The sequence below is a fragment of the Arachis hypogaea genome, chromosome 19 (assembly GCF_003086295.3).
Source record: "Arachis hypogaea cultivar Tifrunner chromosome 19, arahy.Tifrunner.gnm2.J5K5, whole genome shotgun sequence".
Taxonomy (NCBI): Eukaryota; Viridiplantae; Streptophyta; class Magnoliopsida; order Fabales; family Fabaceae; genus Arachis; species Arachis hypogaea.
Genome location: NC_092054.1, coordinates 19,662,203 through 19,734,291, shown reverse-complemented (window position 1 = coordinate 19,734,291; position 72,089 = coordinate 19,662,203). Strand labels below are relative to the sequence as shown.

The 72,089-nt window shown below is 36.5% G+C and overlaps 2 protein-coding genes and 1 long non-coding RNA gene across 5 annotated transcripts; 2 read left to right on the top strand and 1 right to left on the bottom strand.

Moving 5' to 3' along the window:
* Positions 1-606: 606 nt before the first annotated feature.
* On the bottom strand, positions 607-3,810 carry LOC112775148 (pollen receptor-like kinase 3). The gene is made up of 2 exons (XM_072228056.1): positions 2,052-3,810; positions 607-1,581 (listed from the first exon to the last, which is right to left on the bottom strand). Exons 1-2 carry the CDS (start codon positions 3,145-3,147, stop codon positions 839-841), a joined length of 1,839 nt encoding a protein of 612 aa, XP_072084157.1. The 5' UTR covers positions 3,148-3,810; the 3' UTR covers positions 607-838.
* Positions 3,811-29,624: 25,814 nt separating this feature from the next.
* On the top strand, positions 29,625-31,052 carry LOC112779350 (uncharacterized). The gene is made up of 2 exons (XR_003190665.2): positions 29,625-30,036; positions 30,735-31,052. It is a non-coding gene; the product is annotated as an uncharacterized lncRNA (long non-coding RNA).
* Positions 31,053-32,359: 1,307 nt separating this feature from the next.
* Positions 32,360-36,896, top strand: LOC112776434 (glycerol-3-phosphate dehydrogenase [NAD(+)]). 3 transcript variants are annotated; one of them, XM_072228058.1, is made up of 12 exons: positions 32,360-32,506; positions 32,653-32,832; positions 33,334-33,410; positions 33,500-33,572; positions 34,287-34,504; positions 34,621-34,728; positions 34,953-35,016; positions 35,098-35,135; positions 35,227-35,347; positions 35,424-35,478; positions 35,577-35,625; positions 36,170-36,896. In XM_072228058.1, the coding sequence occupies exons 3-12, from the start codon at positions 33,345-33,347 to the stop codon at positions 36,323-36,325; spliced, it is 948 nt and encodes a 315-aa protein (XP_072084159.1). In that variant the 5' UTR covers positions 32,360-32,506; positions 32,653-32,832; positions 33,334-33,344; the 3' UTR covers positions 36,326-36,896. The 3 variants fall into 3 exon arrangements, with proteins under 3 accessions (XP_072084159.1, XP_072084158.1, XP_025676379.1); XM_072228057.1 differs by having other exon boundaries at positions 32,367-32,506; positions 32,650-32,832; XM_025820594.2 differs by lacking the exon at positions 32,360-32,506 and having other exon boundaries at positions 32,513-32,832.
* Positions 36,897-72,089: the final 35,193 nt, after the last annotated feature.

Here is a 72,089-nt window from a genome sequence, read left to right as displayed (position 1 = left end):
AGAATGAAATTCTAATTTAATTTGTACAAAGGGTAAAATTAGAATTAATTAATTAAAATAAATGTATTTTAAGTATAAAATGTTATTAAAGTTTCAGTTTCTATCTCTAAAAATTTTAGTCCCCTATGTCCCCACTTTTTGGAGGTACTGAAATACTGAAATTTTGAGGATAGAGACAAAAATTTTAGTATTAATCTTTGAACCAACAAACATGATACTGAGTCTCAATCTCTTAGTCTTTGTCTCAATAACTCAAAACAAACGCTACTTGAAGGACAAAAACTCAATTTTTTAGTGCAAGTTGTGACTGAATTGGGCTCTTATGATTAAAACCCATATTTATAAAAGAGCTCCAAAATTATTACTAATTTCATTATCGATCTTGATCTTTTAAGTATACTTTCACCATCTTAGAGAGAACTCCAAAAAAGATTTTAAAGCAGTTTATATATATAGCTTTATCCTATAGTCCTATGGTTACAAATAATTAAACTTGCTACATATAAAACTTAAGCATGTCCCTAATCTACAAAAGCTTGAATTCAAAGAGAGAGTATATATAGGGTAATATAGGATAAATATGGAGAAATAAGATGCTAAAAATGCTCTGCACATAAAATATTAGTCATTAAATTAACAACTATATGTTTATATATATTTACACTTGTTATGTTTTATATTTTTAATATATATTTTATATTTCAATACATATTCAATATAAATAACTAACTACTAGATGATCTAAGATCTTTTATGTACATATAACATAATTGATAAAATTCACTCAATAAAAAATCAACATGAATTTTAGATATATAAATTTTTTATTTTTAGTTACTTAGGCTGTTGTATTATATGAGGAGAAGGAGCCAAATTCATAATAGTCTTGGCTTCCAAAGCTTTCTGATCCATCCATATGTCTCTTCTGATATTCCTCACCTAGTCCTTGATTCCGTGACATATTGGAATCTACAAAGCTATCTTTGAGAGATGTTACAACCTCTGTTGTTCCACTCTGCCTTGCTACCTCTTCTATTCTTCTTATGGCCTCCTTGATGTCGATTCGTTGCTCGGGGTTGCTTTCTGTGCAAGCAGCACCTACATGAAGAAGTTGGACCATTTGGCCTATTGAAATTTTGTTGTTTGCAATCTGAGGATCAAGCAACTCTGACTCCCTTCCCTCAGAAATTGCTGACGTAACCCATTCGACTACGTCGGTTCCGCCCTTCTTGTTACTAAGATATTGAGAAGGGAATTTTCCGGTGAGGATCTCGAGTATAACAACTCCAAGACAATACACGTCACTTTTATGCGAAACTTGGCCTCGTGCGGCTTCTGGAGCCTTATAAGCAAAAAGAGCTTGTGTTGCAGTGGAAGGATTAACCATTTGGCTAAATCCATAATCTACAAGCATTGGCTGGTAATCTGGTCCTAATAAAACATTGCTAGACTTGAGATTGCCATGGGGTACATTAGAAGAAGCTAGTTCTGTGTGAAGATAACGCATCCCTTCAGCAATTCCCCTTACAATCTTTAAACGTGCTGGCCAATCCAATTCAGCATGAGATGGTCCCCTGTCACCTATAAGAAATATAAAACTTAGAAATAATATTTATATACTAAGATAACCCCAACATAGGGTAGGTTTTTATCAGTCTAATTAAGGATCACTTTTAGTTACTTATTTCCTGCAATGGTTAAGTAATTTCTTTCCCTCCTCTTTTTGTCTATCGTTGTAATTATCCATGCTATCAAACACAAATTGTAATTTTCATTTTTGTGTGACTAATTTTTCTTGTACTAATTGTAAAGATATTTAAGATTTAGAATACTAACTAATAATACACGATACAAAAAATTTCTTCACATATTTATCTATCTTATTTTTCAAATCCTTGATCTAAATTATCTCTTCATCAAAATTATATATTTACTCTTGTTACAAAATTCATGTCCATAATACATTAAATTAATTGCAAACTATTTTATATAACTAACATATTCAATAGTTAAATCACAATAGAAATTATGAGCTAGGTATGAAGTGTTACCATGAAGCAAAAACAATAGACTGCTCCCGGGGACATACTCGGACATAATTAGTTTCTCATCCTTTCTGAAATGGTAAGCCAAAGGGGTCAAGATATTCAAATGTTTTAGCCTCCCAAGCCTACAAATCTCAGCATCAAAACTTTTTTTCTCCAACGCATTCATCTCCCTTGTCCTCTTCACCACCACCGCCACCCCATTAGACATCACAGCCTTATAACAAGACCCAAGCCCACCATTTCCTAGCACTTCTGCCGCCGCCTTCATCAAATCCGACAACCCGAAAACCCCCTTCTCATCATTCACAACCACAAGCTCCCCTACCCCCTTGCTTCCACCATGACAAGATCCCCTCTTACTTGATCCTTTTCTGCTAACTACCGTCGTCACAGTTGGTACTCCTTCTCTTTTCACCGGTTGACTCACCTGAACCTCCACGGACTCTCCGGCAATACTACCGCCGTTTCCAAACCTGCCAAACTCCTCATTGTCCTTATTCCTCTTCGACCGGACAATGAAGAAAATAATAAGCGCCACAAGCAACAAGCTCGTTAAGGCAAAGCCAGCAATCTGCAGTTTGTTGTTCCAGCTCCCATTCGTCACAGGCAGGGGAATAACCGTCTCTTCTGGAAGCTTCTCACATGGCTTCCCAATCTTTTTGCCACAAATACCATCATTTCCTGCGAAAGAACTCTCATCGAACTTCGAAAGAGCCTGTGGAACTTCACCTTCCAATTTGTTATATGACAAATTGAGGTCCACCAATGAAGGATTCGCAAGATTTGGTATATTTCCACTAAACTGGTTATTCTCCAGATGCAACTCAACAAGCTGAGGGATCTCGGCTAATGAGGCTGGGATTTGACCTGTGAATTCGTTGTTAGAAAGCCACAATTTCTTCAGAGACCTCATTCTCTGAAAGTAATCTGTGGGAATATTCCCAGAGAATTTGTTTCCTGACAAATACATGGCCTTCAAGAATCCTATTCTGTTGAGCTGCGGAATTGAACCTGAGAAAGAGTTGTTCACAAGGCTAATAGTTCTGAGATTCTTGAGTTCGAGCAATGTATCAACGTCTATTTCACCCAATAGTCCCATTCCTCCAAGACGAAGCCCTGAGAGTTGGTAGAGAAATCCTTAAGGACATAAAATATGAAATCGGAACAAGATTTAAATAGTTTAAATCTAAATTGATTGACTTATACACATTTTAAAAAATGGATTGACTTATTTAAAGTTATAATATTGGAAGATTTTAAGAGTTAAATCAAGGTTTTAGCGATTATGCCTGAGACTAATCCGTTAACGCAGACAACACCATCCCATTGATGGTCTTTAGAGCACGGAACAGAGTTAGCCACCCAACTACCCAATGCTTGGGCATTGGAGAATGAGTTTTTGAGGGTCAGCAAAGCCTCAGCTTCTGACATGGAAAATGTCACTGCGACGTGGATGACTACGGTGGTGAACATGTAGTAGAAGAGGAGAGTTGGCCGGAGGCCGGTTATTGCCGGAGCTACGGCCATTACTTTTTGCTGAAATTTGATGTTTCGGAACGTATTGGCTGCTATAGAACGTGGATGCGAATTTCTGTCTGGTCATTTTTTCATGCTCTATTTTTTCGTTTCTCCTTTACTCTGGTGACCCCTACATGTATGTGTGTGTAGGATTTTTCTTTTGAGAGATTACAATAGGGCCTCACAACGAAACCAAAGGAGGGTCATGGATTCTCGGGAGACAAGTTTAAAATTTTCGTTGAACAAGTCAAAGCATGTTAAGTGAAAGCTTTTATAATTTTTTTATTGGATAAATTACTACCTAATGTATCGGAAAATCATATCACTCGCTTGAAATATGTGAATCACAAAAAATCCCCCCAAAATATAGTAAGTGTTATAAAAATAACCAAACTTAAACTAAGTTGTTTTTTATAATGGTGTCTAATATTTATTCCTAGGATTTAAAAATAAAAGAATAAACTCTACTTTATTTTATTTTTATTTTTAGATAAATTAAATGAAAATTTTATAAGCATCAAAGACTCTACCATCATAATACGATAAAAGCTCACAATTATTTAATTACTTGTTGTATGATATTTTTAAAACAAATTTCAGCTAGTAAAATTTCCGGCTCAATTCACTATTGTGAATCCTAATTATCCAATTGAAAGTTAAATTCCTAAATTGCCTTTATAATCACTGTTAGTATTGGCTATTGTCAACATTTGAGAGTCTACGTCATCATTCAGAAATAAAACCCCTTTTCTCTATTGCCATTACCATTAAAGGGCTTCACTAATCGTGTGCACTTGTTCTTTATGCGATTGTTGCTGCTGTGACGACCTTTGTGGTTTCCTAGGGTTCACCTACACAAGTATGGCTCCTTCTTTCTTAGCTTCTTGTCCATGAGAGCTTTAACTTTCCAAACACAACACACGTGATTCGCGGCATTTTATTTTGATCGTTTTCTATTTGATCTTCCTCCAATATTTTTATATATTTTAATTTTAAATAAATAGTTATTTTTTATTATCAAAAATTCAAATACCGATAAAATTAATTATAAAAATTGAAATTAATCTAATGCCCATAAAAGATATTATCTGTTTGACAAAATTAGACTTTTTTTTTGCATATAAAAAAATATTTGTGTTATACAATAAAAGGGATGTTTATAAAGTATTTACACTATTATAATACCAGTACAAAATGTAACCTGCGATTAGCTTTTTTACCTTTATTTTTTTCCGTTTTTGAACAACACAAAATGTAGGTTGCGTTTTGCATTTTTTTTCCGTTTTGAAAACACAAAATGCAGGTTGTGTTTTGCTTTTTCAAATTTTTTTTCGTAAAACCTGAAAAACGCAGGTTGCATTTTTATAAAGTGTAGGCTGCGTTTTACTTAAATAAAATATTTTAATCCGAGAGTCTTACCTATAAATACCATTGTCATTTATCTCTCTTTCATACTTGTGGGTTTTTTGTGTGACAATTAGTAGTGTCAAATAATTTTTGGTGTGGTGAGGTGAGGTTGAGGCTATGGAAGGTATTGCAAATTCGCGAGTGTATTATAACAATGAGATCCTACCAAACACAAGTGAGGGAGTGACTTTTATTTGTGAATGTCCGGTTTCTTTTGCTATTCCATGCACTATCAGTTTTGCAGAGTTGAGAAATGGTCTTTGTGAGAACATACAAAGTCACATTTCAAAGAGGGTGAGCAATATTTTATACAAAAATCCTATACAAGTATTTAGTGGGCTAATACAATTTCAAATAATGTCCATCACGGACGATGCATGTATGTAGAAGATGTTCTATATTCATCAACAAGCCAGATTTCAAATGCCGATGATAGAGTTGTATGTTGAGTTTGAACAATATTTGTGGCTGGACGCAGTTAGCGAGGAGGTGAATATGGATGAACTCGGGGATATAGATTGGACAAAAGATAACAACAACAGTAAAGATGAATTCGAAACCAACTACGAAATCGATGATGAAAACTATGACGAATACGAGGTAGGCAATCCAGCGATGCAAAATGAAGCAACTGCAGTTATCAACCAGCACCCCTTAGGCATTCCATCTTTTATGCAAACTCTGGATCTCGCAGCCATGCATGCTTTGGAGTTTCTTGAGTATGCGAATATGTGTACATTATGTTTATTAATTAAAGTTACCATTACTGTTTCTTCATTTAGCCTTGACCGACTAACGGTGGTTTGCATTTGATAGGTGAAGGCAATGATGTGGCAGAAGATGGCGAGTTTAGTATCGGAATAGAATTTTGTTCTAGAGAGTCGGTGATCTCTACAATCAAAAGTCACACTATCGTTAGAGGAGTTGATTATACTGTGTATGAGTCAGACCCGCAAACATTCTATGCAAAATGCAAGAAGTATGGTACATGATGTGATTGGCTTATACGAGCTACCTTGATTCGAAAGAAAGGTTGTTGGGAGATTAGGAGATACAATGACAAACACACGTGTACCATATGGATGATTTCACATGATCATGCCAAGTTGGACTCAGACATGATTGCAGATGTTATCAGGTCGTTGATTGAAGCAAATCCATCAATAAAGGTGAAATCTATTATTGCAGAAGTTCAATCCAGGTTTAACTACACTGTAAGTTACCGCAAGGCTTGGTAGCAAAAGTTTGTCGCAAAAGTTTTCGGTGATTGGAAAGTTTTTTATCAGACTTCGCCAGTGTGGTCAAAAGCATTGACCACCTACATGCCAGGTGGATGGTACACACTTTTATAAAAAATATAAAGGTGCACTTTTAGTTGCAGCTGCACAAGACGGGAACCAAAACATTGTGTCGATTACTTTTGTGATCATAGAGGATGAGACAGCAGATGCATGGCAATTTTTTCTCACTAATATACGAAGATATGTTGTTACCTGAGATGGCGTGGGTATTATTTTTGACTACCATAACTCCATCGAGGCAGCAGTGGCTCATAGTAATGGTCCATGGGAATCACCAAGAGCGTGGGACATGTTCTGCTTCAAACACATTGCATCCAACTTCTTAAGGAGGTTCAAGGTTCCGTACTTGCATAAACTTGTGGTTAACATAGGTATCTGAATTTTCTATTATGACTCTGTTCTTAGTCATTTATGGTGTCTGTTTATGATAACATGGTTTATTTTATAGGCTATTCTAGGACAGAGCAGGAGTACAACAAAAACTACCAAAGGCTTAAAGAGCGGGGTGAGACATAAACGAATTGTTTACTCAGAAGAATGTCGAGGCTCATGAGTGCGTTCGCGAAGAATTCACGTATTCGGAATTTTCCATTCAATGAGTTGAAGAAAGTTTTTGACGTGCAGGAGATATAGTTGTCAACCAGATCGACAGGCGCAATGAGATGGTTGAGGTTCATGAAATTCGAGACGGTTCTATATACACTATTAATCTTGCGCAATGACATTGTGATTGTGGCCATTTTCAGGTTAAGCGACTTCCATGTCGCCACATTCTTGCATGTTGCACCAACGAGCGTCTTGATTGGCAAGTATATGTACATGACATGTACAAGATGTCCGAATTTTTCAAGGTCTACAGATGCGAATTTGTTCCGATTGGTGACCCATTTACGTGGCCTAGATATGATGGAGCGAAGGTTATCGCCAATTGGACATTGAGGTACGCGACTAAAAGACGACCATAGTCAACCCGCTACTTGAATGAGATGGATTCATGGGATATGTGTGCTCCTCGCTGGTGTACTCTATATGGACGAGAGGGACATAGCCGTAGTCGATATCCTCAGCGCGCAGGTCCAAGCTCTGGTGGAGGTCAATAGCAGCTAAACTTTCCTAGTGTAGTTTTCACTTTTTTATGTAATTTTTTTATGTTAACTTCTATATGTAACTTTTTTACGTATTTAAGTGTGTGCAGTTTTTTATGTATGTGTTTAAAAAAATCAAACTTGCAATAATAAAGAACAGAACAAACGGAAACGTCTAAATATAAAATTAATCGCGTACGATAATAAAAAGAAACGTCCAATGATAAAATCAAACATACAATAATAAAGAGTGCGTAGATTATATGGACTACCCTCAGAAGCACCCGCATCCTGACCACTAGGTTCACCACCCCCACAAGCATCAAAAGCACCAACATCCGGCATGTTGGCTCCTCCAGTGTCATAAATACTAGAAGCACTCATGTCCAGAGCACTCACTCTACCACAATAATACTCGTGCTGCATATCAGCCTTTCCAAACCCCTCGTCCTCCTACAAATATTTGTTCAAATCAAATAGTACGGAAGCACGAGGTGTTTCAACAGCACGCAGTGATTCGAAAACACGTGGAGGTTCAACAGTATGCAGTGGTCAATCTATGAAAAAGTCACTAGCATGACCTAATACGAAGTGATGATCAAAATACGGCTCAGAAGCAGCAGGCCTTTATTGAGATGGCTGAAATAAATAATCGGTGTCTCTCAGTACCTGAGATAAATTGATGTCGTCAAATCTAACCAATGAACTGAAGTGGCCTTCTGCTTGAATTACCATTTGTGGTATGTACGGCTCTGCTGGTGGTTGTGGTTTTAGTTCATAAGATGGAACTGATGTTGTTGCTCAAAAGCCAAAAACTGATGATGTTGGCCATATGCCAGTACCTGATACTGTTGCTCATAACGCAGGCAGAACCTGATACTGTTGCTCATAAACCGATATCTAATACTGTTGCTCATAAACCAATACCTGATACTGTTGCTCATAAGGGAGAAATGGTTGTTGTTGCTTGTAAGGGAGATATGGTTGCTGAGGTCCAGGTGTTGCCAGGGGTTGCGTTTGTGGTTGATTCACCTCGGGGTCTGCATGCGTAACTCTATCTGACAACCTTAGATGATTACCATACGGATGTGTGTACCAATCATAGTACACCGGAAGAGGGTGAAAGTCTTTGATTGTGTCTCCTGTTTACATTGTATTATAGCGCTTAGAAATCCACATATCGACCTAATGACCATTCCTTTCCCTCTAGTCATGGTTTTGTGTACCGATTAACCGCCTACAATGAGCATCTCCAATCCGGAATGCTTCTTCTATTGGAAGTAGTAGAAGCCTAAATTGGCATCTCACTCAGTCTGTTGGGTGCCATTCTATACACTCGAATGATACTAACAAAGACTTTGCAGAGCACACTAACAGGTTTACAGATAGGTCATTAGGAACCACCACTCCCATATATGGCTGCCATATAAATTAGAAATCAATTAATACAATGACAATCAATTAAATTATTAAACATAATAAACTTCTTAACAAAATTTCTTAAAACGTAGTTTATTGACTCCCATGTCATCTAGTTATTGCCTAAAGTGCGTCGTAGACCTTCGCGTATATCTTGGTAACCTACGCCAATGACTCCACCTAAATCAATTTAGAATGGTTATAATCAACATAATAACGTATAATAATAATAACGATAATATTAACAACAATAATGAAAATAATGATGATGATAACCATTACTGTTGTCCAATTGAAACACCAACTACTGGAAGCTCATTGCGAGAAACAGGTACTATAAACGGCCTACGCTCCCATGCCCAAACAAAAAGCAAAATAATGGGGCCGTCCATCTCTGTAAAGTTATATCGCGATGCATGACACAACGACCTATACAAATGTGCCAAACTACCTGCCCCCAACTGTAGCTACGAATGCGATGAAAATCTCAAAAAAGAGGTAAAATCTTCGAGTTTACAGAATTTGTCAACTTGTCTGAAAATACAATAGTCCCAAGTAAGCAGAATATATGAGGCGGACATACCGCCGATCGAATCTGGGGTGTCTAACAGTTCGATGTCTTTGCATCGCCGAACCTATGTTAGGTTTACTTTCCCTAACATGTGATCATCCGGACCAGGCACCCCACCAAAAACGGCTAAGTAGTTCTCAACCAAGAACTCGTGATTGTTGTCTGTTTTGCCCATTACGGGCTCCCCATTAGGCCAAAATATGTCATATCTTCTAAAGTGATAGTCACTTCGTCAACTGAGAGGTGGAACGTATCGATTTCAAGCTTCCACCGCTCTAACAAAGCACTCAATAGTGCAGAATGTCCCCTCAATTTGCCTATTCACAAAATACGATGGAACCCGATTAATACAAAGACAACTACAGTTATTTCAGTATAATTTTCTAGTAGATTAAATTTTCTAGACAATAAATTTCTATTAATCTACAGAAAATAATAATAATAATAATAATAATAATAATAATAATAATAATAATAAAGGTAGCGACACTGCACACAACCATAATAATAGCAGTAATATTTAATAATAGTAACTACACCTAATAATAATAATAATAATAATAATACTGCACACAATAATAATAATAATAATAATAATAATAATAATAATAATAATAATATATTAACAGCGACATTAATAGCCGTAATAATAATAACATAATAATAAATACTCAGTAGTGTACTACTAATAATATTAACAGTAATAATAATATAACAGCCGTGTACTTCTACACAACATAATAATAATAATAATAATAATAATAATAATAATAATAATAATAATAATAAAAAATAAAAAATTTATATATTAAGAATTATTCAGATGTTTAATAACATACTCTGCAGTTAATGTAAAATTACGAACTATTTTATTTAAATTAAATTTTAAAAAATTAAAAATTTGTGTTGATAAAAAAACAATGGGTATATAAAGGAGATAATGAGTGATGAAGCAATGGGTGGCTAATTTTTTTGCAAATGACACCTATATTGGTGTAACGCATGGTTATGGATCTTAGAGGAGTTTAACGGAGGTGTGATGGCGTTCAGTTGGTGTGAGAAAATCGGACGGTCCGATTTCATGCAGGTTAGGGAGGACACAAATCGGACCGTTCGATTTGTGTGAGGCAGTGATGTCGTTTGCAAAGAAATCGGACGGAGCGATTTCATGAGAGGAAGGAGAAGATTTTGGGCCAAGGAAATTAGACCCAACGATTTCTTGGTTGCGGATTAGAACACCAGGAAATCGGACCCAGCGATTTCTTGGAGCTGGAGGAAATTTTTTGCGGCCAACCTAAAAACAGATGGTCCAATTTCAGTGTTAAAAAAAATTGAAATGGAGCATGCGGTCGGACGGTCCGATTTGAGCTTCACAGTTACTCAAATTAATGCCGAGCTACCAACCAGTTCTCATCTTCTTCTTCCCACAGCTTTGAGTTCTCTGAAGCTCGAAGCTTTCTTTCTCATTTTTCCTATTCGGTGATGGATGATAGAGTGAGATTGAAAGTGTATTATCATGGCCAAATTTATTAGAAACATCTGAGAGTGTAAAATTTGTGTGTCAAAATCCATTGAATATTGTGATTCCATTCACTCTGTCATTTGAAGAATTAAAATGTGTGATTTGGGAGAAAATTGATCCTCAAATACGTAGGGGAGTGTCATGTATTCTGTACAGATATTCTGTATCTATATTTGGTGGGTTCGTTCAATTTCAAACGAAATACGTAACCGATGAAGCGAGCATGCAAGAAATATTTTCAGTGTATCTTGAAGGCCGGTCCCGAATATCATTCATCGAACTGTATGTTAGGTTCGAGCAATCTGCAGCAGATCGAGATATTGAATTGGAAGATTACAACAGTGATAGTGAAGAAGAGTTTGAAAGTAACTACGAGGTCGTTGGTCCAGGTGTAGACGAAGATCACGCTGACGATGCTAAGGTGGCAGACGTGGCGGATATGGCAAATGCACTAGCAAACCAGCAGCCGTTTGAGGAACCGACTTTCATGCGGTCGTTGGATTTGGAGGCAATGCATGCACCGAAGTTTCCTCAATATGTAAATGCAGGTATGTCATCATTTTAAATTAAGATTTGTTAAGATATGATTTGTGCATCGGTTGAGTTTAGAACAAATATTTAAGAGAACAGTAAATAGGCAAAATATAGCATATAATTAGTAATTGGTTAATGTTTGATTATCAATGGAATGTGTATACTGAGAAATTTAGTATTTTCCATCGTTGTTGTTAAAACCGGCCTAGACCGGACCGGACCGGCCAGTTTTACAAGACAACCATTGAACTGGACCGGCCGGTTTGACCAAAAAATCGTAGAACTGGACCGCAGATCAGTCCGGTCCGATGATGAGACCACACTTGGCAACGAACCGGTCGAAACCGGTCAAATACAGAATGAACCAGTTTGGTTCTGGTAACTATGTCTTCTATTGTTGTTGTTAAAACTGGACCGGACCGACCAGTTCGGACAGAAAACCACTGAATTGGATCGGCCGGTTCGGACAGAAAATAATTGAATCAGACCAGCCCGATTTGACTAGAAAACCACTGAACTGGACCGGCCGGTTTGGACAGAAAACTATTAAACCGGACCGGTCTGGTTCGTCTAGAAAACCGTTGAACCTAACCAGCCGGTTCGACTAGAAAACCATCGAACTGGATCGTAGGTCGGTCTGGTCCGATGATGAGACCACACTTGGCAACAAATCGGCCCGAACCGGTGAAATCTAGAATGAACCGGTTTGGTTATAGTAACTATGTCTTCCATTGTTGTTGTTAAAATCGGACCGAACCGACCGGTTCGGACAAAAAACCACTGAATTGGACTGGACGGTTCGGACAGAAAACGATTGAACTGGACCGACCCGGTTCGACCAGAAAACCATCAAACCGTTCGTGTGATTATTAGTTTATTAAATACTATTTCATGGCCTTGTTGATAAACTTATTAGCTTTTGCATGATGCATTCTTGATTTGACCGATCATTCATTTAATTAATGCGACACATAGGTAACAGTTATTTATGGAACTATTAAATTTGTGATATGATTGCAGCAGAGCTTCCCGTTATGCTAGATGGTGAATTTACAGTGGGAATGGAATTCAGTTCTAGGGAGGCAGTAATTAAGGCGATGAAAGATTATACTATCCACAGATGTGTAGATTATCGGGTGCATGAGTCAGAACCGACGACATTCTATGCTAAATGCACCCAGTATGGTGCAGGATGTGATTGGATGATCAGGGTTAGCAAAATGTCCAGAAAGTGATGTTGGGAGATAAGGAGGTACAATGATAGTCACACCTGTACTAGGGCCACCATTTCTCAAGATCATTCGAAGCTGGATTCCAACATAATTGCAGAAGCAATAAAGCCATTGGTAGAAGTTGACCCATCTATAAAGGTGAAATCAGTGATTGCAGAAGTACAGTCAAAGTTTAACTACACCATAAGTTATCGCAAAGCATGGTTGGCAAAACAGAAGGCAGTGGAGTCAATATTCGGAGGTTGGGAAGCTTCGTACGAGGCCTTGCCGATATGGTTTGAGGCCATGTGTCACAAGGAGTCATCTGCAGTCGTTCATTTTGAAACAATGCCTACATATCAGGGAGATGACTTGGTTCCTAATATTCGTGTACTGCACCGAGTCTTTTGGAGTTATTACCCTTGTATTAGAGCATTCAGACATTGCAAGCCAATAGTGCAGGTAGACAGAATTCATTTGTATAGAAAATACAAGGGTTATTTGCTGGTTGCAGTTTCACAGGATGGCAACAACAACATCGTGCCTATTGCATTTGCGATAGTTGAGGGAGAGACATCTGAGGCTTGGCAATTTTTCCTTAGTAACTTGTGACAGCATGTTGTGACACGTGATGGTGTGGGCCTTATCTCCGATCGGCACGATTCCATTAGGGCAGCTATTGCTCGTAGTAACAGAGTCTGGTCTCCTCCCAGATCATTCCACATGTTTTGTATCAGACATATAGAGTCCAACTTTTTGAGGAAGTTCAAGGCCCCATATCTACAGAAACTTATCGTCAACATCGGTATGATAGTTACGATTACAGTTACTCTTGAACACAGTTATTATGATGAACGTTACTTATAGTGGGTATTTGTTTTAATGATAGGATACTCGTGAACAATTCGCGAGTTCAAGACGCGTTATCAGCGTTTACGCGAGCGGGGTGAGGCTTATACCAACTGGTTGGATTGGATTCCACGTGAGCAGTATGCTTTAGCATTTGATGGGGGATAGCAATGGATTCATATGACCACCAATCTTGTGGAGTGCATCAACTCGGTACTGAAAGGGGCTCGCAATCTTCCAGTCACTGCACTTGTTAAGGCAACGTTTTACAGGCTTAATGAGTTGTTTACTCGAAAAAGAGCCGAGACTGAGGCTTGAATTAATGCAAGACATATGTTCTCTGAGCTTGTAACCTCCAAATTGCATGCTAATCAGCGGGCAGCGGGTAACATCTAAGTTAGTTGTTTTGACCGACAGAATGAGGTATTTGAAGTGCGTGAGTGTCCTAGTGGTCTAGAGTATGCAGTGGACCTCCGTCAACAGCGGTGTGACTGTGGTGAATTCCAGGTCGACCGGCTTCCGTGTCGACATGTGTTTGCTTGTTGTGCAAACCAGCGGCTGGATTGGTAAGTGTATGTACATGATGTCTACAAAATGGAACAACTTCGACGAGTTTACAGGGCGAGGTTTAGGCCACTAGGGAATCCCACAACATGGCCTGTTTATCAGGGACCTCGATTCGTAGGTAATCTGTTCCTCAGACGGGTATCCAAAGGTCGGCCAAGGATGACCCGTTTCTTGAATAAGATGGACACTCGGATGTTGCGTCGTCCTAGGCGATGTAAGCATTGCGGGGCCGAGGGCCACAGCGTCAACGTGGTGGTGCAAGTGCAGGTGCGAGTAACCAATAGTGTTTTCTTTTTTTTTTCGTTTAGTGTAAAACGCAACTTGTGTTTTGCAGATAGTGTTTTCTTCTTTTATTTTTTTCATTACTAGCAAAACGCAGATTGCGTTTTGCAGGCCTGTAAATGTACATGTCTACAATTAAGCATAATACACCATGATACAATATGTATAAATAACACCTTTTTTTCATTCTTAAATTATTTTCTGACAAAAAATTAACTATACGTTAACTTTGAATTAACACCATTCGTTAATAAATTCCATCAATCTCCTTTTTAATTTTCTATTTTTTCTTCTCTGTCATTCTCTCTTTTTCCAATTTTATCACCACTGTCATCACCACTATCACCACCACCTCTTTTCACCTTCTTCTTACTTTCCTTGTTTAAAAAAAAATTCAAATAAAATTTTACTCAATGAATCATCATCAATTTAGAATTTTAATCAAATTTTACTCACACAAGCACATTCAATGCAAGGAATCAAATCATCCATAAACTCTAAGTTCAAACAACTTTCTTTTTCTCTGACATCACTTTGCATTTTTTTTTGCTGTTTGTGCATTTTTTCTTCTTCAATCAGAGTAGACGTATTAGATATTAAGAAGGACTACAGATTTAGTTTGTATAGTAGACGAGGTCAATAACAATAAGAGTTATTATCGTGGCCGCTGCTGAGGTGTAAAAGAGAGAAACTGAGGGCATGCAGGTGAGAGAGAGGTGGGGAGGCAAAGAAAACGGAGTGGAGAGAGAAAGAGAAAAGAAGGAAAAAAAAGAAGAGGGAAGAGAGAAAGAGAAAAGAAGGAAAAAAAAGAAGTAGAAAAAAAAGAAGGTGAGGAGATGGAGACGGTAGGGGAGGATATTGTTATTGTTTCTAAGATAGATAATGATAAAGAGGGATAGAGAGATAGAATAAAGAGATAATAGCATTGCTATTATTATTTTTGATATTTGCTTTGTCCCCTTTTTAGTTTTGCCTTTATTGTAATTTGTTCGGAGTAATTACCCTATTACCATATGTTCGAGGTAGAATAATGATAGAGATTGAAGTGGCCAACAAACGTGACGGTGGTGGAAAGAAAATAAAAAAAAATAAAAGGAGATTTGATGGTAGAATTTGAATGGGAGAAGATGGAGATGATGATAAAAAAAAGAGAATAATAATAGTATTTTAAAGTAAAATTGACATATAGTTAATATTTTGTTAGTTTTATCAAATAGATGATATCTTTTGTGGGTATTAAATTAATTTCAATCTATTATGGTTAGTTTTATCAGTACTTGAATTTCGGATAGTCGGAAATGATTGTTTACTCTTTAAATTTAAAAAAAAAAATCTACATATATATATATATATATATATATATATATATATATATAAGAATGGCAATGGACGGATAAGGACAAATTTTTGCACTATCTCACTCGGTCTGGTCCTATCTGATAATAAAATTTTGCATCTTAATTTGTTTCGTAGATAGGAGATTCATTTTGTCCATATTCAACTCCTTTTGTATACCGGAATTTCAATTTTGTCTCATTTTAAATAGAAATCCGTTTTATATCGAATCAAATAATTATCCGTCTTAATCAATTAGGTTGCATTTGGTTATGAGAATAGGATAAGACAAGACAAGACAAGACAAGACACTAAGAATAAGACACAAAGAACAAAAATACAAAAATTAGTATATTTGTATTTTGTTTGTTAATAAACTAGAATAAATTATGAAAGTCTAATTTATTCTTATTCTTTTATTCAAAAAATTTGGAAAGAAAAATATAATAATAAAAAATATAATTATAAAAAATTAATAAAAATAATAAAAAATAAAAAGTAAGTTGTGTGTTTTGTTAGAGTATTTGTGTTCCTTTCTGTCCAGATGAACACAAAATACACTAATTCAGTATCTCTAGATACAATATTTCTATTCATATCTTATCTATCAAATACGATTTTGTATCTCTATGTCTTTATTTTAATATTCTGTGCCTGTAAAAAAACGTCATGTTAGAAGTTAAATCGAATATTGTAAATATAAATTATACTATTATTCTTAATTATGTAAATTTTTTTTATTTTTGTTTTTGTTTGTGTAAATATTATCATTTGAAAATATACTAATAGAATTGTCAATCAACATTAATTATAATTTTCTGCAGAAGTGCATTATGATGCATCCTCTATTCGTAAAGGTTTGGTAACCAAAGAAAATCAGCTAAAAACAGTCATAACTTGTCTTATTTAGTATTCATTAATTGTTACGATAATTAATTAATGCTAAATAAGATAAATTTTAGCTGTTTTTTTTTTTTTTTGTCTACCTAGCATTACCCGCTGTATTTGGTTTAGGGTGAACATTAATGCTTACTTTGATGCCTCCATAGTCCATAGTCCGTACATGTTTTGGGTACTCTTTTAAGTTTTAATGAGTTCTGACCCAAAAAAAAAAAAAGTTTTAATGAGTAAAAATAATTTTTATAGAATTGTGAGACTGTGAGTAACAGATTGGTAAGATAGGCATTAAACGTATTGACATTAGAAGAAGAATTTGACTTATAGTTATTGTTTTTTGAAACTAATTACTATGATTAAAAAGAAATTGGCCCAAATTTGACTTATAGTTATTGTTTGTAAGAAGCATTTTAAATCATTAAATCCTCAAAGACTAAAATAACACATCAAATTCAGACCAAATTGAATTTTAACTAAGTTGTTTTCATTCTATTAAACACGTTTGAAATAGAATAGGGTTAATTTATCTGGCTATGACATACAGAAGCCTATATATATATATATATATATATATTTACAAAATCTGTTTTCATTAAGAGAAAACAAAAATGTTTCATAAATACTAAAACTAGCTACTAAATTAATTTTTAGGGCAAAAAACAAAATTAAGCCAAGGATGGAAAGAAATTACATGAATAAGCCAAACTGGAAATTGTTTTATGAATGAGTCAAAGCACATTACTATATAATTCGAACCAGTTTGGTTCGAACTATAATAACACATAATTCGAACCAAGGTAGCTCGAATAATGATGGAACACGTGATGAATGTAATTCGAACCTACATGGTTCGAACTAGAATTGAGTATAAATCGAACTAGGAGAGTTCGAATTACACATTTGGACGCTTCACAAGTAATTTGAACCTAGTTGGTTCGAATTAGTCAAAATTTGCCTCGAATAGTAATTTGAACTGGGCTGGTTCGAATTACACAGGTCTCCACTATATAAGGAGCTCGAATCAGCCTCATTTGAATCACTTTTCCATTCTCATACCCCACCAAATCCCAGAGAAAACAACCCGGATTTGATCCGACAAAGACTCGAACAGAATACTCAACCGATGGGGGATGATCCGGAAAGGCTATATCGATTGGACGGAGTTACTCATATAGCCGGGGTCATCAACGACGAGGTTAGTAGATAGAAAACTTTGTGCTAGCGGTTTATCTGAGTTAGTGGTTTTGCATGCGGTTTTAGTGGCGATTTATGTTAGCGGTTTATCCTAGTGGTATTGCAAGTGGTTTATTTGAGAGGTTTTGCATGCGGTTTAGTTGGTGGTTTAGTTGGTGGTTTATGTTAGTTGTTTTGCATGCGGTTTTAGTTAGTGGTTTAGTTGGTGGTTTATGTTAGTGGTTTTATGTTAGTGGTTTTGTATGCGGTTTTGTTGATGGTTTATGTTGGCGGTTTATTTTGGTGGTATTGGAAGTAGTTTATTATGTGATTTTGTGTGCGGTTTATGATAGTGGTTTTGCATGTGGTTTTCGTAAGTGGATTTGTATGCGGTTTATGTTAGCGGTTTGAGCATGTGGTTTTGCAACTGGTTTGTTATATTGGTTTTGCATGTAGATTCTGTTAGTGGTTTCCATTAGTGGTTTCTGGTGTTGGTTATTTTTGTCACTGGTTTTCTACGTGGTTCTAATAATGTGGTGCATGTAATGCGCAGCCACAGCGATGCATCAGGAGCATGCGGCGGCAGCAGGGCATGCGACTCGATGAGCGGTATGTTCCATACTTGCAGATGGCCGGATTATACCATCTTGTGAGGCTGAACGATAGATGGTTTCGGTTAGATGAGCCCCTTGTCAGTGCCTTCGTCGAGCGGTGGCGTCCGGAGACGCACACCTTCCATATGCCGTTCGGAGAGTGCATGATCATACTTCAGGACGTGGCATACCAGTTGGGGTTGCTGACGAATGGACTTTTGTGTGGCTTAGAATTCACAATTGAAATCTCGTTGTAAAGTATAGCTTCTAAACCAACAATAAGCCTTTCATACAAAAATTTGTTTGTCACAAGTAACAAACCCCTAAATTCTATAAACCGAAGTATTTAAACCTCGGGTCGTTCTCCCTAGGAATTACAATGAAGTGTCTTGTTATTGGTTAGGGGTTGTATTTTAGGGTTTTGGGATAAGAGACATGAAATGTAAATGACAATGAAAATAAATTAACAACTAAAAAGCACTTGGCAAGGTTGTGAGAATTAGAAGTCCTATCCTAGTTATCCTCCTCGATTATGACCACAATTGTCCATTGCTACCACTTAGTTAACCTCTAATAATGGAGGAAAGTCAAGTGGATGAATCAACTTGATTCCACAAGTCCTAGCCAACTCCCAAGGGAAAGACTAGCTTTAGTGGTATCTAAATCAATTAGCAACTTCTAATTATCAATCAACAAAGACATTAGATAACTCAAGCGTCACTAATTACTCTACCGTAGCCAAGAGGAACAAAATCTATACTAAAATCCAACCAAGCATTTCATCAAACACTTGGAAGGCATAAAAGAAAAGCAAAGTAAATTGATAACAAAAATAGAATCTAACAACAATTATGGCAATGAATTAACAACAACAATCAAAAGGAACACAATTATTATGAATTACCTCTAATTGAATTGAAAGAAAATAGAAGGAGCAAAAGTAGATCTACAACAAAATGCAAGAACAACATAAAGGAAATTACAACAAAAGAATAGAAGAAGATTGAATGTAGCAACAAAGAGTTGAGAGATAGAAGTGGAAGAAAGCAAAGATTAAAACCTAGATCTAAAAACTAAACCTAATTCTAATCCTAATTCTAGAGAGAAGAGAGAGCTTCTCTCTCTAGAAACTAACTACAAAGCTAAACTAAACTCAAACTAAACTAATGGTAACTAACATCCAAAGTATGAAAAGTATGCAAAAGTCTCCTGATTCCCTTTCAATCCTTGGTTTAAATAGCATCAGAAATGAGTTGGATTGGGCCCACAAGGCTTCTAAAATCGCTGGCCACGTTTTGCATTAAGTGGGTCATGTGCCACCATCGGCGCGTCCGCGTACCGTGCGCGTGCGCGCCCCTATGCGCGATGCAACTATGGCAAATCTTATATCGTTTCGAAGCCCCGGATGTTAGCTTTCCAACCCAACTGGAACCGCATCAATTGGACCTCTGTAGCTCAAGTTATGGTCGTTTAAGTGCAAAGAGGTCGGCTTGACAGCTTTCCGGTTCTTTCATTTCTTCATGAGTTCTCCAACTTTTCATGCTTTCTTTCTTCATTCCCTTGATCCACTCTTTGCCTCCTAAACCTTAAATCACTTAACAAACATATCAAGGCATCTAATAGAATCAAGGTGAAATAAATTTAGCTATTTTGAGTCCTAAAAAGCATGTTTTCACATTCAAGCACAATTAAAGGAGAATATACAAAACCATGCTATTTCTTGAATAAATATGGGTAAAAGGTGATAAAATCCCCAAAAATCAATACAAGATAAATCCTACAAATGGGGTTTGTCAACCTCCCCACACTTAAACCAAGCATGTCCTCATGCTTAAACCAAGAATGAAGTAAGGGTATGGCATTTATTCAATGGAAACTAACTAAATGCAATCTACCTATATGCAACTATCTAAATGAATGCAAGTGCTTGGTCAAAATAAATCAATTCCCAAAAAACATATATGCACAAGGGCTAAGGACTAGCAAGTCTAATCCACAATTGAATTGAGTTATTAAATATTTTTACAAACTTGCATGAAGAATTATGATCATAGGTGAGAACATGTAATTGAGCATCAAACCCTCACCGGATGTATTTGCACTCTATTCGCTCAAGTGTTTAGGGTTGATTCACTCAATTCTCCTCTATTTCATGCTTTCCAAGATTTGTTTTTCTTCTAACAATCAACATTTATTTCATGCATGCATACAAGTATCATGAGGTCTTTTCATTGGTTGTAATGGGGCTAGGGTCAAGGTAGGATGCATATTTGGTCAAGTGAGCTTGAAATTTGAATCTTTGATAAGCTTAAACTTCCCACCTAACCTATGACATCCTATACAATTAAGTTCTAACCTAACTACCCATTTTCTCACTTTTTCACATACTCATGCATTTCTTTTCATTTCACAACTCATATGCATTGATCTTATTGAGCTTCACCTTGGGGCCTTTTGTCCCCTTTTTATTTCTTTCTTTTTCGTTTTCTTTCTTTTTCCATTTTTTTTTCTATACTTTTCATATATTTTTTTTTGTTTTTCTCATTTTTTTTTCTTTCTTTCAAACTATATACAAGAGTACCAATGCATAAGGTCTATACATTTAATCAATACATGAGCATGTACCCAATTCCCAATATTTACAATAATAATACAAAACTACCCTTTTATTCACCCAATGTCCCAAGGTTCCCACACTTGAATGATACACACACTCTAGCCTAAGCTAATCAAAGATCCAAATAAAGGACATTCATTGTTTTTTCGCTTTAAGGCTTGTAATGTGCTAAATTAAGAACAAGTGGGTTAATCGTAGGCTCAAATTTGGCTAACAATGGAAGATAAAAGGTAGGCTATTTGGGTAAGTGAGCTAAATGAAATGATGGCCTCAATCACATAAATGCATGAATACACAAAATAATGGACATAAAGAATCAAACAAATCAAAGATTACAATCATAGAAAGAGAATAATGCACACAAGAAGGAAAAATAAGTGGTTATAAGATGTAACCACACCGTTAGGCTCAAATCTCACAAGCTTGTGTTCTTAGCTCATAAATCATGTTCCACAAAATATATAATTCAAGCAAGTTCTATGAAAAGTTTTCCACTCAAATCAATTGGTGCCCTATAGATAGAAATCCTTGGAAAATTTCATTATTTTGACTAAGCTTATTGTGTATATATATGCAAAAATAAGAAAATGCAACAAAAATCCAAAAAACCTAAAATGAAATGCAAAAGTGTTGGGATTAGAAATTTGTCACCCAAAATCGCCGACCGGTCGGACGACCTCCCCACACTTAAAAGTTTGCACCGTCCTCGATGCACTCAAAGATGAGCAAGGGGGTACGGCGACTCTCCGGATTGCTATGTGTTCTTTCTTCCGCTTCCATGGTTGCTTGTGGTGCATTCATTATGAAAAACAAAAATATAACACCATAAGATGAGAAGATATAAAAGCAAGGAAGCATACATTGTTGGAATGAGGTAAATCACTAGAATGAGGTGAGTGAATTAGTGTGACATTAAGAAATATTAGGTGTGTGAATTCTAAATTGCGCGGTTTAGAATACACATTAGCATAAAAGCTATGTCACAAAAGAAGCATGCACTTCACTTATCCTAGTGTGCTTGAGATGCTTTAAGTAAGCTTGTAAGGTAAGACAAGCATTAGAGAAGCATGAAAGCATTCAAGTCAAACATATGGATGGATATAATCATGAAATACAAAGCATTAAGGTAAATGCTCAACATCATCCATCAAGAGATTGCCTAATCAAAGAATATGGTTCAAATCACATGGTGGCTAGCTACAACATGCAATTCAAAAGAGTTATAAGCTCGAAGACAATTCTCATCACTTGGTATTTTTCAAAAGGTAAGCATGAAGAACTCAAAACCAAGTAACAAAATATAACCTCAATCATAGAATCCAACAAAGATTATCTAAAAACATTCATGCTAAAATAGCATTTAGGCAATAAGGGATATAGCAATGTATAGTAAACAAAGTCAATACTCCAACACTTATGATGAAAGGAGAGAAAATAAAGTGAAAACTAAACTAAAACTAACTAATCAACTAACTAACTAACTAATTTGTCAACTAAAATAAATGGTTGTCAATGGTGTTTGGAAGTGTTGGATGAGGGGTAGGAGGAGGGAAGAAGAAAGGAAAAAGGGAGAAATGGAAGGAGGAGAAGAAAAGAAATGGATGGAAGAAAGGGCATCCACGCGCACGCACGCATGGCGCGCGCGCGTCGTTGGCTTATTTCGAGAGTGGCGCGTACGCGTCATGTGCGCGTACGCGCGAGTTGGTTTGTGCGAAAGGCACAACGTTGGCGCGGCGCAGGCACAACTCTCTGGAAAATGTATGGAGGTTGGAACTTCTCAATCCACGCGTACGCACGCATGGCGCGCACGCGTGGATGGTCGGAAATGCTGTAAGTGCGCGTACGCGCCATGTACGCGTACGCGTGGATGGTGCTCTATTTTTCAAAAAATTTTTTCTATGTTTTTGCACCAATCCAAGCATTCCAAACCTCCAAACAGCTACCAGAACACCCTAAAACCTTATTTAACATACTAAACTACCAATTAAACTCAACTATCTAAACAAAACATGAAATTAAACTAATTCTATCAATATGTACAAAAGAGAAAATGAAAGGATTTTACCATGGTGGGTTGTCTCCCACCTAGCACTTTTGTTTATTGTCCTTAAGTTGGACTTATGGGGAGCTCCTCATCAAGGTGGCTTGTGCTTGTATTCATCTTGGAACTCCCACCAATGCTTGGTTCTCCATTGTGCCCCAAGATTCTTCATGGATTGAGCCAAGTCTTGATGGAGTTCTTCACAAGCTTGGGGCTCCCAAAGTTGATCCTCTTCTTGTAATCCGGGATCCCACACTTTGTTTTCACACCCGTCTTGAGGTTGATCATCATTATTAGTCCAACCGGGTGGTGAGTAAGGTGAATTCTCTATATAGTGGCCAACAATCCTCCTAGACCCATCTAATTGAGCACTACTCCAACCTTTATATCTCATGTTTGATGCATCAACCATAATGAGCCTTGATTTGCAACGCCAACCACGAAACATCTTTCGCTTACGCTTCATCCCACAAAGGATCCTAAGTTGACCATCCGTTTCAAGCAAGCCATACTCAAGTGGGACAATAAAGCTAATAGAGATGAATTTTACCCACTCAAGTGAAGGAGTAGATGGCCACCTAGGCAAAGATGCTTCCAAAGATCTTGACAAAGCATAACCAACCCCCGTTCTTCTATTTCTAGGGACTGCCACCTCTTCACAAGATCTCTCTAATTCAATCCTTTGTTCATTAATACTATCTAAGCCTTTTCCCTTAATCAAACTATAATTGGGAGGGTGAAAGAAGTTTACCTCCACAACATTTTCAAATGCACCGGGAAAAGGTTCTTCAAGTTCAAAGGATTCTCCACCACTAGGACTTGATGCTTGCTCTTCATTGCCATGGGAACTCAATTCTTGCTCTATCCCATCCAAGTCTTCATATGGAATATGCCTTGGAAGGTGTGTACTTTCCTCCCTAGCATCAATTTCAATCATCTTGGAGGGGTTTTCTTCAACTCTATGTTCCCATGGAGGCTCCGCATCTCCTAAGTCTTCTACCACTTCTTCCTTGTCTTCAACAATTAAAGCTTCCTCCAATTGTTCCAATACAAAGCAACTTCCTTCATTTCCCACCGGAGTTTCCAATCTCTCCTTCATGCTATGTTCTTCATGTGATTCTCCACATGTAGCCATGGGAGTTCCTTGAGTGTTCAAGCATTGGGAGGCTAATTGATTTGTTACCGCATCCAAGGTGGCCATGATATTTTGCACATCCCTTTTCATCTCTTCTTGCCCTTGAACAAGAACACCAAGGGTTTCATCCATTAGAGATTGGGGTGGGTGGAAGGGTTCATCATTTTGGGGAAAGGGTTCATAATAGGAAGGTGGTTCTTCTTGGTAGAATTGTGGTGGTTCTATGTTTTTCATTCTTTCCACTTGTTGCACAACACACTCCATGGTTGCTTGAAATTGATCCAATGCTTCCTTGAGACGATCCCTTGACTCTTGTTCCTCTTGGATAGTATGATTAGGATCATGTGGCTATTGGATCAATGGATATGAGTATTCTTCCATGGGAGGTTGTGGTGGAAAGTAGTATTCCTCTTGTGGTTGAAAATTTTCATATATTGGAGGTGGTTCATCTTGGTAATAATGTGGAGGAGGTGGCTCTTGAAAATATTGATGTTGGGGTGGTGGTGGCTCTATATGTAGTTGTTGGTAGGATAGATATGAATTAGGGTCATATGAAGGTGGTTGGTAAGAAGGGGCTTGTGAGCATGGTTGGGAGTTATGTTGAGGGTATGGATCATAGGCATATGGTGGTGGTTCTTGAAAATCACAAGGTGAGTCACCATAGCCATTGGATTGGTATGCATCATAGAATGGCTCTTCTTCATAGTGCATTGGTGGGGGTTGTTGCCATGAGGATTGATCATATGCATATGGCTCCTCCCACCTTTGGTCATCCCATTCTTGATACACATTCTCATTATAGTCCTCATCACCTACAACATAATTGTAACTACACTCATAGCCAAAGTGAGAATTCATGATAGCAAGAAGAAAATGAAAACAAAATCAAATAAGAAGCAAGAAAATTAAATCCTAAAACTAGCAAGAGCTAACAAAAGCAAACATATTCACACTATTCACATATATACAATAACCAATAACATAACACCATTGCAATTCCCCGGCAACGGCGCCATTTTGACGAATGGACTTTTGTGTGGCTTAGAATTCACAATTGAAATCTCGTTGTAAAGTATAGCTTCTAAACCAACAATAATCCTTTCATACAAAAATTTGTTTGTCACAAGTAACAAACCCCTAAATTCTACAAACCGAAGTATTTAAACCTCGGGTCGTTCTCCCTAGGAATTACAATGAAGTGTCTTGTTATTGGTTAGGGGTTGTATTTTGGGATTTTGGGATAAGAGACATGAAATGTAAATGACAATGAAAATAAACTAACAACTAAAAAGCACTTGGCAAGGTTGTGAGAATTAGAAGTCCTATCCTAGTTATCCTCCTCGATTGTGACCACAATTGTCCATTGCTACCACTTAGTTAACCTCTAATAATGGAGGAAAGTCAAGTGGATGAATCAACTTGATTCCACAAGTCCTAGCCAACTCCCAAGGGAAAGACTAGCTTTAGTGGTATCTAAATCAATTAGCAACTTCTAATTATCAATCAACAAAGACATTAGATAACTCAAGCGTCACTAATTACTCTACCATAGCCAAGAGGAATAAAATCTATACTAAAATCCAACCAAGCATTTCATCAAACACTTGGAAGGCATAAAAGAAAAGCAAAGTAAATTGATAACAAAAATAGAATCTAACAACAATTATGGCAATGAATTAACAACAACAATCAAAAGGAACACAATTATTATGAATTACCTCTAATTGAATTGAAAGAAAATAGAAGGAGCAAAAGTAGATCTACAACAAAATGCAAGAACAACATAAAGGAAATTACAACAAAAGAATAAAAGAAGATTGAATGTAGCAACAAAGAGTTGAGAGATAGAAGTGGAAGAAAGCAAAGATTAAAACCTAGATCTAAAAACTAAACCTAATTCTAATCCTAATTCTAGAGAGAAGAGAGAGCTTCTCTCTCTAGAAACTAACTACAAAGCTAAACTAAACTCAAACTAAACTAATGGTAACTAACATCCAAAGTATGAAAAGTATGCAAAAGTCTCCTGATTCCCTTTCAATCCTTGGCTTAAATAGCATCAGAAATGAGTTGGATTGGGCCCACAAGGCTTCTAAAATCGCTGGCCACGTTTTGCATTAAGTGGGTCATGTGCCACCATCGGCGCATCCGCGTACCGTGCGCGTGCGCGCCCCTATGCGCGATGAAACTATGGCAAATCTTATATCGTTTCGAAGCCCCAGATGTTAGCTTTCCAACCCAACTGGAACCGCATCAATTGGACCTCTGTAGCTCAAGTTATGGTCGTTTAAGTGCAAAGAGGTCGGCTTGACAGCTTTCCGGTTCTTTCATTTCTTCATGAGTTCTCCAACTTTTCATGCTTTCTTTCTTCATTCCCTTGATCCACTCTTTGCCTCCTAAACCTTAAATCACTTAACAAACATATCAAGGCATCTAATAGAATCAAGGTGAAATAAATTTAGCTATTTTGAGTCCTAAAAAGCATGTTTTCACATTCAAGCACAATTAAAGGAGAATATACAAAACCATGCTATTTCTTGAATAAATATGGGTAAAAGGTGATAAAATCCCCAAAAATCAATACAAGATAAATCCTACAAATGGGGTTTGTCAGTTGCCAGTGGACGGGCGTTATGTCAGCGGTTGCCTTACAGATTTCCAGATATACATCCAGGGTGGCTGTCCAGTTTGGGTGTGGTTTCAGGAGTTGCTTGGAGTGATTCCTCCTCCGAGCTAGTCACCATAGATGAGGGCAATAGCCTTTTGCTTTGCCAACCAGACCCTCCTGTACGTCGGCCTAAACCCAAAGTGTGCGGCCGTGGCATTTAGGAGCACCTTGATGCTGACGGATGTATCAGCCCTAACCATTGGCATAATGAATGCCGATATCACATGATAATCCAAACTCCTGTGGTCGCTGGAGATGGAGGTGGCAAGACAGGTATGAGGTCCATTATACCGTTTGACCTCCCAAATGCCCTTGCGCTGCCGGAGACTTAGCCGAATCAACCATGTGCACCAATTCCCAAACTCAGAACACTTGCCCACATACCGGCGATAGTCAGACTCCACTACCTTGTACTGTACCCCTCGGCGGATGCTGTAAGCCTTCACACTTAACAGGGCCTCATCTTTATCCTGAAATTGCTGACTAACCTGGAACTCTGTCAGACCAGCAGTCCCTTCCGCATCTCTAGCTCCAAATCCAGCAGGCTGCCCAGGAACCCCTTCTTGCCTCATGGCATCCAAGTCCAAAGAGGAAAAATGTGGTTGATACTGCTGTGTGCCAGAGCTAGAACCACCTCCCGCCCCGGCAGGCTCACTCGTTCCAATATCATCGCCACTGTCATCATCAATCATATCCGGCTCGACATCATCGTCCTCTGGATCACCCAACAATCCTTCTCCAACCCCAGGCGGTGCAGCACACTGTAAAGAGGTCGGCAGAAATTCTCCTGTTCTGACCTCGTCGCCTACACTGCCATTGAGATCAACAGCAAACAAAGGGGAGGTGACAGGTTGGACGGGTGGCTCGTACGCAGGGACGGAAGAAGAAGCAACGGCAGGTTTGGAGCTAGAACCGGCTGCCGTGGCTAAAGTGGTGGTATTCCGGTTCGAACCCCCTGAGCTGGATACCACATCAACCAACTTTGCCAACAGTTCTGGTGTCCTCACTTCTGGAAACTGCCGGCGACAATGAAACATGACCTGCAAGTCCTCATCACTCCTGATCGTGAAACAATCATACTTCACGGTTTTCTGGAGCACCGTGATTGGAATGCGATAGAAAAACTTCTTAACCTGCTTCGCACCTTCCAAACCAAGTTTTAGTAGTACAGACCTAACAAGGTCATCATAGCTCGTCGTAGGCCTCACGATAATACAGAGAGGATCCTTATCGGTGAACTTCACACCGGAACGAGTTTTCTTCTTAATCGATCCTCTGTGGTGAACCAACACTACAAAACTCTCCTCACTAGCCATCTTACCCCCTCTAATGAGAGCAACTCACGTTTACAACCATATATATACATGTCTGGTGCTCACTAATTCGAACCAGCCTAGTTCGAAATATGGTTTATGTAATTCGAACCAACCTGGTTCGAATTCCTTTGGGAAGCTTACTTTATATAATTCGAACTCATCTAGTTCGAATTATGTATGTTTTTAGTTCGAACCAAGCTGGTTCGAATTAGTGTGAATTTCGTTAAATAATTCGAGCTAATTCGGTTCGAATTATATACAAATGCAATTCGAACTAAGCTGGTTCGAATTGCATAGAGAAGTGCTTTGGTTGATTGATGAAGTAATTTTCAACTTAGCGGATTCACGTAATTTCTGACTTCCCTTGACTTATTTCTGTTTTTTACCTTAAATATGTATTTATGTATTTTAAATATTCCACACATTTTTTTCAAGAAAAAAATCAATTAGAAAAATAATAAATCATTTAATAAGATACAATAATTAAATTCTTTTCTGTCAAACAATCAAATTTTTGCGAATACAAAAAAATTAATATCCTTATATTTTAATATATTTATTTATATTTTGATTATAAATATATATAAATATAATTATTTTATATTTATATATGTATTTATATAAAAAATTAACGATACAAGACTCATATATAATTATTTTTATTTGAAGTTAATAATTAAAAAATCGTTAAATAATTTAATATATTTAACTAAATTACTATCTAATAATTATCATCTTTAATTTTACACAAAACTACATACGTAAGAATTTTTTTGACTAATTGATGTGAAGAAATTATAAAAAGTATTTAAAAAAAATAAAAATCAGTCTAAATTAACTCAAAATTTTTTGTTTTGTATTCAATAATTATTATTAAAATAAATAATAATTTTAAATATAATAAATATATAATTATATGTATAATTATTAATTCTAAGTTAAATAAAATAATTTTATATTATTTATCCTATAGTTACTCGAAATTATCATGGTAAATTACACAAAACAAACTAAATGAGGATCAATATTATACCAATGTCTTAAAATAGAATAAGCTACATGCATGTCCTAAAATAATTCTATGTAAATCGAATTAATTGAATTTGATTTACTATATATACTATATCAACTAGATTCGATTTACTACTGATATAGATTATTGACATTTACTTCTTTTAAGTTAATAATATTAACTTTAAAACATAAACGTTAATAAGAAAATAAGCGCATTTGGATTTAAATAAAATATTAAAAAAATCAAAATAAATAAGAATAAAAATTTAACTTTTGTATTTTAGTTCAAATCCTAGGGGTGTTTAAAATCGATCCAATCCGAACAAAACCGATCAACCGAACCGAACAAACCGAAAATCGAACAAACCGAAAACCGAAAAAACCAAAAAAATAACATTTTGCAGTTTTTTTTGCGGTTCGGTTCGGTTTTCGGTTCTTTCAGTGAAAATCCTAATCGAACCGAACCGAACCGAACCGGTTCACTTAAAAACCCTAATATATAAAGCCCCCTCCCCCAAGCAGATAACCTAGCCAGCCGCCACTCTCTCCACTCCACAGCGCCAAAACTCCTCCTCCTACCCTCCTCTGTCCTCTCTGCATCTGACTCGCCGGACAGCACCGTCACGGCGGCCCTTCCGCATCGCGCTCCCTCTTCTCGGCGCGGTCCTTTCTCTCCCTCCCTTCCTCGTCACGCTTCCTTCTCGTCGTCGCACACTAACCCTTAGTCAGAGTGCGAGCCCAGACCCCAGAGCTCCCCTCCCTTTCCCCTGCACAGTGCCGTCTCCGATATTGCAGCGTCGTAATCGTCCTCCACTACTCTGCCATACGTCGCAATCCAGTCCAGGAGTGTCGTCGTCCTTATCAGTCTAGTCTCGTCCCATCTGTAGCAGCCGCCGACCCACCGTGTCTCACTGTCCAGCATCTCCGTCTTCTATAGTAGGATTTTTTTAATTCTGATGATTTTGAGTTTCAACTTATGTTTATGATTCTGAATTTTTTTTTCTATTTTGATTTTGATGATTCTGTTATTCAAATTCTGTGTTTAGGGTTCTGTTTTTTTATTGTATTTTTTATTGTATTTTTATTGTGTTCAGTGTATTTTGAAATTGCTAATTGTTGTGATTGTTGTATTTGTTTATGCAGTTTGTTGTATTTGGGGATTTTAGCTTATGAATGTGTATTATTTCTAATTGTTAGGGTTCTAGGTTCTGATTGTTAAAGAAGGTGTGTTTTTTATTGTTAGGGTTCTAGGTTCTGATTGTTGTATTTGGGGATTTTAGCTTATGAATGTGTATATTTATTTGATTAAGGAAATTGCTTCTGATTGTTCAATGTATCTGTTTAGGGAAATTGGTTCTGTGGTTCACTGTTCAATGTATTTGTTTAGGAAAATAATTTCTGATTGTTCATAATGTATTTGTTCATTGTTGGTGAGCATGTTGAGAACTATCCCAATTGCTTGAAATGTTTGGATCTTTGTTTGCAGATTTTATGCATTCAGTGAAAGAGTTCATATGAACAACTTTGGAGAACCTATCAAACTGCATGTATTTTTAATGTTTAGTGAATCATGATGTTTATTGTTTATGTGCTAGAAATATCCTTTCTTACTTTCTTATTGTTTAAATCTGTAGAAATTTACAGGATACAAAAACAAAAAAGAGCATATAAATGGTCATGAAAGAGATTTGTGTTATGATGATTGATTGGTGCTGCGCCAGTTCCTCTTCCAAATGAATCTACAAGCATCAGATCTCCGACTGCATTGCCTGCTGCGCCAGTCCTCGTAGAAACACTAAAAATTTATATTTATTTTATCTTGTGTTGACTACTAAATTTTTAAACTTCTTTAATTATCGTTTGTTAATTTCTTTTATCGTTGAATTTTATTGGATTAAGACTTAGTTATTGTGTATTGTGTTTGTTGATTTCAACGAGATGACTTTGTGAAATAGTTTGGTAGTATTTTTTTTGAATTGATTGAAAAACCGAACAAACCGAACCAAACCAAACCGAATTTAATTGGTTTGGTTTGGTTCGGATGATCTCGGTAAAAAAACCGAACCGCATATTAATTATACGATTGGATCGGATGACTTTTTTTTAAAAAACCGAACCAAACCGCACCGCGAACACCCCTATCAAATCCTATGCATTTTTATAAACTTATAAATGTAGAACGGAACATTAAATAATTTTTAAAAATTATTAAAAATCATCATTTAACTAATTAACATCTAAAAAATTATTATTGGAATTTTCGATGTTGAAAAATTAATATAAAGTGTAAAATGTGGTATAAGAGTTAAAAGTTAAATTTTTTCAGAGTAAGAAGTAACAGATATTTATACAATATATAATGACCAACTATATTTATACAATATATAATTTGAGAAATAATTAAAATACTATATCAATTAAATTATCATTTAATTTATGCAATCAAATATAAAATTTATACCTTTAATAACGTTACTTCTAACTTAAACTTAAATTTTTCAAAGCATACAATCATCAAAGTATAAATTTTATACTTAATTTCACAAATTAAATGATAATTTAATTGATATAGTATTTTAATTATTTTTCAAATTACATATTGTATAAATATAGTTGGTCATTATATATTGTATAACTATCTGTTATTTTTTATTTTGAAAAATTCAAGTTTTAATTCTGATATTATTTTGGAGGGCTATATTTTATATTAATTTTTATAATATTAAAAGTTCCAGTAATAATTTTTTTAGATGCTAACGAATCAAATGATGATTTTTAATAATTGTTTACATTCATAAATTTATAAAAATGTAGATTTTCTTGAATTTGAACTAAAATACAAAAATTGAATTTCTATTCTTATTTATTTTGATTTTTTTGATATTTATATTTTAAAGTTAATAAATAATTAACTTAAAAGAAGTAAATGTCAATAATCTGTATTAGTTAGTAGTAAATCGAATCTAACTAAATTCGATTTATATGTATATACTGCATAAGTAGGAAATCGAATCAAGTTAATTCTTATTGATAGGACATACATAGTAAATCGAATCCAATTAATTCAATTTATATTAAAAAAAACTTGAATTGAATTTAGTTAATTCGATTTACACAAAAATATTTTAAAACATGTATATAATCTATTTTATTTTAAAATATTAGTATAAATATATAATATTAATTTTCATTTGATTTATTTTTGTTGATTTACCTAAATTATCATATATTCATATGGTTGTGGAGATAAATTCAAAGTGAAACAATAGGATTTCATGGATTAGTTAAAAATGGTGGTCCCTACATAACCGAGCACACGACGCAACTATGGTGTCTTGTGCTGCAAAAGACACATAGTCATAGAGGACATCGCCAGATTCAACTTAGTTTGTCACGCGCCTGGCTGGTATGCCATCTCCGCCCCCCTTCAACCCTTCTCTTTTTCTTCTTATACTTCGCTCTCTTCTCTCTTCAATCTACTTTCCGTGTGTCACTCAGTTCTTTTTCTCTTCTTCTTTCTGTCTTTGTTGCTCTTCTTCATGGCTCCAGCAGCTTTGGAGGCTCAATCTCAACAAAAGGAAGAGACTGTGGCTCATAACAGCGTCTTGAGCAGTACCAGTGTCAATGACACTACACACAGATCGAAGGTTTCTGTTATTGGTAGTGGCAACTGGGGCAGTGTTGCTTCTAAGCTCATTGCCTCCAACACCTTCAGGCTGAACTCATTCCATGGTAATTTTTCTATCCTTTCTTCTTTTTTATTCCCTTTTCTTTTTTAGTGCTTTTCAAAAATGCTATATTTGTCCAAAAAATCAGTCATCAAATCATGTAATATTGTATAAATATATACATTATTTAATTTATTTTCAATATATATTTTATATTTTAATATATACTTTAGTTTTGGACATGCAAGCATGTATCTAGAAAAAAAGTTGACTAGGTTCGCTGTTCATCATTGTTCTTGTGCAAGTGAGTTTTATAAAATATATAAAATGGTACAATGATGTTGGATTGATGAAAAAATTGTGGCCGAAGAAGGTTGGGACAAGGATAAAGGCTAGGAATGTATAATACAAAAGACAATCTATAAGTATTGATTTTTCTTTTTCCTTTTTTTTTTTAAAAAAAATATTTGCTGAAACTTAAGTCATCATATATATATTGGTAACAAACTGAATTTCCTTTAGAATAATGAGTTTACTCATTTGATGGATCATCTGATAAACTCAGATGAAGTAAGGATGTGGGTGTATGAGGAGACATTACAAAGTGGTGAGAAACTCACTGATGCCATCAACCGAACCAATGTAAGGACTAGATAGCCATGCTTTATTGCTTTCCATTTTCATTGCTATTATATGTCCAAATATTTTTCAATATATTTTTCATTTGGCAGGAAAATGTCAAATATCTCCCTGGAATCAAGCTTGGCAATAATGTTGTTGCAGATCCAGATCTTGAAAATACTGGTACCAATTGTTTCTTTTCTTTCAGTATCAATTTCAGTAATTTATATCAAATTTAGAACATATAAAATAAGAATCTTAGTCCAGAAGAATCTACTCTTTCTTTGTGAGTAGAAAACTAAATACTAGATTCTATAAGCAATTAACCATTTAAAATTGTCAGTGAAGTACTAAAATTACCCAAAAAAGATCATGTCATAGACAAATATTAGCCAGTCACTTTGGTATTCTGGGCAAATTTTTTGTTCACTGGCTGCTAAGCACAGGACACAGACAAAGACGGAGATATAAAATCATGTTTGACAAGTGAGACATAGACACGAATATTGTTCCGAGACACTAAATTAGTGTATTATGTGTCTTTCTTATCAGCAAGAACACAGAGACAATAGTAAGAAAAACAACTTACTTTTTTCTTTTTATCTTTTTATATTCCTATCAATTTTTCATAATTATATTTTTCACCATTTTATTTTTCATCCGAGATTTTGTGTGATGAAGGAAATGAAAGTAAATTACACTTTTCATAATTTGTTCTATATTATATTTAGTTTATCACTAAATAAAATACAAAAACACCAATTTTTGTGTCTTTGTCTTTTGTGTTTTGTTCTATTTTCAAAATCAATCGCAGCCTGATGGATAAGGACATAATGTTTTGTTAGTAATTTCAATGCTACACTCTAATCTTGTGCACTGAGTGGGTAAATCATGCAGTGAGGGATGCGAACATGTTAGTCTTCGTGACTCCACATCAATTTATGGAAGGAATATGCAAAAGGCTTGTTGGGAAAATAAGAGCAGATGCTGAGGCTATTTCTCTTGTCAAAGGGATGGAGGTGAAGATGGAAGGCCCGTGTATGATCTCTAGTCTCATCTCTCAGATACTCGGAATCAATTGTTCTGTTTTAATGGGGGCCAACATAGCAAATGAGGTAGTTAGAAATTTTCTGATTTTTAATTTTTATTATTTTTACAGTAACAAAAGATTCTTCATGGCATCTTTCACTGCCTTGATTAAAACTGTCTCGAAATTATTACTGTTGTACAGATAGCAGTAGAGAAGTTTAGTGAAGCAACTGTTGGATACCGGCAGAACAGAGACGTCGCCGAGAGATGGGTTCAGTTGTTTTATACTCCATATTTCATTGTCACAGCTGTAAGTACAGCATTATCTCATAATTGATGATGAACAATTTGGTGAAAATTTTATCACAAGTAATTCTAGATGAAACTGAGGAATTTGCCTAGAGTAATAAATAATACAAAGATATATTGTCATGACAATTTTATATGATCCTTAGTATTTTATTGTAGCCCGCAAAACATTCAAACATTCAGATATTCGGTGTTTATGATTTTTTTTATGTTTATAAAACTTAGGTCCAGGATGTTGAAGGAGTTGAACTGTGTGGAACGCTGAAAAATGTTGTGGCCTTAGCAGCAGGTTTGTTTGTACAGTACCTGAAGTTTTATCCCTTCCTTTCTCATGAAGTGAATGATTTAAGAATTATACACATATGAACAGGTTTTGTTGATGGCCTGGAGATGGGAAACAATACGAAGGTAGGTTTACAGGATTTTATGTTAAGGCTTCTTTCACATATAAAGAATATTCATCCTGTGTTTTATTTTTGGTTATCTACATTGTGTCTAGGCTGCAATCATGCGACTTGGTCTTAGAGAGATGAAGGCATTTTCGAAGTTGTTGTTTCCATCTGTTAAGGACAGCACATTTTTCGAGAGCTGTGGTGTGGCGGACCTTATCACAACTTGCTGTAAGAAAGCTAATTAACTTCAATTAGTCTAGCTTTCATTTGCTTGCTTTTATTAAAACCATGTTGGTTATGGCAGTGGGTGGTCGAAACAGGAAAGTTGCTGAGGCTTATGCAAAGAATGGGGGAAGGAGGTTAGTTTCCTATTTCTTTTTCTTGGTCCTTGATTCTATTAAAAGAAACGGAAAATGGATTGATCTGGTGTTTCTTGTTTTCGTTCTATTCTCTGCAGGTCTTTCGATGAGCTCGAAGCAGAGATGCTGCAAGGCCAGAAATTGCAGGTACAAACATGACATGCACTTTAGCCTACAGTATAGTCATAGACTAAGCATCTTCAGATGAATAATACATACAATGGCCAGTGCTAATTTATTGAATTCCAGAATCAAATATTGAAAATGTTAAGATCGATATTTCTTAAGCTGATAGGAAAAGGAAATAGTTATATTTTTAATACGTTCCCTCACGCAAGAGCCTCTTTTAAGTCTGATGTCATGTCATGAAATTACTTCTCCGAAAAGAAAAAGCTTAAGCTGATAAGAGAAGCAAATGAATGGTTATATCTCTAATAATAGGAAAAGTTATAGTCTCTTTTCATTTTTTACCAACATTTGGCCAATTCTAAACACTAAAGACTAAGACTAAATTCTAAACCCCCTAAACTTTAAACTTTAAATTATAATAGTACAAAAATAAAGTGTTGACTAATATTGATAAAAAGTCTTGATCCGCTAGCATTTCTCGTATAAAAACACTCCAAGAACTAGCAGAGGCTTTTTGTGTTCTTTATATCTGTCCTTATTTATCTTACTTTCTTGTATTTAGGGTGTTTCAACTGCAAGAGAGGTTTATGAGGTTCTCAGCCACCGCGGATGGCTAGAATTGTTTCCTCTCTTCGCAACCGTTCATGAGATAAGCAGTGGCTTACTTCCACCATCAGCCATAGTTGAGTACAGTGAGAAGCAAGTCAGGTCCTTTTGATTCAAGGTGCTCCAATAGAGTGTTTGTTACATTGTCCAAGTAATATAGATTACCGTTACAGCAGGTTACAGTTAACAGTCCCAAGAATATACAAACGTCATGCTTTCATCGTACATGAACCGTGGAAAGCATTGGAGAGTTGGTTGCTTCATCATCGTTCTCGCGCCAACAACGAGGTTGTCCATGCCTGGAGGTCAGGACATTTATGGAATATTGAAAGCCATGGAAGTTAACATCTAGAAAAAATTCTTTTTAAGCTATGTTCTTCCACTGCAAGTAATTCATTCACAAAAGAGACTAGATTAAAATAAAAAAGTAACTTGAAAATTTATCTGTGGACTGGGTTTTTCCAATTTTCGAGAGCTATTAGCTAATTTATTTGTTTAAAATGAAGGTTGATGATTACTACAAATCTGAAGTAGACACCCCGTAGGAATTATATTACTGTTGTTCTACATTACTTGGAGCACTAACTCAAAAGAAAAGCTATTACACTATTATTGTTATACAAAATTACAAAAATGCTATTTGCATAGCAATCAAAATCAGTTATTATGTATTTGTGTATAAATATATGTATTTTTATGTATTTTATATTTTATACTAGTAGTTGATTTTAGTAATTGATTTTAGGGACGAGTTATTTAATATTTGCAACATTTATATATCCATATAAATTGCTACAGGGTGTAGGGTGTAGGGTGTAGGGTGTAGGGTGTAGGGTGTAGGGTGTAGTGGTTTCAAAATTGAACGTAAACCGTTATAGGATGTAGCGGTTTTGGAAGAAAAACTATCTGAACTGAAATTGTGGTTTCCGCTGTAGTCTCTCGCCGTTTTTTTATAATTCTACAGCAGTAAATTGTACTCTAGTAATTTTGGATTTTAAACAATTTAATTAAATAACTTGTCCTAATATACACTTAATATAGTTTATTATTATAACCTAATTATCATTAATTAAGGATTTTGCTCCTCCATTTATGCATGAGACGAGGTTATGTCTTCCAGACTTCCACTATTCACTTGGATAGAAATATGCAATTTCCACAATCTAAATTAACTTTAGATACGCGGACTTGTATAATATTAGTCTATTCACTATTAGATTTTTTTTTTTTGTGAGTGGATTGGACAACCCCCAATCCTAAGTACACAATACACCCACACACTCCTCACATATTTATCACATTTTTCTTTCAAAATGCATCCTCTAGAGTTTGAACTCTAGACCTTTAGTAATGGGGAGGGGGTGAAATGCCATTGAGCCAAGGCTCTTCGGCGCCACTATTAGATTAGATATGGTCTTTTTAGATTTTCTTTCACACTACAAGAATTGGCCCAAGCGTCATGGCATCGATAATCAATCTTATAAATGGTTAGACTATTCGTTAAAAGCCCATTGTTCACTCCTCCATTCATAAATTTCGACCACTTTTAATTTTGACTAAAAATCGTCACTAAAATGTAAAATAAAAACATCTATAACAATTATACCAACGATTATATCATGAGTAATATTGATTAATAATATTTAAATATTTAATATCTATAGTTGTGATGTTTGTTATTAATAATTAATAATATTTAATTATTTAATTTTATCTAAGCCTCCCACAGAGATTTGGTAGCATATTTTTCGTCGACTTTTGTCATGTTTTCCTCAAATTGGTTCTAGTATACATGGAAAAATACATGTGTCTTAAAGAAACAATGATACATAAATAATGTCTAATTTGAAAACCATGAAAACTAAATTTACATTGGTACCCTCAAAGCATCGATTAACCCATTTGCTATGAGTCCTTTCTCATGTGAACCCGCTCAGAGCTCGCTTTTTCAGACATGACAACATAGTGTTTGGCACGCATTTTATATTTAAAAATTATAGATGCAAGAATAATATCAGAAAAGAAGATATTTAACTATTGGTGATATATTATGTAGCATTTTCTTTGACGTGCCATCATATGCTCTGGAGACCTTAGAGTGCAATGACTCTCTCATGCCGGATACCTTATTATTAGCCTTGGCCCTTCACTTTTGTCTCTCGGTAATCTTTTGGGCTGCGTGAAGATGTCATCAGGAATTCAATCAGTTCAAGCACTCTTGTTGTAGATATATGCAAAAGAATCAAGATTTTTAAGGTGAAGAAGTTGGTAAAATAGTGTAAAGAGTTAATCACTTTTAAATTAAGAGAGTAGAATACATATTGTATAGAAATTATAAAATTAATCATGGTTAATCTTTTATTTTACTAATTTTTTTATTTTTAGAAGATTCAAATTCAACTATAATGGATATCAATGGTTAAGAGAAGAGAGGTTGAATTTTGACCTCTTTTTATTTTGCTCTTAAAACTGAATGGAATTTCTGGATTCTGTATTATTGTCTCAGATGTGATAAAAACAAGAGACTAAACTAGAGAAAATATTTGTATATTATTGAGTGTGTATTCGAAAGTATAATGTACAAGGAGTATATATAGCTGCTAACATAATCAAAATCATAAAAGCATAAAATCCTATAATTAATATACAGATACGCTATATAAATACAAATGATACTAATTGATCTAATTTTATTCTAATTATTCTCTTAACAAGATGAAAAGTAGATTATTTTCCTTTTGTAGTTTGTCGAAATAAGAGCCAAAACGGAGATATGTGCAAGGCAAAAAGTTGTGAAGTCTATCTGAATAGAATAAGAGATTATTTTATTTTGTCTCCTAACGTAAAAAATCAAAAATAGAGAACAGAAAGAAAAGTGACATAGCTATATATTTTAGTTCAACTACTTAGTGCAATATAGCCTACATCCAGTCTCCATCACAACCATGACAAAATTTCACTATTTTTGAACAAGATTACATTCACCAATTTTTCTAAAATTCTAACCAATCATATATGAGACAAATCCAGTTTCTAACCCAAACCATATTTGACTAGAAACTCATCCTATCTTTCAACAGTAAAGTGCTCACCTAGCATGCAAGAAAATCTCTTCAAGATCATGACAATAAAACAGAAAAATTTACAAAGAATTTTGAGATAAATATAGACTTCTCTCAAAGTCTAACTCTTGTCTTTTTTCACTCAATAACTTTTTCTTACATACCTCACTGTAATGTCTTTTTACCATTGAAAACAAAAAAAGACTAGATTGAGAAAACAAAATATTCAATAAGAACCATGAAGGAGAAGAATAGTAATAGCTCTGTAAGTTATGGCCAAACGTTGTGCTCTCACTCCTTACTCCGATCCTTGGCCGTTTACCCCTTTAATAGAGGAGTGAAGCTTCCAAAGCTTGAAACTTTGCTTCAACACGTTGGACTTCTTCTCCCAAAAAATCAGTAGCAGCAGCAGCGTCGCAGAAGAGAGATAGAGTAGAGGTAGTGACTGAATCATACATACATTCATACCTTCTATCTTCTCTTTCATCCTTTTTCAAATTGCTTCTTGAATCTGAACTATTCATTTTTGCTTTGGCTCCAAGTTTGATTGTTGAACGTTGATTCAAAACAGAGTTTCATCATTTTTAACTTCTTCAATTTTATACTTCTGTGCATGCAAGGAGAAGATATCTTCATCAAACTTCAATAAAACATAAATGTGAAAATACGTCTCTAATGATGCTTCAAAAATGATGTTTGTTTTTAGTCTTAAATTTTTTGACTTTCTTCTTTTTTGATTAAATTGGTAACCTACTTTTTATTTTTTTATTTTGTTCTAACTCAGAGTTTTTTTTTCTTATTTTTTTTTTTTGAGAAATCACGTGGATAATAGAAAAGAGAAAAGAGAGAAAAGAGAGTTTTGGTTCGGTGGTGTGATGTTTAATTCCATTCTTTGCAACCAATTTGAAAGAATGGACTTAGATCAATTGTTGGGCCTTGTACTTATATTTAGATTAGACTTAAAATTTTTTTTCTTGTTTTGGTCAGATTGCTTGCTTTTATTTTCAATGAAGATTAATCACTCATTCTTTGAATTAAACATAATGATATAAATGCTTTGTTTATACCGAATCAATGTTGGACTTTATTAGTTTGTTGGGTCTGTTTTCTTATTCCTTGAGTGTGATTAAATTAATTTCTTATACATTAAATAAACTAATCATACACATAATTAAAATTTTAATCTAATAATAATATTTAGTCATCGTCTATAATATATTATTATTTCTTTAAACTCAACCAACTGAAAATATCTTGGGGAATTTGCAACATATAGCAACAACAAAAAACATGATAATAACATTATAAAAAATTTAAATTATTAAATATTGAGAAATTACACATAAATATCATTTTTTTAAATAGCCCACCAAAACTCTCATACATGACTCAAAGCCATGCTAAATCTCAAGATGAACCGTCGATAGTAGTTTTTACTATCTGAAACCAACTAATCCTCTTCTTAGCTTTGCATGGAAAATACCAACTATTTCTTAAACACATTGTATTAACACTATAGGTTGTAACATGCAAATTAAATCGAAGAGGAACAAAATGAAACGTATCAGTATTAAGGTGTGTTTGTGAAACACGTTGGAGAGGATAAAAGTGCGTTTCAGTGCTTTAAACGTTGTTCTCTAGAAGCAAAAAATTATAACTTATGCGTTTACTCAACGCACGTTTAGGTTGTTGTTAGTTATTATTGGTTTTTCCATAATTTTTTCTAAATAAATACTGAAAATATTAAAACAATTATTCTAATTTTTGTGCACTGTTTACTATTTTAATTTTTTATAATATGTATTATTGTTTCTATTAAAAATGATAAATTAAATAAAAATTAATTATAAATAATAATAAAAATATAACTTGTAAAAAATTAGAACATAAAATAATAATAAAAATAAAATTATAAGAATACTTAAAAAGAATATTAAAATATGTTATTTTATATATTATTTTTAATTTAATAAATAAATATTAATTTTTACTATTAAAAAATACTTAAAATTTTGTCTATTTTTATGTTATTTTTAATTTTATAAATAAATATTAATTTTTATTATAATAATAAAAAATTATAATATACTAAAATAGAATACTATAAAAAAATACTATATAAAAAATATTAAAAATATATAAAAAAAGATTAAATATACTTAAAAAAATAATATTATAATTTAATATTATATTTTTTTAGTAATTAATTAATTATTTATTTAGAAATGATTTTAACTAATATTATTCAAACAATATTTATTTTATTAAAATTAATTTTAGTGAAAATTGCCAAACATAAATTATGTTGACACAAACTTATTTCTACCCAAAATCAATTCTACAAAATCACTTCCATTCAAACTCCAATTTGCCTAACGTGAATTCAAACACACAATTAATCGTTAAAGGTCAACTCTTTTAGACAATTGGTGGTGGATACTACAGACTCTTTAGATGTTGTTGGGCCTACCTAATACCTATGTAGTTGTCCAAGGTTGACATTGTGACTAAGATTAAGGCTAAGGCTGTGATGTAAAAGGATCAGCGGATCCATGTAGTCCATCTATGATTGTCTACCATGTTCTTTGTGTGCAAGCAGGAGCCATGTGTTGGTATCATGGTGATTAGGAGCGTACATTAAAAAAATTAAAATGTGGTTAATCAATTAAAAAATTATAATCATATTTTAGTTAATTAATTTAATAAAATAATTTTAAAATTATATCTATATTTTTTAAAATTAGTTAATTAAAATTAAATTTTAAAAAATTAATTTTTAATCAGTTAATTAAAGTTAAAATTTTAATTTAAAAAAATAGATTTTTTAGAAAAGTAATTTTTTTATCCAAAAATTGATTTTATTTTTTTTAAAATTAATTTTTCTATTCAAAAAATAATTATTTTTTTAAAATTAATTTTTATTTTTATAACCAATTAAAAATTAATTTTTAAATTTTATAATCGATTAATAATTAATTTTATCATATAAAACTAATTTGATTAATTAAGTGAGATCGGCATGTGAAGGAGTTGCAACCGCAATCGATCGAAGAAAGAGAAAAGCCAGTGCAAAATTCACTTAATTCACTGTTAGCTTCATATCTCATAATCTCAAATTCAGTTTTTATGATTAAGAAGTCACAAATATAATCTCAAAATTTTAATAATTCACTATTAACGGCTTTCTCAGATTTTAAAGTGTCAGAATAACTATTCAAGTAATTTATTGCAAACTAGATGTATATAAGAACCCAAAAAAATATATTAATGCTTAAATACCTCAGAACGTAAATCTGAGTTAAGCACCACTTCAAAAATAAAGTAAGTTTGAATCCTAACACCAGGTCTGGAACAGTTGGCCCCAAAACGTGAGGATAAATTTGTTTAGTCTTCATATTGATTAAATTTGATTTTTCGTGATTTAGGAGATCGTGAATTTTACGTAAAAAAATGAAACGTTATTTTATGTTTTAAAGATTTTTCGACTTCTTAATGAGCCGTTTTGATATTTTAATTTTATTAACTTTGGATATTTATTTTGTTGATCTCGAGGTTGATCAGTCTCTCAAATAACTATTTTGTCGAGTTCTGTTTAACGTTTTAGATTTACTCGTAAAAAAAAAAAAAGTAAAACTTTACTCAAATGGAGAATGCTTACAAGGTGAGGACCTTGTTAAAACCTCTCGCTGCTTTCGTTGTGATGTGCTTTCGGAAGTCATCCTTCATCAGGTCGTTAATTAAGCACAGGCTATCCACCGAGTCGGTCAGTCCGTCTATGATTAGGTATTCGTCGTTGAATTTATCGAGATATTTTCTAATAAACTCGTCCAGGTGTCGAGTAATGCCTAGGAGGCAGATCAAGTGCTTTGCTTTGGCTATATGTGTGGTGAATTGTGCTAGGAATTTTTGGGAAATGTCGTCGAAGCATGAGATCAAGCCATTCAGGAGCGTGTTGAACCACTTGATAGCTAGGCTAACTAGGGTTACCAGAAAGGCCCGTCATCGGATAGCGTTGACCACTCCTTCTAGGTTCATCTTATCCTCAAAGGTCGTTATGTGTTCTTAGGGATCTTTGGTGTCGTCGTACTTCATGTCGGTTGGCTTATCGAACCCTTTTGGTAACCTTATTTTCACGACTTTCTTGGTAAATAGGGTTGCTCCCATTACCATGCATTCATGTCGCCTTTACTTGGAATCTCTCTGGTATCTTTTTCCATGGTTCTCTCGATTGGAATATCGGGATCGACTATGATACCTACGCCTTTGGTGACGTCAATCTGAGGTTCTCATCCTGTGTTCCCTTCTGGAGGCAGTTCGAGAGATCGATTCGCCCGTGTCCTCTGGTTGGTAGCATTCGTTTGTGGTGACCTTACCTTTCAGGATTTAAATTCGGTGGCAAAGTTCCTGGATTATGCGCCATGCGGTTTGTATCTTCACCTAGGCTGTCAAATGACCTGCTTCTGTTAGACTCGTGATCTTCTTTTTGAGACTGATGTCTCGGTTGAGTACGCGTCGCATGGGTATGGATCACACTGGCCACCCTTCCGGTCTTGGGGGATCGCTGTGGTTCTGAGGCTCAGGCTATCAATGAGGGTTAAGTTTCGGGTTTCGGTTAGGTTGCTTTTCATGGACGTCTGACATGCTGTTGGGATCTCGATGGTCTCCACAGACAGCACCAATATTCAAGCGGTACCTGAAGACCTGAAAGTTCAAAGAGTGCTTGTTTAGGTGAAGAGGGATTGGGCGTCCGTCGGTCCGGTAGGAATGTTCAAGGTAAAATCCTCATAGCGGGAGGGTGGTATTTGCAAAGACATTTCGACGTCCCAAGTCAAAGAGCTAGAGAGGTAGGGATTAAGTGTTAGGGTAGAATGATCATACCTGAGGGAGTGATAGGACTCCCTTTTATATAGGCTTTGCCGGGTTATCTTATCTTTGTGGGAAGGGGTCCCACTTCATATAATTTTGGAAGGTGGTTAGGAGGTAAAGATGGTCCGAGACCATTAGGATGGCGGGGATGCTTTTGGGCTGGTTGTGTTGGTCCCGTTAAGAATCTGGACGCGAAGTCCAAAACATATTCATACACAACTATTATCTTTGTAATATGATTTATTAGTGATCAAGCGTAACTTGAGAGGCTTTAGCAAGAATATTTAAGATTCTCAAATTACTTTGGTTGATCTAGGTTATTTTGTGAAGGTTGTAGAAGGCTTAGAGAAGGGGGGTTGAATATATGACCTTCTTTTAAGTTATTGAAATAACCCTTTTAAAACTAACTTGTAATCTGAATCTATTTGAACTCAGCAGCGACAAATTTATGAGACAATTTCATTTTGTCTCATGAATATCAGAAAACAGAACAGAGCAGGGAAGAGAGAAGCTGACACCATCATGTATCCTGGTTCGGTTGCCTTTGTGCAATGCAACCTACGTCCAGTCTCCACCACAGCAGTGGTGGAATTTCCACTACAGCTAAAGTATTACATACACCAATTCCACAGGATTGACACAATATTTTCACACTCAAGTTCTAACCTAACTTAATCTTTCTATACCCGTAGGAGATTGAAGATGGAATGCTTGGTAGCAGTCCTCTAGTAAGTACTAGGAAAAACCTCTCTTTGGCTAGAGGGGATGGAATTGGTTATGCTAATACCTAACTATTCACTCTTAGTGGTAACCCAACTAAGAAAGGGGTACCTCACATGTACAAGATACAAGACACAAACTCACCTAAAGAAATCTGAAATGACTCTAGGCTTTTCTCTCTGTGTATCTCTCTGCCTCTTTCCACTCTTAGGCTCTTTCAATGACTCTCTCATTCAGCCTTTTACCTCAAGAAATTTCAGAAAGATAAACATTAAAAAGAAATTTACAATCTGTAAAATATGAAGGCGATTGATGCTTCAACAGCCTCTTTGCTATGTGATAAACCAAATTTGCTAGCCTCTGATTCAGTTCTTCATTCTAGAAGAATGTTCCTTTGACTAGGAAGCACTGTCCAAGTAGATGAACTTCTTCAGAGAGGTCTTCTCAGAACATACACCTCAAGAACACTAGTTATCTCTCCAGTACAAGAAAAATACCCATTCAACCACACTTTTTTAAGCTACATTTGAAAAGCGTAGCCTATTCATAGAACAAGCTACGCTTTTCTCAATGATGCCTTTTTGTAAGAGAAAAGGAAACACAATTTTGGCATCATTTAAAAAGTGTAGCCTTAGGTATTATAGAAATCACTTGTAAAGCGTAGCCGTATATTGATATCTATGGGTTCACCTTTTGTATTAAAGAGAGCGCTTTTAGAAGGTAGCCTATTTGTTAAATTTTGGGTGCGCTTCAAAAGTGATGCCTAATGTATTTAGAGCCAAAAGATTGAGACTTGGTAAATTTTTTTCTTTTTCCCGAAAGCAAACCCACACTTAGTGAAATTTTTGTCCATTATTCCCTCTAAAGCTCATCACTCACCATCGCGAAGAAACCCTACTTGCAGAAACCCTCTCACCATCGCGAAGAACCCTCCAAAGCTCACCATCACGAAGAAACCACTCACCACATCGCCGCACACTCACCACTCGCCGCTGACCGTCTCTCCTCTTCGCCCTCCTGTACTGATCGTCGCTGTGCTGCCCTCACCATCGTCATCTCTGCGCTTCTCATCGTCCTTCCCCTTTCAATTCGATCGAGTAACCCTCACCTTCGCCATTCTCACAGTCGCTGCTGACCGTCGCCACCCAGTAACCACTCACAGCCAGTAACCGTCGTTGTTGCTGCACTGACCATTGCTCTTCTTCGCCGTTCTTCTCATCATTGTCTTCTCTGTGCTCACATTGTTGAATATGTATGTATTGATTTCTATTTGGTTATAAAATTTCAGAGGTTTAGAGTTCCGATTTTAGGGGTTTTAATTTGGAGATTTTAATCTATGAAATATGGGTTTGTGAATTGTGATTTGATAACATGCATGCTGTTGTTGATGAAGATGGTGGACCTACATCCATTTGTGAGTATTGATGAAGATGGATTCAACTATATATCAGACATTCAGATGCTTAATTTATTTTCTTCACTAGTTATTAAGTAGTCAGAATAAGAAAGAACATTTTAAAGAAGATTTGATATGATGATTATATTCCATGAACTCTGTTACTTCTTGCTATTGATGACTTTTGTTTAAAACTATTGTGAGTATTGATGATTATAGCAAAGATCACAGTTTACTGTTGTGAGTATTGATATGATATTCCATAAACTCTGTTACTAGTATATATATCTTGATATGATGATTATATTCCATGATTTGAAAAGTAGTCACTAACTGCAGAAAAAACGTTTGGGAAGCTGGTGGAGCCTGTATTGGTGTTTTGGATCTACTCATAAATGCAACAAGCGGATTGGTCATGCTGTCCTTGTTCCTGAACCTGTTGCACCAGCAGGTCTAGCTGCTACTGTGCCACCAAATCCTTCAACAGATTAGTGAGTATTGTTAGATTAGTGATTTTTTATGTTTATCTTACATTCTGATAAAGAATAGAATAGTGTCCTTATGTTTATCAATTTGTTTGGTTTTTTATTTTTGACATTAAATCCACCTTAAACAATTTTGATACTCACACTTATTCACTTACTTAACATGTCAGGTGCTAATCAGTGCCACTGCTGATCGAAACTGCGCGACACTATCGCAGGTCAGATATTGGCAATAGATTCTTCTGTTTTTTATTTATTTGGTTGCAATTTATCAAAACCTTACATGTTTTAATGTCACCCTATTTTGCTATACTCCTCTAATTTTCTTAGTGCCAACTGCTCTATCTACACATCATGTGTAATTGTAAAATAGATTTACATAACAATCTTTTTATTCGTCACTATCACTTTTTGGTACAGTAGCAATGGGGGAGAATATGGATCATGGTATTTTGTAATTTGACACTAGTTTCATGTGACTAATAAGGGTGAATGTTTATAAATATTTGTAGGCACATAAATTTACATAAGTACTTAGACTTAAAAAGTGGTGAATAAATATTTATTTGTTGGCAGAATATGTATAGGAATCTTTGACATTGATTCTTTCTATTCTACCATTTTTGAAATGCTTTAAAGTTGGTATTTGGCATACATTTAATCATCATATTTAAGATGTTATGTACTTAGTAAAGGACCAAAGGGTAAGCACATAACTAATTATGCATAAGAGTGGAATGTTGATGAAGTTCCATGTGGAGATTTTAGCTGAACGGTTATTAAAAGGAAGCTGGTAGTTTCTTAATCCATACAAAAAGGAATAAGACTGATTCTGGGTTTGTGTATGCTTGTCACTGTTGATGGGTTGAAATCAAATTCCAACACCTAAACTCACCGGCAAGTATACCGGGTCGCATCAAGTAGTAATTGCTCACAAGAGTGAGGTCGATCCCACAGGGATTGATGAATTGAGCAATTTTAGTTAGATGGTTGATTTAGTTAAGCAAACAAGTGATGATTTGAGTGAATTGTGACAAACAGAAGCTAAATTACATGAAACTAAAAGGGAGAGAGGAAATTGGTAGAAAATTAAAGTGCAGAAGAGTAAATTGCATGAAACTTAAAGTGCAAGAAAGTAAAAGAGCTGAAACTTAAAGTACAAGTAATGTAAATGATTGAATCTTAGATTGCAAGCAATGTAAATAGCTGAAGCTTAGAGTGCAAGAAATGTAAATTGCTTGAATAGTAAAGGGATGTGGGATGCTGGGTGACAAACCCCAATTTGACGGTTTGTTTTGCCTTGAATTTAGAACATTTTGATAACCTTTTGTCACATTTAGCCTAAGAATTAGCATGGTTTTGTTATCTCTTCCATGATTGTGCTTAAGTGTAAAAACATACTTTTTAAGCCTTATTTTGGTAAATTCTAGTTTCTGTTTGATTTCATAAGATGCCTTGATGTGTTTGCTAGTAATTCCAGGGTTGAAATAGGCTAGGCATGGATCAAAGGAAGCAAGGAAGGAAGCATACAAGTGGAGAGAAGCATAAAAAGTCAAAGAAGCAAAGTCAGCCATGCACGCGCACGCGCACAAGGCGCTCGCGCGCACATTGCAGAATCGACCAGGGACGCGCACGCGTACCATGCGCGCACGCGCCGATGATGGCACATGACCTCATTAATGCAACACGTGCCTGGCGATTTGAGAGGTTTTCTGAACCCATTTTGGCGCCAAACTGCTAAGGGAAAGGAATAAAAGGATGAAGGATTAAGGGGAATGAAGCATTCATCACTTAGGATCATTTTTTTTCACTTTAGATGTTAGTTACCAATTAGTTTAGTTTTAGTTTTGTAGTTAGTTTTTAGAGAGAGAAGCTCTCTCTTCTCTCTAGGATTAGGATTAGGTTTAGGTTAATCTCTCTTCTTAGATCTAGGTTTAACTCATGCTTTGATTCACTTTTCATTCACCAATTCCTAATCTTCTCCTCTTCCTCTTTCTAGATGTGTGCTTTAATAATTGTAATTCTTCATTTTGTTTTGGATATATTGTTGTTCCTTGGTTTGCTTTCAATAATGCAATTTGAGGTAATTCATGATAATTGTGATTTCCTTGATTGTTGTTGTTAATTCTTTACATTCAATTGTAGTTAGAATTCATTCTTGTTGTGATTGACTATACTTTTCTTTCGTGCCTTCCAAGTGTTTGATGAAATGCTTGGTTGGATTTTAGTATAGATTTTGTTCCTCTTGGCCTAGGTAGAGTAATTAGTGACACTTGAGTTATCTAGTCCCTTTGTTGATTGATAATTGGAGAGATTGCTAATTGGTTTGGAGTGCACTAAGGCTAGTCTTTCCTTGGGAGTTGGCTAGGACTTGTGGCTCAAGTCAATTCATCCACTTGACTTTCCTTTAATTAGTAAGGGTTAACTAAGTGGTAGCAATGAACAATTCCCATCACAATTGAGAAGGATAACTAGGATAGGACTTCTAGTTCTCACACCTTACCAAGAGCCTTTTATAGTTGTTAGTTTATTTTCATTGCCATTTACTTTTCATGCTTCTTATCCAAAACCCCAAAATAACTCATAACCAATAACAAGACACTTTATTGCAAGTCCTAGGGAGAACGACCCGAGGTTTGAATACTTCGGTTTATAAATTTTAGGGGTTTGTTTTAGTGACAAACAACTTTTTGTATGAAAGGATTAGTGATTGGTTTAGAAACTATACTTGCAACGAGATTTCATTTGTGAAATTCTAAACCGTCAAAAAATCCAATCGTCAAAATGGCGCCGTTGCCGGGGATGAGCAATGGTGTTATGTTATTGGTTATTGTACATATGTGAATAGTGTAAATAGTTTGTCTTTTGCTTGTTTACTAGATTTTGTTAGTTTTATTTTGTTTTTCCATAATGAATTCTCACTTTGGCTATGAGTTTGGCTCTAATTGTGTTGTAGGAAATGTGAACTTTAATGGCAACATGTACCAAGGATGGAACACTCCAAGATGGGAGGAGCCTCAAGGAATTGATCACTCCTATTGGCATCAACCTCCGGACACTTATAGGTATAACCCTCATCCTAATGCATGTCAATTCAATGGCTATGGTGAATCACCTTATGACTTCCAAGCACCACCACCATATGCCTATGAATCTCATCCTCAACATGAACCTCAACCATTCTCACAAGCCTTTCATCACCAAGCACCACCCTATGATCCATATCCATCATATAACCAATCATCCATACCATATTTTTATGGCCATTATGAGCAAGAACCTCTAGAATCACCACAACCATATCAAGATTACTCCCAAGAACCACCTCAACACTCATCATCTCTATACCTTTACCAAGAAGAACCACCTTCCTACCATGAACCCTCCCTCCAAAATAATGAACCTTCCTATTCACCCCAAGCCCCAATAGACGATCCTCTCACTTTGTTACTCCAAGGACAAGAAGCCATGAAGCGGGATACACTTGAGTTCATGACCAATTTGACCAAGGTGGTGCACACTTTAGCCCACCAATGCTTGAATACTCAAGGTACTTCCGTGACCACATGTGAAAAGTCAAAAGAAGAGCAAAGTATGAAGGAGAAATTGGAAAATTCGGTGGAGAAAGAGGAGTCAAATTTTGTGTTGGAACAATTGGAGGAGCCTATGATCATTGAAGAAAAGGAAGAGATGGTTGAAGATTTAGGAGATGTTGAAAGTCCAAGGGAATGTAGTCTCATGGAGCACTCTTCCAAGGAGCTTGATATTGAAGTCGAAGAAGGTGCGCAACCTCCAAGGCATATCATCGTTGGAGACTTGGAAGAGGCTTATCAAGAGATGGATTCAATCATGGATGAATTTCTCTCTACAATGGAATCCTCTCCCATTGGACATGGAGTTGAAAGTATAAAAGAGTGTGCACAACCTCCCATACCCTTGGTGAGCAATGAGAAAGAGAGCTACCAAGAGGAAAACGTTGGCAAGGTGTATATCGAAATTGAAGAATATGAAGAGGTTGACCAAGAAATGGATTTATTCATCAATGAATTTCTATCCAAAATTGAACCACCTCCCATTAGGCAAGAAATCAAAGTTCTTGAAGATAACACCAAGCCACGTAACAAAGAGGATGAGGTTGAAAGTGAAGAAATTTGTCAAGAGGTGGAAATACACAAAGAAGAGCACAAGGAAGTAGACCTTGCATTGTCTGAGTGTGGGGAGGTTTCCCTTCCCAAACTACCATCCAACGCAACATTCAAGTGGGTAAAATTCTTATCCATAAGCTTTACTTTCTCGCTTGAATATGGTTTGATTGAAACGGATGGACAACTTAGAGCTCTTTGTGGAATTAAAAGCAAGAATGAATTGTGTAGTGGTTGCAAGTTAGGAATTAGGCTCATTAAGGTCAAAGCTTCAAGGTATAGGGATGATGTTGGGACAAGAACCACTTTATATGGATCTAGGAGGAAGCATTGGTGGAGTAAAGAGAATTCTATATGCCAATCACCTTTATGTCAATCGCTCATCCGACAAAACCATGAAACTCAACTAATGGATGGGTGTGAAGACAAGATATGGGATCCCGGTTCGCTATGTGAAGACCAACTATGGGGACTCATATCTTGGGTAGAACTTTGCCCAAGTTTGATGAATATGGTTGGAAATTCTGTCAACCAATTGAGGAGCAAAGATCCTTGGAGATTCAAGGATGAATACAAACATGAGCCACCATGACAATGAGCATCTCAAAATGTCCAACTTAAGGACTTAAACTAAAAGTGCTCGGTGGGAGACACCCCACCATGGTAAACTCTTTCCATTCCCTTTTTAAATTTGCCTAATAAGTGATTTGAGTTACCATTGTAGGTAGATGTTTCATACAAATTTGTTTGTACAATTTAATTGTTAGCTTAGTCACATGCATGTTGTGTTTAGTAGTAGATGAATAATATCGAAATTGCATTTTTTGTGAATTCTATAATGGTTGAGTGAATAAGAGTTGTGAACATTAAGGGGAGCCCCAGCAAAAAAAAAAAAAAAAAGGAGGGGCGCAGACGCGCACTACGTGCAGGCGCGCCAACTATTAGATCCTGGACGATTCGCGCGCACGCGCATCTGCCGCGTCCGCGCCGATTTGCTGCTGCAAATGCTTGGGCCAAATTCCAGAGAGTTAAGACATTTCTGGGCTAACTCTAGGCCCCGTGCCCAACCCCATCTGCGCGAGCGCGCGCATTGCGCCAGCGCGCCATTTCACAAATTCGTCAATATACGCGGACGCGCACTTGCCGCGTGCGCGTCCTTGCGCGGTGCCACCAAACTAGGCCATGGACCAGAGAGTTGGGCGTGCCTCAAGCCCATTCTATGCCTCCAGCCCAATCTCATGTACGCGTGCGCGCCTGGTACGCGCACGCGCCCCTGCCTAATATGCCACCCCACGCTAACGCGCACTGTACGCTCACGCGTAGATCTCCATCCCCCTCAATGCACGCGGACGCGTACTTGCCGCGTGCGCGCAAATCTAGTGGCGCGACTCCCAGGCCATTCTCCAGAGAGTTAGGCCTGAGTTGGGCCAACTCTAAGCCCCTGGCCCAACTCCATGCACGCGTGCACGCACGGTACGCGCACGCGTCCTTTCCTCTTTTTTGCTCACCCCCGCTTACGCGCGTTGTACGCGCACGCATAGGGACCACATTCTATCAATGGGCGCGGACGCGCAAGGTGCGCGCACGCGCCAATTCAAAAATCGGGATAACCCTAGCTCGCGAGGCACACTGCGCAGTCGCGCACCCATCCCTCCCAACCTCCATCTTCTTCTCCATCTGTCATCGCAGCAGCAGCACCGCCTCCGCCGCCACGCCATCTTCACCGCCGGCGACTCTCCCTCACCCTCAACCCCTCTTCCCTTCTCACCACTACCCATTCTCTCTCTCTCCCTCTCACTCCTCTCAACCACGCCGTGACCAACCCCTCCGCCGCCGCCCCGTCTTCACTGCCGGCGGCGCGCAACCCCCTCTCTGCCCCCCTACACAGCCTCCTTTCCTTCTCCCCTCTCACCATCACCCCTCCCTCTCCCCTCAGTCTCTCATCCCTCCAGCCGAACCACCGCGCAACCCCCCCTGCCATAATCACCGCCACCGTTGACGGCGGCGCAATTTCTGCTTCTGTGGCCCCCTGCTCCCGAATTCCCCTTCCATTCTTAGTTCCCCCCTGCTCCCAGGTTCCTGCTCCGTTTCTGTTCATTTTTCTCTATTTTTCTTTTTCTTTGTTCATTCATGTTCGTTCCTAGAACTGCATGTTAGTTAGTTAGAATTGGAATGTTGTATGTTAGAATTAGTTAAAAATACTTGCGGTTAAGTAGCTAGGATTGGATAGAGGATTCTAGGCCTGCTAAGTGCTCCGTATGTGCGTACTTGCTGTTTGTCTGTTTGTATGTTGTCTGCTGGTTTTGGACTGCTTTTTATGCACTTCTTGTTGCCTGAATGCTGTACCACTGCTGCTGTGCTTAATTGATGCTGTTTTCTTACTGTTTGTGCTATTCTGCTATCCGGGAACGTCCAATTTTAAGCCGGAATGCTGCCCGATTTTCAAGGAAATTAGTTTCATTTTGATTTTTATTTCAGTTTTGGGCAAATTTCCGTTCCCTTTTGACTTCCCGGATTTGCACAATCATCGTGCACATGAACCGCAATTTCTCGTTCAATTGAGCCTAGATATCATCATATCACTAATCCACTTTTCTAACCCACTAATTTCTTTCACCATTTTACTTACACTCACTTTTAACCCTCTTTAACAATTCTTTCATGACTATGATGATATTAGTGCCTTTTGCATATGAGGTGTTACCTTTAATGAGGATTACGGTTTTGGTTCAGTCACTTATGCTTACTTGTTCACTTTTACATATTCAGTGCAACATCATGATTGCTCTTTGATAATGATATCCTGAACATGTCTTCTTTGTTACATGCTAAATGTTTTATATATTCTATCATATTCTTTTCAGGATGTCGGATAAAGGCAAAGCCATAGCCACCGCCTCTAAAAAGAGAAAACACTCTACCCCCTTCATTCCTTCCATCTACAAGAACTATGCTAGGAATCCTTTGTAGGACGAGGATAAAGAGAATCAGCAGTTGCCTTCTACCAATCCTGACAGATTCCCCAACCTCTACTGTGAGTTTCGGTTCTCTAGATATCGAACCACGAAGCTAAATATTGAGAAGAAGTTGCTCCTACCTAATGATGTGAGACGGCGCATTAACGGTCGGATCCTCGAGTTAGGTATTGATTTTGTTGACCGGGACTTGGGTGACATCAATATATCTTGGGTGAAGGAATTTTACTGCAACTTCTTCCGTCCGACCTTGGATTCAGTTCAGGTGAGGGGTAGAGAGATTCTGCTCACCGAGGCCGCCATTGGGGAGGCACTTCATTGCCGACACATTCCACATGACCAGTGTGCCCATCATCAGGCTGAGATAGCCATCCATACCATGACTTTTGACTATGAGGCGCTTCGGCGCGTGATTGGGATACCGGAGGCTTCTTGGGTTATGGATGCGGGCAACACCAAGCCAAAGGGGATGTTGTTCACTCATTTGACTAGGGAGGCCAAGACTTGGCAGATGATCTTCGCCCACTACGTCCTGCCTACCACCCACTTTTCTGAGGTCCCCATGGAGATGCTTCTGTTGATCGGGTGTGTTATGAAAGGGAAGGAGGTCTCCTTCCCTAGACTTATCCGACAGTGCATGTGGCGGGCGCATATTCGTGGCCTACTTCCGTTTCCTACATTGGTCACGAGTATGGCAGCCCTGGCTGATGTCCCATGGTCGGATGATGATGTGCGACCACCGCCCGCTGATGCTGATGACAGGGAGGTTACTATCCCCTGGGGTGTTTGGGTGCACGAGCGGCCACCTGCTAGCCGCCGCTCTCGGGCTAGGGCTGTCATAGGGACACCTTCACCACCAGCCCCTGCAGCTGGCCCATCATCTTCTATAGCCGCAGCTCCTCCACCATCTACTGACCCTCCAGCAGCACCTGAGCCTACCTATCTCCTGGTCCAGCGTCTCTTCCGGTTCTTGGAGCGAGAGCGACACCATGTCAGACGCCGTTTGGATCGGATGGACCAGGCCCTTATCTCTCTGGGCGCTGAGCTACCTCCGCTTCCCGATTCTCCGGCCTCCGATGAGCAGGATCATCAGGAGGAGGACGCGGAGGCACCAGCTCAGCAGGATGCCCCTGACACTACGGAGCCAGCACACATGGAGGCACCACCTCAGACACAGGAGACTCAGCCGGTCCCACAGCCACAGTCAGAGCCAGAGCCTATCGTTGTACCTCCCACTGATCCTCCGGTTTAGCATCGAGGACGATGCTTAATTTTAAGTGTGGGGAGGGCACCGGTAGCATTATTTGGGAACCGGTGAACTCTTTTTCGGCCTAGTTATCTCATTTTGCACATCTTTGTATATATTTTGATGCATTTCTAGTTGCTTTGGATACTTTTATTGCTTATTTTGGATTTTAGATATTTTGATGCTTTTGGATATTTTTAGATATTTTGGATGATAGATTCCATATTTTAGTTTGATTTTCCTTTATACATTTTTGCATATCTCCTTTTGTATATTCTCCTTTTAGTTTGTGGTTGTGATTAGAAATCATGTTTTAAGTAAAACTTAGTCACCCTTTTTGCATAAGAAATTGGTTTTAAGTGAAAAAGAAAGGGGTAAACTAAGAAAAATTTTTGAATTTTTCAATCACAACAATGCTTAGTCAAACATTGAGGTTTTTCAAGAGGTTTAAATATAGGGCATTAACCCAATTGATTGAAAGAAAATTTTTGAAACTTGCTTGAATTTCATACCTTTTGAAGCATGTATTGAATTGAGAACACAAGCTTGTGAGACTTGAGCCTATTGATGTGGTTACATTTTATAACCACTTATTTTCCATTCTTGTGTGAAATTGTTCTCTTTCCATGATTGTGATCCTTAATTTGCTTGATTCTATATATCCGTTTATTTCTTGTGTTTGTGCATTTATATGATTGAGGCCATTATTTCATTTGCTACTTACCCAAATAGCCAACCTTTTACTCTCCATTGTTAGCCAATTTTGAGCCTATGCTTAACCAACTCATCCTTATTTTAGCTCATTACAAGCCCAAGGCGGAAAACCAATGAAAAGTCCTTGTTTGGATCCTTGATTGGCTTAGGCTAGTGAGAGTGTGTATTATTCAAGTGGTGAGGCTTGGGAACATTGGATGGGATAAAAAGGGGCAATACACTTTTATGTTTAGGAATTGGGCACATATTCATGTATTAATCAAATGTAGAGACCTTATGCATTGATGTTCTTGTATTTAGCTTGAAAGAAGAAAAAGAAAAAAAAAATAATAATGATGAAAAGAAAAGTAAAATGAAAAAAAAAGAGAAAAAAAAATAAAAGGGGACAAAATGCCCCAAAGTGAAGTCAATAAAAAGGAATCAATGCATAAGTGTTGTGAAATGAAAAAAAAAATGCATGAGTATGTAAGAAAAAAGTGAAGAATGGGTAGTTAGAATAGCTCACATTTGTATAGGTCATTAATTAGGTTAGGTGGGAAAGTCTATGCTAATCAAAGACTCAAATCTTAGCCCACTTGACCATAAATGATCCTACCTTGACCCTAACCCCATTACAACCTAAATGAAAGACCTCATGATGAATGTAAGCACGCATTGAATAAGTGTTGATTGTTAGAAGAAAATCAAATTTTGGAAAACATGATTAGAAGAGAATTGAGTGGATTAACCCTTAAACACTTGAGTGAATAGAGCGGATACACATCCGGTGAGGGTTCAAGAGTTCAATTACATGCATTCACCTATATTATCTATATTCTTGCAAGTTTGAACTCCTTTTAACAATTCAATACAATTGTGGTTTGGACTTGGTCCTTATTACTTAGCTCTTGTACTTACACATGCTCTCTTGGGAATTGATTTGTTTGAACTAAGCATTTCCAATTGCTTTAGATAGTTGCATTTAGATAGGACTCATATAGTTTAGTTGCATTCAATAAATGCCATACCCCTTAGCTCCTTCTTATTTTAGCATGAGGACATGCTAAGGCTTAAGTGTGGGGAGGTTGACAAACCCCAATTTGACGGTTTGTTTTGCCTTGAATTTAGAACATTTTGATAACCTTTTGTCACATTTAGCCTAAGAATTAGCATGGTTTTGTTATCTCTTCCATGATTGTGCTTAAGTGTAAAAACATACTTTTTAAGCCTTATTTTGGTAAATTCTAGTTTCTGTTTGATTTCATAAGATGCCTTGATGTATTTGCTAGTAATTCCAGGGTTGAAATAGGCTAGGCATGGATCAAAGGAAGCAAGGAAGGAAGCATACAAGTGGAGAGAAGCATAAAAAGTCAAAGAAGCAAAGTCATCCATGCACGCGCACGCGCACAAGGCGCTCGCGCGCACATTGCAGAATCGACCAGGGACGCGCACGCGTACCATGCGCGCACGCGCCAATGATGGCACATGACCTCATTAATGCAACACGTGCCTGGCGATTTGAGAGGTTTTCTGAACCCATTTTGGCGCCAAACTGCTAAGGGAAAGGAATAAAAGGATGAAGGATTAAGGGGAATGAAGCATTCATCACTTAGGATCATTTTTTTTCACTTTAGATGTTAGTTACCAATTAGTTTAGTTTTAGTTTTGTAGTTAGTTTTTAGAGAGAGAAGCTCTCTCTTCTCTCTAGGATTAGGATTAGGTTTAGGTTAATCTCTCTTCTTAGATCTAGGTTTAACTCATGCTTTGATTCACTTTTCATTCACCAATTCCTAATCTTCTCCTCTTCCTCTTTCTAGATGTGTGCTTTAGTAATTGTAATTCTTCATTTTGTTTTGGATATATTGTTGTTCCTTGGTTTGCTTTCAATAATGCAATTTGAGGTAATTCATGATAATTGTGATTTCCTTGATTGTTGTTGTTAATTCTTTACATTCAATTGTAGTTAGAATTCATTCTTATTGTGATTGACTATACTTTTCTTTCGTGCCTTCCAAGTGTTTGATGAAATGCTTGGTTGGATTTTAGTATAGATTTTGTTCCTCTTGGCCTAGGTAGAGTAATTAGTGACACTTGAGTTATCTAGTCCCTTTGTTGATTGATAATTGGAGAGATTGCTAATTGGTTTGGAGTGCACTAAGGCTAGTCTTTCCTTGGGAGTTGGCTAGGACTTGTGGCTCAAGTCAATTCATCCACTTGACTTTCCTTTAATTAGTAAGGGTTAACTAAGTGGTAGCAATGAACAATTCCCATCACAATTGAGAAGGATAACTAGGATAGGACTTCTAGTTCTCACACCTTACCAAGAGCCTTTTATAGTTGTTAGTTTATTTTCATTGCCATTTACTTTTCATGCTTCTTATCCAAAACCCCAAAATAACTCATAACCAATAACAAGACACTTTATTGCAAGTCCTAGGGAGAACGACCCGAGGTTTGAATACTTCGGTTTATAAATTTTAGGGGTTTGTTTTAGTGACAAACAACTTTTTGTATGAAAGGATTAGTGATTGGTTTAGAAACTATACTTGCAATGAGATTTCATTTGTGAAATTCTAAACCGTCAAAAAATCCAATCGTCACTGGGATGCCGAATTTAACAATAGAAAGTAAAGAAGATGAAGTAAGTGCAGTAGATCAAAATAGAAATGGAAAATTGCTTAAAGAACAAAACAGAAAGTAAATTCACCTCAATTGTAAAAGCTAGAAAAGAAATTCAAGATCTCAGGGGCTCAATGAGACTAGAAAACATGTCTAGATCTCAATTCCTTCCTTGATCCAATAGAGAACAATTTGCAAAAGAAAAGAAGATGAAAGCAGTAAAGGAAACTCAGATTCAAATTTTTAATTCACTAAGATTATGCAGAAGAAGAACAAAGAGATTTCAGATCAAGGTTTGAAACAGAATTCCTTCAATCTCAATCTAAAATTCCAAAACAGAAAGTAAGAAATGCAGAAGTAAGAACAAGAGGAAGAGAACTCTGATCTCAATCCCAATTCCCCAATTCAAAGCTAAAATGTAAAAGTGAGCTAAAAATAAAACTAAAAATAAAAGAAAGTTCAAAAGTGAAAGTAAAAGTCAAAAACTAAAAATGAAAAGAAAGGTCTCCTCTAAATCAAACTAATTCTTATTTATACACTTTCTAATTTTGATCTTCAGACTTTGGAGTGGACTTTTCAAATTTGTGAAGAATTGGATCCAAAATGGTAATTGAATTGAAATTGGCCCCATGGGACACCTCCCAGGGGAGCGCTCAGTTAAAAGAGAAAGCGCAGCGCTCCCTTTGCCTTTGGCCTTCAATTTTGTTGCATGCCAAAGCCCATTGGATGCAGTAAAGTAGCGCTCAGTTTGTTGTTTTCACGCAGCGCTCGTCTTGCGTGCATAAGGCTCCAACTTCGAGCCTTGCTGAGGCTAATTTTGCCCATTTTTCTTGCAAGTATAGCACTCAGTGAAATCATTTCACGCAGCGCCCTTGTTTTCCTTTTGTAGCGCTCTCTTGTATGTTCCTGGTGCAAGGTTCGAGCCTTGATGAATGCAATTGTTAGCAATTTCCTTGTTGCAATAGCGCTTAGTTAAGGTTAAGCAAAGTGACGCTCCCTTGTATGTCCTTGGTTCGATCCTTGGCTCCACCTTCCCTTGACATTGCGTCTTGCCTTTTTTTCATGAGGAGCCCGATAAAGTTAACTAAGTTAACTGAGCGCTATGAGTTTTGCCTTGTGAATATTGGTTCCTTGGGCGCTCAGTTAAGAGAGTTCACTTAACGCTATGCCCTTTGCCTCCTTGGTCATGCTCCACTTTCTTTAGCGCTCACTCTTTGAGCGTTACACTCACTTTTTGAGCGCCATGGCCTTGCCTTGGTTGATGCCACGCTTTTGTTTCCTTAAGCCACGCTTTATGGGCACGCTTTCCTTGTTTCTTTCTTTTCTTCACCTACAAGTAATCAAAACAACCAATCAAAGTATCACCAAATTCACAAGGTTTATGAATCATTCAAAAACCAACTAATTCTAGCTTAAGCCTTATGATTTTGTGTCAAATAAAGGATGGTTGATTGATTCAACAAAACCATGCAAATCCACTCCAAATCACTTACTTACAATGCAAGAAAGTGCATAAAACCTAATGAAACAAGTGAGAAATGCTTGAAAAGTTAGCATAAGATGACTTGTCATCACAACACCAAACTTAAACCTTGCTTGTCCCCAAGCAAGCACTAAACATAAGAGAAAATGAAATGAAACAGAGAAGTATGCATGTCCTTATTTAGCAAATAATTGAACTTGGTTCATGGGGTTTTATGCAGACAATGGTAGCTCATTTATTACTTGCTGACAGATAAGAAATGTTTCCTTAAAGGTTCACTAGAGTTGCTGTTATAATGCCTTGCTTTTGCTTGATCCCTTGCTAGCTTTTTCTTTCTTTCTTTTGCTTTAGAAAGCTTATTTCTTAATGGAGGCTTGGTGGCAAATGTTGCAGCATCCTTTTGGCTAAATTTTGCTCAACATCTCTTCATCACAGACACATGGCTCATAATTTCTTCCTAGGATCATTGATGCACAGCATCTCTTTGGATTACTAAATGCTTTATAACTAGGTTGTTCTTGATAGTGAACTTTCAGTTGGCAATCTCAGATCAATTGATCTAAGTGGCCAAGTTTCAAAAACACCACAGACATATGTCCTAGGGTCCAAGCTATTGGTGTCTAGCCTTATTGTTTGTTTCTTTGCGCATTCTTGGCTTTTCTTTTTCTCTTTCTTTCTTATTTTTGCTTCATTCTCAAAGGATATTCATTGATAATAGACCTTATAGCAGCAAACTAATTCACACTTCAAAGAACATGTTATTATGCAGCTTTTGTTATTTGAGCTAATCATTAAATCAAACAAGTACCACCACTGAATTCTCATTCTAATTTCTACAACATTGGACAATCACTTTTTTGTTTCAAACGTTTTTCTTTTATTTATGCAGAAAGGAACAAAACAAAATTCAAGCTAATGATGGAAGACAAGCACAATATGCAGGCTAGCATTCTTAGCAAACATCTCCACTTGCACTTAATTGAACACTTCAACAAGACATATAGGAATTTCTAGATTAAAAATGCTTCACAGCAACAAGGATTAAGTGTCAATACAACCTGTTGGGAGTGTCTCTCAGCTTTTCCTTCTGTCATCATTATTTCTATCTGTTGCTCCTCTTTTGGATGATGATGCAGATCCCTCTCACAGATTGAATGTTGCCCTGCATAATCCTTAGAAGTTGCTTGTTTCTCAAGCCCTTAGGCAACTGGTTAGTATGCAAGAATTATTTGCAGGCTTTTGAACTTACTTTGGTGTGTGAACACCAAACGTAGTTCCTTGCCAATGTTCCTTATACAACCAGTCAACCATATGTGAACCTTTTGTCTTTGCTAAAGGCAATAAAACTAAAAACTAGAAAAACAGACACTGGTTAAGTAGTTTCTCTGATTGCTTGGAGCTAGCAACCCTTTATGCAGAAGGTGAAAATGTGTTTTTCAATGAGATTTTTGGTGGAACACCAAACTTAGCATCCTTCATTCTCCCTTATATTGTTTTGGTGTGCAACACCAAACTTATCTCCTTGCAATACAGATAAAGCTACTCAGCCTTGTTTATTGAAATAGTTGGGAAAAGGAAACTACATTTGGTTGGGTTGCCTCCCAACAAGCACTTCTTTATTGTCACTAGCTTGGCATCTTGTTCTTTGATCATGGAGGCTGAAAATCATAGTGCCTTAGCTTTTCTCCTCTTACTGTGAACTTCCTTCCGGTCTCCTCTTTGATGATCTCTAGGTGTTCAAGTGAAAGGATCCGGTTCACAGTATAATACTCAGATGATTATGGAGACACCTTCATTGGTTGGGTGTTTAACATCGCTTTATCCCCTAGTGAGAAGCCTTCAGTGGGGATTTTCTTGTTTTTCCACCCTTTTGGCCTCTTCTTCTTCTTCTCTTCTTTCTCAGGAGATAATTCATGCCTTGGTGGTTCTTTATCTGGAATGTTGAGGTTCTCATCTGGGGGTTTTGGATCTAGTTCCTCCTTGATTTCTTTGGTCTGTTGCACCATCTCTACTTTTTTCAAGCATGGATTTAGAAGTCTTGGAGTTAACTCATTGAATGCCTCCTTCAAGCTTTGATCTCTGGCCTTATCCTTCATACAATCTTCTTCTTGAGTGGGCTCATGCAGGGTTTTAAAAACATGGAATGCTAGGTGCTCATCATGCACTCTCAACAATAATTCCACTTTTTCAACATCAATCAATGCTCTGCCCGTAGCCAGGAAAGGCCTCCCTAGGATGATGGGAGTGTTAGGGTCTTCCTTCATATCCAGGACGATAAAATCAGCTGGGAGAAGGAATTTTTCCACTTTTACCAGCACATTCTCTACAACTCCAAGTGCTTGCTGAATGGACTTGTCATCCATTTGAAGAAGTATTCGTGTGAATTTCAGCTCGAAAATTTGCAGTTTTCTCATTAGAGACAAAGGCATCAAGTTTATGCTTGCACCAAGATCACAGAATGACTTCTCAATTGTTATGTTTCCTATGGTGCAAGGTATATAAAAACTCCCAGGTTCATCTTTCTTCTCTGGCAACTCTCTTTGGAGAATAGCACTACATTCCATTGTCATCTCAACAATTTGTCCTTCTTTTAGGGACTTTTTCTTTGTCAGCACTTCCTTCATAAATTTGGCATACAATGGCATCTGTTCAAGTGCTTCTAAGAAAGGAATATTGATGCTGAGTGTCTTGAATATGTCCAGGAACTTTGAGTATTGCTTATCCTCGTTTTCTTTTTTGAACCTTTAAGGGTATGGAAGTTTGGAGACATATGGCTTCACCCCTTCCTTCTTCTCTTGTAACTGTGGCTCAAGGATGTTCTTGTCTCCCTTTGAGATTTGTGACTTCTTGGTTTTCTGATCCTCTTCACTTCTCCCCTCTATCTCTCCTTGTGGAACTTCTTTGTTGTGTTTTTCCTGATTGATGGCTTCCTTCTTCATAGTCTTCTTACTTCCCACTGTGATTGCCTTACACTCCTCCCACTTTGTAGCCTTTCCTTTGTTCCTTGGGTGTTCTTCAGTGGCATTGGGGAAGGTATTTCCTCTCTTCTCACCCATTTCTGAAGTTTGCTTAGCCATTTGCTCCATATGCCTCTCAAGATTTCTGATTGAAGCTTCTTGGTTTTTGCTTGTTATGGCTTGATCTTTTCTTGCTGCTTCTTGATCTTGTTTGGCCATCTCTTGAGTTTTGATGAGTTTCTCCATTAATATCTCTAGACTAGAGATTCTTTGAGAGTCTGGATTTGGTTGTGGTTGTGTGAGATGAGATGGTTGTTGCTGAAGGTTATTTGAATTATCTACGGGGATATTTTGTGGGTAGAATGTGGATATGAAAAAGTTATTCTGGTGGTTTTGTGAGTTGTTATGGGGTTGGTGGTATGTGTTTTGTGGTTTTTGAATTGGTTAGTATTATTAGATGAATGACTTTGGTTGTTTGTGTTGCTGAGGCTGCCAGAGTTGAAGTCCCTTTGTCCTTGATTCTGATGCTCACCCCACCTTAAATTAGAATGAGTCCTCTAGGGTGTCTTGTGTGCATCACCATGGAAGTTGTGTTGGAATGAACTTGAGGTGTTGTTCATGTATTGCACCTGCTCAGGGCTTTGTTGCTCATAATTGAATGTCCCAAAACTTTCTTTAGATTGATTCCACCTATGTGCGGTTTGAGATTGGCTTTGTGTGTTTACTGCAGCACTTTGCAGTCCATTAATTTTTTTGGCCATAATCTCCATTTGTTGCTCAGGTTGTTGGTGTATCTGTTTGTTTTGTGCCAAGATAGTGTCAACACCTTCAAACTCCAATACTCCTTTCCTTTGAGCTGGTTGGCATTGTCTTTGATGAGCATATAAATATTGATTGTTTGCCACTGTGTCTATGAGGTTTTGGGCTTCCTCAGCTGTCTTTATAAGTTGCAATGAACCTCCTGCTGAATAATCTAAAGCTTTTTGAGCTCTCAGTGTCAATCCTTCATAGAAGTTTTGGAGTCTATCCCATTCACTAAACATTTTTGGTGGGCACTTTCTGATTAAAGCTTTGTATCTCTCCCAGACATCATACAGTGAATCTCCATCCAATTGAATGAATGTTTGCACTTCTGTTTTCAGCTTGATGATCCTTTGGGGAGGATAAAACTTGGCTAAGAACTTGTTCACTAGATCCTCCCAATTGTTGATGCTTTCTCTTGGAAATGCCTCCAACCATTGGGTAGCTTTGTCTCTCAGGGAAAATGGAAATAGCAGCAGCTTGTAAATGTCGGGATGCACACCATTGGTCTTCACTGTGTCACATATCCTTAGAAAGGTGGATAGGTGCTGGTTTGGATCTTCCAAGGGGCCTCCTCCATAAGAACAGTTGTTCTGCACCAAGGTGATGAGTTGAGGCTTCAATTCAAAGTTGTTTGCATTGACATTTGGAGTAAGTATGCTACTCCCACAGTGCCTTGGATTGGGAATGGTATAAGAGGCCAACACCCTCCTTGCAGGTTGAGCATTGTTGGTTACTTCTTCCTCATCCTCCATGACCTGCACAATCACAAACAATCCAAATGGAAATTGGATATTCTTATGCCAGAATGTAGTTAGAGGATTAGTTGACACACTGTGTCAAATAGTTAATGTGCTTAGTAAAAATAAAAAGGAAATGCTTAATCTAGACCACCACCTTACTTAATCATTGTCAATATAGATCAATCCCCGGCAACAACGCCAAAAACTTAATGGGTTGAAATCGAATTCCAATACCTAAACTCACCGGCAAGTATACCGGGTCGCATCAAGTAGTAATTACTCACAAGAGTGAGGTCGATCCCACAAGGATTGATGGATTGAGCAATTTTAGTTAGATGGTTGATTTAGTTAAGCAAACAAGTGATGATTTGAGTGAATTGTGACAAACAAAAGCTAAATTGCATGAAACTAAAATGGAGAGGGGAAATTGACAGAAAACTAAAGTGCAGAAAAGTAAATTACATGAAACTTAAAGTGCAAGAAAGTAAAAGAGCTGAAACTTAAAGTGCAAGTAATGTAAATGACTGAATCTTAGATTGCAAGCAATGTAAATAGCTGAAACTTAGAGTGCAAGAAATGTAAATTGCTTGAATAGTAAAGGGATGTGGGATGCTGGGATGCAAAATTTAACAATAGAAAGTAAAGAAGATGAAGTAAGTGCAATAGATCTAAACAGAAATAGAAAATTGCTTGAAGAACAAAACAGAAAGTAAATTCAGCTCAATTGTAAAAGCTAGGAAAGAAATTCAAGATCTCAGGGGCTCAATGAGACTAAAAAATAGGTCTATATCTCAATTCCTTCCTTGATCCAACAGAGAACAATTTGCAGAAGAAAAGAAGATGAAAGCAGTAAAGTAAACTCAGATTCAAATTTTTAATTCACTAAGATTATGCAGAAGAAGAACAAAGAGATTTCAGATCAAGATTTGAAACAGAATTCCTTCAATCTCAATCTAAAATTCCAAAACAGAAAGTAAGAAATGCAGAAGTAAGAACAAGAGGAATAGAACTCTGATCTCAATCCCAATTCCCCAATTCAAAGCTAAAATGTAAAAGTGAGCTAAAAATAAAACTAAAAATAAAAGAAAGTTCAAAAGTGAAAGTAAAAGTCAAAAACTAAAAATGAAAAGAAAGGTCCCCTCTAAATCAAACTAAGTCCTATTTATACACTTTCTAATTTTGATCTTCAGACTTTGGAGTGGGCTTTTCAAATTTGTGAAGAATTGGATCCAAAATGGTAATTGAATTGAAATTGGCCCCATGGGACACCTCCCAGGGGAGCGCTCAGTTAAAAGAGAAAGCGCAGCGCTCCCTTTGCCTTTGGCCTTCAATTTTGTTGCGTGCCAAAGCCTATTGGATGCAATAAAGTAGCGCTCAGTTTGTTGTTTTCACGAAGCGCTCCTCTTGCGTGCATAAGGCTCCAACTTCGAGCCTTGCTAAGGCCAATTTTGCCCATTTTTCTTGCAAGTATAGCGCTCAGTGAAATCATTTCACGCAGCGCCCTTGTTTTCCTTTTGTAGTGCTCTCTTGTATGTTCCTGGTGCAAGGTTCGAGCCTTGATGAATGCAATTGTTAGCAATTTCCTTGTTGCAATAGTGCTTAGTTGAGGTTAAGCAAAGTGACGCTCCCTTGTATGTCCTTGGTTCGAACCTTGGCTCCACCTTCCCTTGACATTGCGCCTTGCCTTTTTTTCATGAGGAGCCCGATAAAGTTAACTAAGTTAACTGAGCGCTATGAGTTTTGCCTTGTGAATATTGGTTCCTTGGGCGCTCAGTTAAGAGAGTTCACTTAGCGCTATGCCCTTTGCCTCCTTGGTCATGCTCCACTTTCTTTAGCGCTCACTCTTTGAGCGTTACGTTCACTTTTTGAGCGCCATGGCCTTGCCTTGGTTGATGCCACACTTTTGTTTTCTTAAGCCACGCTTTATGGGCACGCTTTCCTTGTTTCTTTCTTTTCTTCACCTACAAGTAATCAAAACAACTAATCAAAATATCACCAAATTCACAAGGTTTATAAATCATTCAAAAACCAACTAATTCTAGCTTAAGCCTTATGATTTTGTGTCAAATAAAGGATGGTTGATTGATTCAACAAAACCATGCAAATCCACTCCAAATCACTTACTTACAATGCAAGAAAGTGCATAAAACATAATGAAACAAATGAGAAATGCTTGAAAAGTTAGCATAAGATGACTTGTCAACTGTTATTAATTTATTTATTATGTCTAATTTGATTTATTTATTTCAAGTTCATAAATCTGGGTGAGTTTATAATTTTGCATAAATAGGCTTTGTTTCCAACCTCATTCAAACTAACATATATTGTTCTAAAATCTGGATAAGGGAAATTAGCAGCCTTCATTTCGAAGTTAACAATAAATGAATAAGTAAAATAAAAGTTTGCATGTAATATGTAAAATCAGTCATATATGGTATGAGCAAGTTGATCAAAAGATAGGGCAAAATTACATGAGTTCTGCTGAAGTTCAGTGAAATTCAACTTGATTCCTTTCTATAAGTATGCATTAATTTCCTCTAAGATTTAAGAGTCACCAAAACATGTATTAATTTTATTTATTTTTCCTAATTATAAAGAGTCACCAAAACATGTTTTATAAATCATATTTTTGCCTAATTATTCTTTATGGTTTTATCCTAAGCTTAATTAATTGGTTTTATCAGGTTGCATCCAAAAAAAGTTCAGGAGAAGTTCCTTCAAGAGAGGATTAAGATTGGTAGCAAAGCTGGTGCTCTTGGTGATTTCTCCCGTGAGAAGAACAAGAGAGGATTAAGGTTGGTGGCAAAGCTTAATTTTTTTCCCCTTAATTTTTCCTTTTCTAGTTCTTACATGCATTTGAAGTCTTCCATGTTACTTCCTTACTTTGCTTTCCTCTTTCTGTTTTTGTGTTTTTTCCCACTATTTTCCCCCTTCTTGGCATGTTGAGGATTTTGCGAGTTTTTCTTTTTTTATTTGAATTTTGAAACTGTTTTTATGAATTGTATAAATAATTGTGTATAATCAGTTTCGTAAAGAAAAGGGAAGGGTTATGCCTACTAAAGTGAGTATCAGAAATTAGATATGTGTTTTAAGTATGAATTGAAAGCTTTCAATTTGGTGTTAGTTACATCCCTTATCTCTTTATATGGTTTAGTGATTTTAGTAACTCGTAATTTCCATTTTCCACTTCTCCTTCTTCTTCTCTTTATATGGTTTAGTGATTTTAGTAACTCGTAATTTCCATTTTCCACTTCTTCTTCTTAATTCTCTTGTATAACCAACCCAGACCTTGATTATCTTGGTTTCTATAGTCTCATGGGTGATGTTGGAATAGTTTTGTGTTTCTATGATAATTTCCTTGCTTCTTTCTTCCTTTGAATATGATAGTGATTTTCGTTCATTTCAGGCTTAAAATATGACTATATAGCCGTCAATCTCTTGAAGGGAGAGCAATCTCATCCCGGTTTATTCCCTTCCTTTTTATTTTCCTCAACATCCTCACTACTTAATCCCTAATCTTCTGCTAACAAAAACTATAAATAACAAGTAATGATATGCTCTCTTGGATTCAGTTTGTCAAATTGGAAACTTAAAATGGTTATTTTGTAAGGAAAGTCTGTTTCAGGGGTCAAAATTGTAGTCTTCTCTGAATTTCTGGTTCTCTGTATATATGAATTTTGTAAGGAAAGACTATTTTACATGTGCAGTATGATTGGTGTTTACTCAATATTTTATTTGATCATGTTCAAAATTTCTCAAGCTCAACCCCATTGGTTTCGTGCCGGTTCTGCTGGATGGCGATCTTGTGCTTGCTGACTCCTTAGCCATTATTATGGTCATCCCTCCAACTTCATATCTAAATGCTTTCTTTCTGTACCTATTTCCCCTTTGTTTCCCTCATTCATATTGTTATTTTGTATCTATGCAATATCTGGACGATAAGTATCCTCAACATCCTTTGCTACCTAGTGATATTCACAAAAGAGCAATCAATTTCCAGGTACACCTGCTCTGTGTCAGTTAGTGGTTGCAAACTCTAATGAATGCGTTGCCTTCTAAGTTCTAATCATGTCATCTCATCCACAAGCTACCCACATCGTTTCCTCGTCCATACATCCTCTTCAAAACATAAGCTTTCTGGTGTGCATTCGGTTCCTAATTTTCTATTACGAATGAAGCCGCTGTTCTTGGATGATTCAGCTTATACTTTACACACTATGTCCACTGTTACTTGCAGAATTACATCGGGGAAAAAGTCGGCCCTGACGAAAAGCTTCCTTGGGTACAAGGTGTCCTTAGAAAGGGCTTCACAGGTGATGTTTGATTAACTTGCTTATACACTAAAGGCTTCAAATATGCATTTCTATTTTTTTAGGGCATATTCTAATGCTATCTTACTATTACCACTTTTGTTTCAGCACTCGAAAAACTCTTGAAGGACCACATGGGAAGATATGCAACGGGAGATGAAATCTCCTGGTATGTTGGTATTTTAATGGAACAGATGATTCCTTTTAAGGGGAAAGATGCTATAGTCTCATGGGTGATATTGGAATAGTTTTGTGTTGTTTGCATTTACATTAATTGCTATGGCTGGAATTCATATGTTGTTGGCTTTATTAACACTTTAACGAAGTTGTATTGCTATAGCTGAAATTTGTTTGTGTAATTCTGGTTGTTGTATTTCTGATTTTCTGTACTTTTGTTTGCTGTGGCTGAAAGTTGTATTGTTATTTTTGGTTATTTCCTTTTCACCATGAACTAGAAATATGGGATGACTTGGTATATATGACATAACACAACAGATATAGTATGACTTGGTTATTTCTGATTTTATAGCTTTTTATTTTATGGGTTATAGCTTATGCTTTTTTTATTTTTGAATTCTAAATTTGGATTTGTGAAACACTATTATGCATCGGTGAAACTTGTACAAGGTACATAAAGAATTAATGATATCAGTCATTGATAGTTTTGAGTTTGATTTTTTAATTATGAATATTTTTTTAACTACTTTTCTATATAATTATGCAGGATAATAAAGAAGATTAAGCTAATTATTATTGTGGTTTATTGGCTAAGTAGAGTAGTGTTGGGAATGGATACATGTGTGGTTAGTTGACTAATGACTTTTAATAGAAGATACTTATGTAGGATATATTTTTTGTAGAGTATTAGTAGTAAATTCTAAGTGTGAGATGTATGAATATTCACAATTAACTTCATTCTAGTATTTTTGGATCATTATTATAAATATATTTTGGTTAGAGATAATTTTTATTATTTAAAGAAATTATTTAGTATAATTATGTATTTATTTTTATTTTATAATATTTAACTCATTTAATTAAAAATACAGAATTATTATACATGTAATCATATTACTAAATATTATGTTGTATTAATAATTACTAGAATATTATATATATATATATATATATATATATATATATATATATATATATATATATATATATATATATATATATATATATATATAATAAGGGAGCTAAGGCTACACTTATATACAGTAGCTATAGTATTAAAAAAAATTGAAGGACCTAAGGCTACACTTATAAAGAGTAGCCATAGTATACAATGTGGCTACACTTTACAGGTGATGCAGTAGCACTGAAAAGCGTAGCCTATTCTGGAAAAAATGGAAGCTGAAAAGCGTAGCCTTTGGTCCTGGTCAGCATCACTTGAAAAGCGCACCCTATTCCCAAAAGCCCAAAGCGTAGCCCTTTGTGCAGAAAAGCGTAGCCTTTGAGAATAGGTAACGACTGAATAGGAATCACCCCAAAAAGTGTAGCCGTAGCCCAGAAAGCGTAGCCGTAGCCTAAGGCATCATTTTTTTTTTAATTTTTGGCTACACTTTTTAAGTGTACTTGAATGGGTGTTTTTCTTGTAGTCTTGGCTTCTGAATGGTGAGCCAACTTCTTTTGTATCTCCTTGCATGTTGCTGAGTTGCTCTCCTTGGGTCAACTCTCGAGCTTTGTGCTTCACCAACTCACCAGCTCACTTTTTCCCATTAATCCTCAAAATAGGAACTTTGGTTCTGACCTTCTCTTGTTGACCGAAAGCCACATAACAACAGAAACAGATATCTTCAATGGTAAACCCAGATCTTGGCCATTGAAAAACAACTTGGTCCCCAAGACACACTTATGACTGTAGATGCACAGCAGTGAATAGCAGAGATCATCTTTCCCATGTAACCCAGAAACAAAAACAAAGCATCAAGTTTAACAAGGGCAATCCAGCAACATATCATATACAGCAAGTTCCAATATTCATGCCAAAAAAATCACAGCAATAGCAAAAATTGCAAAACAAATTTTCATGCCAAAACCATTGTGGCACCAGCAATTAAAAATCACAAAAAAAATTTAGTAGCAACAATTAATTTCACCCAATAAAATTCACTGCTTCATGCTATTACTCCCCCTTTTGTCATCAAGGGTGGAGCATAGTTAACACCAAGTAAAATCTGCACCTTAAAACCTACAAGAAAGTGTTAATGCACAGTCTAAAACACCAAATTGATTTAAAGTAAAGGCAGCAGTTGTTAAGGTATTACAGTCATCCAAAATAACAAAAATAGTTCAAAAGTAACAAAAGAAACAATTTTCATGAGACAAAAGTGAGCAGACAGCAGCAGCTTCATGAGACAAATCTAGGCATCTAAACCAGTACCCTCCGAATTAGCTTCCTCTTCAGCATCAGTGGCATGATCTTCATCTTGTTGAAGATTATCAATGAACTTCATGAATATAGCCACTCTATCCCTTGATTTTCGGAGGAAATTCTCATGCTTGCTTGCTAGCTTCCTTTGTTCCTTACTCATGGTAATCATGTGATTAGATTGAAAGAAAAACTCTTGGACTACATCTCAAACAACATTGAACAGAGCAGATTTTTGTCCAGTGGAGATAGAAGTGCCCTCAGTGGAAGGAGGAGGAGATTCCTTAGAAATGAACTCATCATCTTCATCATCTAGAACCACTCTCTCAGATTGAGTAGGTCATTTTTGCTGTTTCACCGCACCACCTCCCTTTAGATATGAATGTCTATTTTCATAATCCTCATTGGACAAGTCAACAACAAAATGCTCAAAAATACAAGTTAGAAACATGCCATAAGGAAGGGCTTTGTCTTTCTCACTTCTAACAAGAGTCAAACATGTATTTAACTATCAAATAAGCAAAAGAAATTTCTGATTTAGTGAGCAGGGCATACAAAATAAGAGTGTCAGTGTAAGATACCCTTTGATATGAACCACTTTAAGGAAGAATGATGTGGTTAACAATTTGGTGCAACTGAGCACGTTCATATCCTAGGGCTTTATGAGTAGGGGTAATGCCATCAATCAAGGAAACATGTTCATAAATATGAGCCAAAGCATCATTGAAAGAGATACCAACTCCTTCATCCCACTTAACAGAAGTATAAGCACAAGCTCCAACATCAGTATATTTCAATGAATCACTAATTGTTTCATTATTTATAACAATATCTCGGCCCTTGACATAAGAATGCACACTGCCCTCATGATATGTCATGTTAGCATAAAACTCTTTGACCAAAAGAGAGTAAACATGCTTTTTGATTTTAAAAAGATGATTCTAGTCTAAAAATTTCAAATTTTCAACAAACCTTTCTTTTTCAGATTTGGCAAATCAGCAAGA

Excerpts from the sequence above, each read along its gene's own strand:
- LOC112775148 (XM_072228056.1), bottom strand. The coding sequence starts at position 3,147 with ATGGGACTATTGGGTGAAATAGACGTTGATACATTGCTCGAACTCAAG. Across the intron at positions 1,582-2,051 it reads TCTATTGTTTTTGCTTCATG|GTGACAGGGGACCATCTCAT; the intron begins GTAACACTTCAT and ends TATTTCTTATAG.
- LOC112776434 (XM_025820594.2), top strand. The coding sequence starts at position 32,640 with ATGGCTCCAGCAGCTTTGGAGGCTCAATCTCAACAAAAGGAAGAGACT. Across the intron at positions 34,505-34,620 it reads GGGCCAACATAGCAAATGAG|ATAGCAGTAGAGAAGTTTAG; the intron begins GTAGTTAGAAAT and ends ACTGTTGTACAG. Across the intron at positions 35,136-35,226 it reads AGATGGGAAACAATACGAAG|GCTGCAATCATGCGACTTGG; the intron begins GTAGGTTTACAG and ends CATTGTGTCTAG.